The following is a 72,089-nucleotide window of genomic DNA, read 5'->3' on the forward strand; positions in this document are numbered from 1 at the left end:
GGATTAAGACTGTGAATCCCACGTGGGACAACCTGATCACCTTGTATCCCCCCCAGTGCTTAGAAAAATGCTTTGCACATAGCAAATGCTTAACAAATACCAGCATCATCATTATTATTATTATTACTCCCTCACTGCTTCCTTGACCCTTTGGGAACATCAGTGGGGTTGGGGCCGGGGAGCGGGGGTGGGAGCGGGAAACAAGAAAGTTTGAATAGCACTGGCAAACCACTATCACTGTCATTAATTTCTTCACTCAAATTCTTACTCCTGAAGCCTAAGAACTGTGGCTTGTCCATTGTTTTCAATGGGAAATGCTATCATCATCATCATCATCATCATCATCATCACATTATTACTTATTTCGTTGGTTCAGTGCTTACATTGTATCAAACACTGTACTAAGCTTTGGTCAAAGCTTTGAGGCTATTTCAAAGTACCAAGTACTACATTAACCAATTGGGAGAGTACAAAAAATGCAAGCCATATATGCCCTATCTGCAAGGAGCTTACAGTCCAATGAGAAAAACACAGTCTAAAATGATTTACTAACAGTGGGAGCAGGAAGAAGAATAAAAATATAACTGGGAGTAAATACGAATATGTCAGGATAAAAGCTGAATAGATCATTGAATATATGCATATATATACATGACCATCAAGCTAAGGATAAGAATAAAATGCATAAGTGCTAATTTCATAAATCAAGTAGATAGGTTTGGGGGACAGGAGGAGAGGCCCAACAGGAAATATTATTTGTCTGGACATTAGCTTGGAGAGTGTGGATGATATATTTTAGTCGGGGCTGGGTTATGCAGATTTTGTTAAAGAGTTCCAAAATAAGCATTTCCCAGATGCGAAATTTTAAAATCTCCCATTGTTTTCCTGAAGGAAATAGATTGGAACCATGAGTCAGATAAACTGAGTAAGTTTCTCTACTGTCCTTTCTGCCCCATGTCATGGCTGGTTCCAGGGTCTGTTGGACAAGCAGTGTTGCCTAATGGCAACTCAGAGTCAGGAGATCTGAGATCTAATCCTGGCTCTGCCACTTGTCAGCTATGTGACCTTGGAAAAACCCCTTCACTTCTCTGTGCTTCAGTTTCCTCATCTGGAAAATGGGAACAATATACATTTTCCTTCCCTGTTAGAATGAGGGCCCCATGTGGGACAGGAACTGTCTGATTTGATTCTATTTATCCCAGCCCTTGGCACATAGCAAGCACTTAAAAATGTGACTATTATTATTATTATTATCTGGGATAATTATCCCAAGGTCAGATGAAACAGCTACAATAGAAAAAGAACACTGTGACTAAGATTTGGTGGTTCAAATCCCCCTCCACCCCCTCCACTCCCTCTTTGTCTCTCTCAAGAGATCTTCTGTATTTGGGACTGGATCACAAAAAAACCCTGAGCAAACAGAAGGAAGAGCTGGCTAAATCAGGTCATCAGTAAATACCTGCATTTGGGAAATGTCAGTCAGTGCTTTTTGGCTGGGCCCATCTTTATGAGTGTTATCCTTACTTGACTTTTGACAGACACGATGTGAATGCAAAAAAAAACCTGTATTCCAAGATTAAAAGGTCAGAGTTGCCCAAGACCAACTGAAACGGTTGGGAGAGTATGGGAGAGCTTGGGATCTGAAAGGTGTTTTAATGGAATTCAGCTTCTTACTGAATCATCTGTGAAAATTGCAGCTTTTAGGTTTAAAACAAACACCATCACTGGGCATGGGGGTGCTGTCTTGTGTTGCGGAGGAGCTGGTGTTAGACGTCTAAGGAAACAGTATGGCTCAGTGGAAAGAACAGGGGCCTGAGTAATAAAGAACATATGTTCTAATCCCAGTCCTGCCACATACTTGCCATGTGACCTTAGGCAAGCCACTTAACTTCTTTGCGCTTTCGTTACCTCTTCCGTAAAATGAGAATTAAATCCTGCTCCCTCAAGTTTAGATTGTGAGTCTCATGTGGGACAGGGACTGGGCCCAACCTGACTGATTGTCTTGTATCTATCCCAGTGTTTAGTACAGTGTCTGACACATAATAAGAGTTTAACAAGTACCATAAAAAAGACAATAGCCAAAGCAATAAAAGCTGTACATCACTCTTAAAAATGGTTTTAGGCTCCTCACCCTTCCAGCAGGTTCACTCTGGTCCATTGATTGTAACCTTCCCGGTGTTCCCAAGTGCTTAATACAGTGCTTTGCACACAAGAAGTGATCAATAAATGAATGAATGAACGATGAAGTTCAATTTTCCAGCAGTGGGGAAGACATGCAGTATGTTGCTGCTGTGACTTTTGTTGCCTAACAGGGACAGGTGGGCCCTTCATCTTGGATGTGTCAAGTGGGAGTGGGCATTCATTCATTCATTCAATCGTATTTATTGAGCGCTGACTGTGTACTAAGCGCTTGGGAAGTACAACTTGGCAACATATTGAGACGGTCCCTACCCAGCAACAGGCTCACAGTCTAGAAGGGGGAGACAGGCAACAAAACAAAACATGTGGTCAGGTGTCAAGTCATCAGAATAAATAGAAGTAAAGCTAGATGCACATCATTGACAAAATAAATAGAATAGTAAATATGTGCAAGTAAAATAAATAGTAAAAATAAATAAATAAATAAAATAGTAAAAAATAAATAGTAAATAAAATAATAAGAAAAATAAATATGTACTAGTAAAATAAAAAGTAAAAAAATAAAGAGTAAAAAAAAATAAATAAGTAAAATAGGGCAAAGACATTGGTCAGACCCAGAACTCCTGCTTAGCCATGTGACTACAGCTGCATCTTCTCCAGCCACCTCTTAACCAAAGATATTATTCCATCACAATTTACCCATGCAATGATGCTGCCCAAATGATCAACTTGTGATTTTTAGATCCACACTAATGAGCCTATGCAGATCCTTTCAGGTTTTTCTTTTTCTTCATTGCGATCTGTAACCGTTGGGGCTTTGGGGATAATAATGTTAGCAAAGCATTTTAGCTTCTCATGACCCATGTCTTTAGGTAGTTTTGAGAGACCAGAGGCTAAAGCTGACTGATTTCAAATCCCACTCTTGAGTGAGTGACATTACCCTGAAGAGGGGAAGCCTGTCTTGAGGATGTATATTCACCACCTGTCTCCTCACAGCCAACCCGCATTGGATAGTATACTTTGATTCAATACTACCTACGGTGTTGGCTTTGAATTTGGCTGGCTTATGAGCAGCAGGGTGGATCTGGACACAGCTCTTTCCCTCCCATCATCTCTATAGTACACACAGGTCCCCAGTGCTAATTTTACATTTCCCTTTCTAGAATGCCAGAGACACTTTTAACTTGGGAAAATGGATGCAGAAGCAATGGAAGAGGTCAGGGAGAAGTGAATGGACGGACCTGGGCCATCTTCCAGTCAGCCCATGCCTTAAACCAGCCCCACTTGGAAGAACAAGAGCAATAACTGCAACAATGGCAACTTTCCCATCTGTAGAATTCCTGCTTATGCATGGTATTGGTTCTGCTTGCTCTTCCTCTCCCCTCCCCTGTTCCTCCACCTCTTGTAAAATGGGGCTCAGAAACCAAGTGCCACATAGAGAGTCATTCTGCCCCACGTGAGGGTAATCTTGCCCCTTTCCAAGGGAGCAGGAGGTCAATATTCAATATATTGTACTTTTAATGGTATTCATTCAGTGCTTACTACGTACCAGGCATTGTACTAAGCACTGGGGTAGATACAAGACAATCAGGTTGGACACAGTCCCTGTCCCACAAGGAACTCACAGTCTTAATCCCCATTTTATAGGTGAGATAACTGAGGCACAAAGAAGTGACATGTTCTAGGTCACCCAGCAGAAAAGTGGCAGAACTGGGATTAGAACCCTGGTTTTCTTATTCCCAGGCCCTTACACTTTCCAGTAGGTCATGCTACTTCTCTTTTTATGTCCTAGGCCTAGGTACTGGAGAAGGGAAGGGACGGGAAAGAGAAGAGATGGAACAGAAATGGTTTAGGTGACTTTCTAGATCGATCAATCTATCAATCAATTGATCGATGGTATTAACTGAGTGCTTACTCTATGCAGAGCACTGTCCTAAGTGCTTAAGAGAACAAAATACAACAGAGTTGACAGACATGAACCCTGCCTACAAAGAGATTACAGATCTATGTTAAGCTTGCCAGCTTCTGAGTGAATGTGATTAAAAAGGATTCTTTTCCTTTCCAGGCAGCTATCTAAGAAAAACAAAGAAATGCCTTTTTAAAAAATTTGAGACTTCAAAGTATGTGAGAGATTCAAGGTCATGTTTGACAGGAACTATAGCAAAAACAGACAGGATCGTTAACAGCTCAAGGGAAGGCAACATAGCTCTTCCTCTATGAGAATACATTAGCAGTTTAGGGTCCTGCTGACACCAGTGTCTGAGCCAGCCCAAGCGCTGATTGGAAGTGGCAGACTTAAATTATAACTCAGCAGGACTTGGTCCACTCGAAGGTGAGTTACTGGTTGCAGGATAAAGCAAAGTGTTTTAAGCATCAAAAAATTGGATCTTGGGGGGGGATCAGCAAGAGTTTCTTCAAAAATAAGCTTCAAAGTCTATTCTTCATTCTATTTATAAATTCACAAAAGGTACCTTTATCTCATGATAGATCTTCACTGCAGAAAAAGGAGATTGCTGGTGAGCTCTGGAAAAGGAAGAAACAAAAAAGAGAAGACAGAAAAAGTAATAAAAAATCCTGCACCGCACATCTTATTTTGCAACAGACTTTGCTGCCAAACATTATTGGTACACTTGTGTTGAATCTGACAGCGGGACTCCAATTTGAAGTAACTGTCCAATATTGCGAGTCATGTTTAAGGGACCATTTATCAGTTGAATAACTGATCATGGGAGAACATATTGTTGAACGAGGAGGAAGAAAATAATTTAGTCTTCCAGGCCGTAAGCTTATTGTGGGCAAGGAATATGTCTACCAACACTTTATGTTGTTATATTGTACTCTCCCAAGCACTTAATACAGTACTCTGTACACAGTAAGTGATCAATAAATATGATTGATTGATTGATTGAATATATGTATGAAATGACTAGAACTTGGAGTTTGGAGGGCTTGAATGGGAAATCAGTCTCATCTTTCTAATCCCAACTGGTTTAGAGCAGTAGGCAGGAAAAGAAGATCAAGACTGTTCATCTTTCTCCCTCAATAGCTGAAACAAAGATGATAATGGAAAATTTCCAGTAAAGATAGATAATAAATGTTTCATTGAGGTAGCTCTACAACAATGACAACATGAAGCCCAAATTATTTTGCTCTAACTTGTAATTCACCCTTGGATAATCATCATTCATGAACATTAACTCAGTTTTTAAGGTTTTTTTAAGGTTTTCAGAGAAAACCTAGGTGATAGTTTGTTTTTATCATCAAAACAAGCTCTCGGCAATTTAGCAGGATGAATTTGAGTGAAGTAGTACAGAGGGGTAGGAATAACTCTCAGTGCTCTCTGACCCACACCCACCAAATCCTAAAAAAAAAATGTAGCCCCTGGCTATATCTCCATCGAGGAGTGAGTCTATAGCAATAAATCTCCTCAGTGCAAAAAAGGGGAAGAAACTCCATTGCAGTAATGAGATTACTCTGAAAATAAAGCAGTGGATTGCTAAAATCTAATTTGTGAGTGATGAAGTGCATGTGATAGCCAAGTAATTATTTCTGTGCTGTCCCTGTCCTCGGGGAGGATGGATATTGGACATTGGACTATGTTAATGATGTCGCAGTCTGACATTTGACTGAACATGCCACATGTCTGGGCTGCACAGGCCGTTTGATGAAAATACAGAGCATCAGACCTGGCAACCATCCTGCTATCACTGCAGAAGCAACAGCAGGAGCGAACACTGTCTTCTTTTTCTCATGCCAGTATTTTGTTGCTTCTACAATAGTACTGAAAACAGAACAGGCCCTCCCTGAAATATGCTGGAAATTCGGTCTCATCTTGAAGCAGTTTCTCTATTTGGTAGTTCAGAGAGACAAAACATTAGCAGCGTGGCTCAGTGGAAAAAGCACGGGCTTTGGAGTCAGAGGTCATGTGTTCAAATCCCGGCTCCGCCGATTGTCAGCTGTGTGACTTTGGGCAAGTCACTTCACTTCTCTGTGCCTCAGTTACCTCATCTGGAAAATGGGGATTAAGACTGTGAGCCCCCCGTGGGACAACCTGATCACCTTGTAACCTCTCCAGCGCTTAGAACAGTGCTTTGCACATAGTAAGCGCTTAATAAATGCCATTATTATTATTATTATTATTATTATAACCCAGAATCTGAAAAGGTTAAATACCCTAGAATGTTTTCAGTGACATATTTCTTATGTTTTCTGGTAATGGAAAATTCTTTACTCATGAATTGAAATCTTACAGTTTGCAACGCATTGAATATATAGGTAATTCATTATAGGCCTGTTTTCTCCTACTTAGCCTGTGAGCCCTATATGGGACAGGGACTATCTGTCCAACTGATCATCTTGTATCTACCCTACAGCTTAGAACAACTAGGAATGTAGTAAGCACTTAAGAAATGTCATTATAATAATATAGGCATTCCTGTTTCCACTATGCCACATTGCTTCCCTTAGCATCCTTAGGTGTTTGACAATCAAGTCTTTAACTAAGGATCACTTAGGTTGGTAAGCCAGGTAAGCAGTAGACTCAGCGTGACACATAATGGGAGTGACAGTGTGAATCTTTGGGAATTTTCAAGATGAAGGCCAATCCAGAAGCCTCATCAAGATGGCTTTGCCATGCTTGTTCAGAGACTCTGCCACCAACAGCATCAAAAGCACCCTCAGTTATTGTGCATGTGTGGCAGCCAGCCAGTCTGTTTCCAGTTTTAGTGATTTTCCTTTCCACTTTAACCCTCCTACTGCTGCCAGGAACTAAAGTCTCTGCCACAAGGTTTCGTTCCATAAAATTTTTACTCAGGTTTCGCAAGATCTGAATAGGAAGTGGAGAGGTTAAATGGCAGTGGCCTGAAGAGGTGAGAAGATGCTCAGTGATGAGAATGGGTAGTGGGAGTGGAAAGGTAGGTGGGCAGGAAGCAGTGTGGCATAGCGGATTAGAGCACGAGCTTGGGAGTCCAAAGGACCTGGGTTCTAGTCCTGTCACCACCACTTGTCTGCTGTGTGACCTTGGGCAAGTCACTTCACTTCTTTATGCCTCACTTACCTCATCTTTAAAAAGGGGATTAAGACTGTGAGCCCCATGTGGGAAAGGGACCATGTCCAACCTGATTACCTTGTAACTACCCCAGAGCTTCTAACAGTGTCTGGCACATAGTAAGTGCTTATCAAATACCATAAAAAAAAAAAAAACAAGCAGAAGTCAGAAGGAAGCAGCAATGCCTAGTGAATAGAGAATGGGCCCGAGAATCAGAATCAATCAATCAATCAATTGTATTTATTGAGTGCTTACTGTGTGCAGAGCACTGTACTAAGCACTTGGGAAGTACAAGTTGGCAACATATAGAGACAGTCCCTACCCAACAGTGGGTTCACAGTCTAGAAGGGGGAGACAGAGAACAAAACCAAACATATTAACAAAATAAAATAAATAGAATAGATATGTACAAGTAAAATAAATAAATAAATAAATAAATAGAGTAATAAAAGAAGGACCTGGGTTCCAATCCCGAGTCCACCTCTTGTCTGCTGGGTGCCTCAGTTATGTCACTTGTAAAATGGGAATTAAGACTGTGTGTCCCATGTGGTACATGAACTGTGTCGAACCTGATTATCTTGTACCTACCCCAGCTTTAGTATAGTGCCTGGCACATAGTAAGCACTTAGCAATTACCATTGAAAAACAAAAGAGGCAACCAGGTGCTGGTGGTGCTGGCTGATAGAATCTGTGAACAATGCTGAAACAGAGTAGAGAAAATGCACACTATTCAACCATAATAATAATAAATGGCATTTGTTAAGCACTTACTATGTATCAGGCACTGTACCAAGCACTGGGGGTAAATACAAGATAATCAGGTTCGACACAGTCCCTATCCCACATGGACTCACCATTTTAATCCCCATTTTACAGACGGGGAACTGAGGCCAAGAAAAGTGAAGTGACTTACCCAAGGTCACAAAGCAGATAAGTGGCGGTATCAGGATTAGAACCCAGCTCCTTCTGACTCCCAGCTCCTTGCTCTTTCCTCTTGGCCATACTGCTTCTCAACAAACTGTCGTGGTTTTACCACCAAGCAAATGGCAGTCTATTCACAAATGGATTTCAGAAATTTGTATGTGACACCCTGCTTCTCTTTCTGATGGCGACCCTAACACAAACCAGCATGGGGCAGCTCAATGTGAACCTGGCATTTCTAGGCTGTGAGCCCATTGTTGGGTAGGGACCGTCTCTGTATGTTGCTGATTTGTACTTCCCAAGCACTTAGTACAGTGCTGTGCACACAGTAAGTGCTCAATAAACATGATTGAATGAAAGAATATCAAAGGTAGGCACCAATAATAACACTAGACAAACTCACAGAACCCAAAGTGTCCTTTATCATTTCTAAAAAACATTGTGTGTATTCAAAGACACCAGAGAAGGCTTCCACTTACAGAAGCTTCTGGAAAAAAAAGTGTGTTTTTTTTGAAAAAGGAAACGTACAGGAGATGACTAGCTGAAATTTGAAATGTGATTTATTCTGTGAGAATGGGACACAAAGAAGAATGATATTATTTTAAGGGGAGTCGAATAATTGTTTGATTTTCATTGTCATCAATCATCAGAGCACATAAACTTAAAGTTTTTAATTCAAGATTCTGATTCAATACCTCAGGGGACCCTCCTCCAGCCAGCGGTTCTAAGATTTCAAAGTGACAAGCAACTCCCAAGTACACCTGCGGAATGCAGTTCCTCAAGAAAAGTTTATAATTAAAGCACCTTTAAGAAATGGACTCCATTCTTTACTGGAATGGAGAAGGAGAGTTGGTGTAGTATTGCAAGGCTACTTGGCAGCCTACCTGCTCACTGCACTCTGCAACCAGTGAGAATATGACTGGCGAATGACACTCTTCGAGCCACTGGCACTGTAATCAATTCCTTCATATAGGTTCTCTGTCCTGAAGTTCAGAAGCCCTGGGAAACAACATGGCCCAGTTAAAAGAGCAGCCGTCTGGGAATCAGAGGACCAGGATTCTAATTCTGGCTCCGGAACGTGTCTTCTGTGTGACCTTGGGCCAATCACTTAATTTCTCTGTTTCTCATTACCTCATCTGTACAATATGAGGATTATAATGGAACAAGGACTGTGTCCAACTTGTTTAGTTTGTATCTACCCCAGAGCTTAGTAGCATGCCTGTCACGTAGTTAACACTTCACAGATACCATTATAAAAAAGTTCAGGACAAAGACTCGTCTTTGAAATAATAGTTACAATAATAGTATTTGTTAAGCACTTACTATATGCCAAGCACTGTTCTAAGTGCTGGGGGAGATAGAAGGTAATCAGTTTGTCCCATGTGGAGCTCACAACCTTAATCCCAATTTTACAGATGAGGTAACTGAGGCCCAGAGAAGTGAACTGACTTGCCCAAAGTCACCCAGCGGACAAGTGGCAGATCCAGGATTAGAACCCATGACCTCTGACTCCCAAGCCTGTGCTCTTTTCACTATGCCACGCTGCTTCTCTGTTGCTTGCTGATGCTGCTGAAACCATAATAGTTTATTGAATAACATGCATTTGCTCTTTTCTATTTCCACACTGCAACACTGATGCTCCTGGCCAAGCCCATCCAAGGAGGCTCCATCTACCCACCCCTTCCCAATCAATCAATCAGTCAATCATATTCATTGAGCATTTACTGTGTGCAAAGCATTGTACTAAGTGCTTAGGAGGCTTGTGTTCTTTCCACTGAGCCAGACTGCTCCTAAAACACCCCTGCCTCTGCCATACGTTACCTGATTAATTCCCCCTTTATTGTGGTGGAGGATTCACTCAAGTCAATCACCATACAGATGTCACTTTTGGTACTTATCGATCTTTATTTTTTATTTGCTTACGTGTGTTCATCTTCTTGTATGTTCATGTTCTTATAAAATTGCATATTACTCAATTAGGGTATTTGTCTTTCCCTCTTTCACTGATTCATTCAATTGTATATTTGGGTGTTTACTGTGTGCAAAGCAATGTACTAGGTGCTTGGGATAGAATAATATACAATAAACAGACACATTCCCTGCCCACAATGAGATCTTTCATTACAAACTCCTTTACAATAGAAACTACGTCTTATATTGCTATCCATTCCCCAAGCAGCTAGTGCTGTGCATACTGTACTCTGCAGTAGACCTCAATAAATATTGCTCTTGATGATGATAGATTGGTACAGTCTACCATGTGCCTTTAGCCTTCTCATTGATTTTCTGATTCTCTGTGCTTTAGGCTCAGAGCTGTGAATGAGGCTCTAATAAGTCACGTGAGCACTCAAAATTGACCAGAGCATTTCAAACTCCCTTTAATTGCAAAGCAAGCATACATGGAAGTGGGAAAGGAGCAGAGTTGTTTTGTTTTGAATTTAGGAACCGAAGAAGCAATGTATTTGGTGTCAGTATGTGGCAAATCAGATTTGTATCTATAACTACCCATGTATATTTAATGAGTAATCACTCCACCACTGCAACTTTACAGTTTGGTTAAACTGTCTGACTTTATTGCCTTTAAGTGAGAATCAATTATATCCTTATAAACAACATTCACAAGTGGGAGTTTGTTTTTAATATCCTTTTAAATCAGATGATTCTTTTATACATTAATAGGCAGGAATTCCAAAATCTATCTGAGCATATGCTCAGGTCTTCTGGGTTTTAAAATACAAATGTCTGGCAGGAACAGGATGAGTGTGGCCATAGGGAACATACTGACATGAAAAAGATCTCCTTATTTACCCCAGTGGTATGAGAGGGACATTAGATTTTATGCATCTTGGTTCCTACAAACAATGAAACGGGGAGATACCACAGTTAGAGAAGAAAAGAAAAACAAACACATCTGTGGACGCACTGGTGTGCGTACAGAATGAAACAAAAAAGCATGAAGATTTTTCATTTCTGATAATAATAAAAAAGAGAAAAAATCTGAAGTGAAGCTCCACACAGATTAAAACTAAAATAGCATCCCCAGAGGGTCTTGCTTCCCTTTTTTTCCCTCACACTAATGTTAACACATCAAGCATAATTAGTTGGGTTTAGGGTGCCTAAAATAAAACCGTTCATCACTGTAGCATTTATTAGTTGCTTGCCTTAACGTTTGTTTGGAAAGCCTTAGAAACAAATACCAAAATCAGTCATTTGTTATGTTTTTGCCGGCTTCCCACAGAAAGAGCAATAACTGCTGATGACGGGTCATAGTTTACGTTCTAATCTTTTTAGGTAGGAAAATAGTTTTGCTGTTGCATTAATTTGTTCTCAGAAAACATCATTATTTTACACAATACCTCATCCCTTGAGTTAATTTCTGCACTCATTCATTCAATCATATTTATTGAGCACTTACTGTGTGCAGAGCATTGTACTAAGCACTTGGAAAGTACAGTTCAGCAACAGAGACAATCCCTACCCAACAACGGGTATCTTTGCATGTGTGTGAGTGTGTGTGAGTGTATGTCTGTGTGTGTCTGAGAGTGTGTGTTTGTGTGTGTGTGTCTGTGTCGGTGTGTGTGTGTGTGTGTGTGTGTGTGTGTGTGTGTGCGTGTCTAAAGCTGGATGTATTCTAGAGAAGGGTAAAACATAACTTTTAAAGTCCAATCATCTGCGGAGGCAGTCTTCCATGAAAGAAGTGAATTGCAAAAAAAATGAATTTATCCCATCTAACTTTGCTGCCAAACCATTTCCCATGTTATGCCCTTAGCCTGGAACTCCTTTGCTCTTCATATCCGAGAGTCACCCTTCCCAATTTAAAAGCTTTATTAAAATCACATCTCTCTAAGAGCCTTTCCCCAACTAATCCCTCATTTCCTCTATTCCCTCTCCTTTTTACATCATTCTGCCACTTGTATTTGTACCCTTTATTTACCACCACCCCCCGCCTCAGTTCCACAGCACTTTTGTACAGATCTATAATTTGTGCCTCCAGATTGTGGGTTTCTTGTGGGCAGGGATTATATCTATCAACTCTGTTATATTATACTCTCCCAGGAGCTTAGTACAGTGTTCTGCACATAGTAAGTGCTCAATAAATGCCATTGATATTGAATAAATAAGATTTATCGATTGATTTTAATGAAATAGTGTAGAAAGCACTGAAAACATGACTCCCAATTATGTACCCATCTCATAATGCTGGTGACTGTTTACCATAAGACAATTGACATAATGAGCCCCTGTTACTTGTATACTCTTAACAATACTTAGCAAAGTATTGTTAAATAACCAGATGATTCTACAGGATGCTAACAATTCAACTATTTCAGTAAATTAGATTGCTGGTAGGATTGAATCAATGAGGGATTATAGGATTTAGGAAATGGAATAGTTATTTTCCTCCTTCTTAATCTTTGCCTGACTCCTTTGTTATTTTTATTTACGTTGGTACTTAAGCACGTTTTTTGTTGTTATTCAGACATTTACCTTCCTCAGTCAATTTTAGATGTCCTCATACTCTTTTCTCTTGAAGACAGAAAGCTAATATCACACTTATTTCATTTTATTTGGCCATAAACCAGGGGCAAATTGGTAGAATTCTGGTAAATGGTAGTTTGTGAAGAGAAGTGTTTGTTTGTTCAGTCATTATTTTCTAGGTGTTCCTGAAATTAATCAATTAAGACTTTCTTTCAAAATTATCCTTCAGTCCATCTACCAGGTCAACAGATGAGATTCACCTCAAATTTTAACCCTAAACATCCTGTATGTAGAATGACAAAGAAGACTGTAAAATATATATATTTAAAATCCTGCTAGCTACTTTTATAGTAAACGAAAATGTCTTTATAACTGGCTGTCCTTTAGGTTTAAAGATGGCACTTCTGACAGTGATAGTCTTTATCCCTGGGACCAGGTGTGGTTGAAAAGACCAACAACTGACAAAGCAACTCCTTTGTCACTCTGTGCCCATAAAAATTGTCTCTTGCTACACTGTTGTTTTTTTGATCACATTTATTAAGTGTTTACTAGTGCAAAGCACTGTTCTAAGAGCTGGGGAGGTTACAAGGCGATCAGGTTGCCCCATGGGGGGCTCTCAGTCTTAATCCCCATTTTACAGATGAGGTAACTGAGGCCCAGAGAAGTGAAGTGACTTGCCCAAAGTCACACAGCTGACAATTTGGCAGAGCTAGGATTTGAATCCGTGACCTCTGACTCCAAAGCCCGTGTTCTTTCCACTGAGCCACACTGCTTCACTGTTTCATCTGTTCCCTTTAGTGCCTGCTGCTGTTTTCACTTCTCCCTCTTTATGTCCCAGTCTTCATGAAGCCTCAGGGATAAGACATCCTCTCCCTGTTCCTCTCCAGGATGCATTGCAGGCTGACATGTCTTGTGCTGCTGTCTCTCAACTGACTATTCCTATGTCATTGCTCTTTATGATTCTGCTTTACTGAATTTTCATAAACAGCATTTGATACCAAACTACACCAAGGAGAAGGAAAATGAAGCTATTAAAAGTATTCTGTAAACCTGAAAATTATATAACTGGAGAATAAAATGACTATAAAAAGTTGTTTGAATGATCTGAATCCCCAAGAAGTTAAAATATACCTTTCAAGATAATTTCACAGAAGCATTATCAAGTATTACCAAGTGGAATGTTTTTGAGTTGAAGAAACTGGCCTACATAGACATCAACCCTTCCTCGGGGAAAGTAAATGAAATATTTAGTACTGTACTGCCAGCACGTTTCTAGAACATTGTGGTTTATGGATGGGTCTCATACACCTTCTCCGTAGGAGCCAATTTTGTACTTATCACTGCAGTAAGAATTACATTCCTGCACAATGAATAAACCTGCAAAGAGCTTCATGACAACATCACGACATTCCCATAGGAACCAGAGCCCCAGCTAATACCACCCAGGAGCCTGATTCTTCCATCCAGTACTCCTGAAGGCATGACCACACAACTCTAGGTGCTCTAGGTGGGAAAGCAAATACCCCCAAAATCCCTCCCCTATATTCTTCATTTGAAGCAATCATGCCATGACCTTGATTTGAGAGGAGAGTCATACTCTGATTGGCAGCCACTTGTCTAGCTATGGGCTTTAGGCTCACCAATCTAACACACCCTATGACGGGAATATTACAGGAGGAGCTGGTAGATAAAAATCATAGTAACAGATACCCCAGCTCCAATGCAGGGCAGCTCACAATCATACCTCCAATGGTGCCATATATCCCCAATATTTAGCAGCCAAGGAAGGTGCTTTTTACTTCCTAACTTTTGCTTGGAGTCTACAGTGTATTCTCTCTTCAATTAAAGTTGGAGCAAATATTTCTTCATTGAAAAAGGCACTCTGAGATTCTGCTGCCTAACAGGTAAGATGCTAGTGGCCGCTACTAACTCCACCCCCACCACCAATGTGGTAAAGGATCCCCAAGCAATTCTGCTGTCATTCTTAAAGAAACTGATTCTGGACCATAGTCAGACTCCCTCTACAGAAAATGTCTTCTAGATATAAAGAAGCACAACTCAAAAGTTGTGGGGTCTCTTGGGTGCCTGCTAGAGACAGACCCTCCAGGCAGGTGGCAATCAGGAAGGGAATGGCAATCCTGCTGCTAATACAAACCAGCCATGATGAGGTCCAGAGTACTAGGTCAAACTCTTGAGGAATAATATCGGTCTGTGTCCGGCCTCAATCAATCAATCAATCGATCGGCCAATCAATAGTACTTACTGAGGCCCTCTTGTCAGCAGTCAGGCAATCATATTTATTGAGCTCTGTGTACTAGGCATTGTACAAAACCCCAGGGAAAGAACACCATTATCAAGACACACAAGCCTTGTACACAAAGAATTTACAATTTAATGGAGGAAACAGACCAAAGTTATTTACAGAGAATGAAAGTTGGAAAAACAAGTATAAAGTTACAAATAAGCATATGAATAAAATATAAATTAAAAAAAACTCTGTATATTTTTATTAGTACTAAGGGTGGGAATAAAGTCGACCAGGGCTAGGGATGGTGATGAGTTGACAGGTCTAGGGTATTGTGCATTAATCTGGGAGGGCATCCCGTAGGAATTGATATTTTAGGGCAGCTTTAATATTGGGAGGCCTGTAATCGCAAAGGTTTGGTCCTTATGATTACCTTGCATTTAATGTAATGCTTAACACAGTCATTCGTTCAATCGTATTTATTGAGCGCTTACTGTGTGCAGAGCACTGTACTTTAACACAGTGCTTGGCAGATAGAAAGCACTTTAAAAACACCATAATTGTGTTAGAAATCAGGTAAAACTTGCAGGTAGTGAGCTCTAGGAGGGGATAGGAGGTCTGTAGGGCTTGCCTTGAGCAACAGGCCTTCCAGAGCAGAACTTGTTTTGTTGAGAGCTTGTTTTCCCTATTTTCGGGAAGCTGGGAAAGGTTAGGGAAGGGGACAAATTGAATAATCCCTGAAATCATCCTGGCCTTCAGAGACAGGCCATTCTGCTCCTGAAATCTAGGATGGATCCAGAAAGAACTCATAATCATAATAATTGTGATATTTGTTAAGCACTCACTATGTGCCAAGCACTGAACTAAGTGCTGGGGTAGATTCAAGATAATTGAGTTGAACACAGTCTCTTTCCCACATAGGGCTCCCAATCTCAATTCCCATTTTACAGATGAGGTAACAGAGGCACAGAGAAGTTAAGTAACTTACCCAAGGTCACACAGCAGACAAGTGGCAGAGCTGGCATTAGAACCTATGACCTCTTAACCCCCAGGCCCAGACTCTATCCATTAGGCCACACTGCTTCTCTAACTCATGTTTTCCTGAATTGGAAATGTGCCCATGGTGGGCTCGATTCTCCTGACAGCACCTCAGAGTTTTCTGAATCTCAGGACAAAAATTCTTCAAACCTCCCGAGTGCTTGAGAAATCCTGTTTAAATAGTTGGTTGTACTCAGTAGCAGATCTAGGGCTCCACTGCTACAAAGGGCAGTGGGTTTCCGTCCTGCCTGGAGGCTCAGTGATGGAGGCAGACTCAATACCTCTTATTCTTTGATTGCTCTGCTTCTTCCTTTGGCAGGAAAGAAGCAGGGCCTAGTGGCAAGAGCATGGGCTGGGAGTCAGAGGACATGGGTTCTAATCCCGGCTCTGCCACTTGTCTACCTTGTGACTTTGGACAAGCCACTTCACTTCTCTGTGCCTCAGTTACCTTATCTGTAAAACAGGGATTAAGACGGTGAGCCCTCGGTGGGACAACCTGATTACCTTGTATCTACCCCAGCGCTTAGGACAGTGTTTGTCACATAGAAAGTGCTTAACAAATATCATAATTATTATTATATTTCACCATACGATCCTGTATTCTTGGCTCCTTCCTTTTGAAGAAGATGCCTGAGCCTCAGTCTGGTCTTGAAGCAGAATTAGGCCTACGATCAAGCCTAGGTAAGATACTTTTAAGCACAGATGACTTTACAGCCAAAAGAGATGGAGAGGTTTAGTCCTTGCCCTTGAATTATGAATTCTTCCTTTGTTTCACTGTTCTAGTATTAAGAAGCACCGTGGCTCGGTAGAAGCAGCATGGCTCAGTGGAAAGAGCCCGGACTTTGGAGTCAGGGGTCATGGGTTCGAATTCCGGCTCTGCCAATTGTCAGCTGTGTGACCTTGAGCAAGTCACTTAACTTCTCTTCTCAGTTCCCTCATCTGTAAAATGGGGATTAAGACTGTGAGCCCCCCGTGGGACAACCTGATCTCCTTGTAACCTTCCCAGCGCTTAGAACAGTGTTTTGCACATAGTAAGTGCTTAATAAATGCCATCAGTATTAAGGTGCCCAAATCTAAACAATAAATCTCCTTTGCAGAAGCAGTTTTCTTAGACCTGGTGGGAGGAATCCCATGACATTTCAAGAGATGTTCACACCAAATGTTGCAGCTGACTGGTAACAGACAGCTCTGGATAATTAGATGCTCTATGGAAAATTCATTAGTCTAGACTGGCAGCTGGAATCCCTGAGAATATTTTACTTTGGCTTTCACACCTTTTGGAAAATTCAGCCTTTAGTAGCAAGTCAAAGTTGGAGATGAGTAAAGAAGACATTTCTGAATTTATTCACAAAAGTCAACTCTGCCTTCTAATGTATCTATATCACTGGGCTTCACACTCGGAATGGCTTACAATCCCTTGGGCTTGGAAGTGAGAATTTAACATGTTTTCTTTTTACTTACAGATATATTATCCAGTTGGACTTGACAGTTGTGTAGGAGGGTAAGCAAATTGGGGTGTGCCATGCCTTATTGAAATGTTCAGCAAATGAAAGAGAGTTCCTAATTTACTATTGGAAGACTCCCATGAGTCTGTCATAGCCCTGGGAAAAGAGGTAGCTATTTAGGGGAAAGTCAGAGAAGCTGTACTCGGGAATTGTCCAATCAAATAGTAGTTGTAGCAGTAGTGGTAGTAGTAACAGTAGCAATGGTATCATCTCTATTTGTCCATTATAGAGTACTTAATGGGGTGCAGTTATGAATGCTGTGAGTGTGATATCTTTCCAAGTGATGGGCTACAGTCAATGATTTCATGAAAATTATGGAATTTGTGACACAGGTAATAGGGTGACCCCAGAGGGTAGTGATAAGAGCAAAGAACTAATTCACAAAGTTGCTGAAGCTATTCTATTTCTGTCTTGCCTGGCTCTTGATGTCAGAACATTTCACTTCAGTTTTTGCCTTTTATTGAGTTATCAGCTTCAACTGTGGCATTACTCTTGGCTCGTCTCTCTCCTTCAACCCATATATTCAGTCGGCCACCAAATCCTACTGAATAGATCTTATCACCAAAATCACCCTTTCCCGTCCATCCAAACTACCCGTATGCAGGTCCAATCACTTAGCATATCCTGTCTTGACTACTGAACTAATCTCTTAGTAGATCGTTCTGCCTCCAGCTTCTCTCCTATCCCAGTCCATATTTCACTCTGCTGCATGGATCATTTTCCCAAGACATCATTCTGCACAAGTCTCCCTACAACAATGTTTCCCAAAACTGAACTTGATATCTTCTTTGTTGGTTTATTTTTTCCAGCTCTTTGGAACAATGAGTCAGCTTCTACCCTCATATGCTACTTCTTCTGCAGAACCTTTGGTACATTTCTCAAGGGACCTAATTACCAAATTTGATTTGTGTGGAAGTTAAACTCCTTAAGGCCACTTGGTAGAAAGGTCAATGAAAACGTGAAAATCTTCTTTGTTCAGTGATTCTTAATATTCTTAACTAATGTATGTGATGGTTCTCCAGGACTCCGAGTGATAAATTTAACCAAAGAATTCTTGATCTTTTGCTCCTTCTGCTAGGCTTCCAATGGGCAAGCAAGATTTGATCTCATTGATCTAGTCCAGTATTGCACTAAGGAAAGAATGTTAGAAAGGAGGCATAAGTTTTGTTCTCATTTCCACTACAAGCAACCCATGTATCCTTGGAAAAGATCTTTACTCTCTGCCCTGCTGTGCCCTTGTTAGTGCCATTAATTGGTGCCACGGAAATGAAGTGCTATATAAAAGAGTGCTAAGCAAAGTATAATTTCCCCATAGGAAATTACTGTGTTCCCGTACTCCAAAAAAAATCAACCAATGTGAATATATAATAAAAATTAAAAAAAAACAATAAATGTAGTTACATGATTAAATAGCACTGTAAATATGTACTAATAGTGAAAGGTTTTGGATTATATGTCTGATCATACATGCATAAATACAATAGTTCCTTTTGAAATTCTCTTTTTTTGCATCCTATTCTGCAAAATAAACCCTCCAAAAAGTGAAAACAAAAACACCTGGAGTGAAAGCTTAAAAATGCCATTATCTATGATAGATAGATCTGTCACTATATAATGTATAATTGAAATGGGCTTCAGTAATTCTATTACACTCAGTCAAAATACTTCAAATGGAGGGGAACTGAAATATTTAAGCCATGGTAAATTTGTTATGCTGAAATGAGAGAGCACTGTGAGTAATACTGACATTAAAATTCAACAATTCATCAGTAGTATTCATTAAATTCTTACTGTGTGTAGAGCACTGGACTAAGCCTTGGGGGAGTAGACTTGATCCTTGCCCACCAGCAGATTACAATCTAGGAGGGGATACAAAAACTAAAACAAATAACAGCTAGGGGGAAGAAATAGAAAAACATGCCCATGCCTACCCTATCCTAAGAAAATCCCTCCCAGGACCTCACAACTCCCTCCAGTTATCACCCCATCTCTCTCCTACCATTCTCCAAACTCCCTGAAAGACTTCTCTACACCTGATACGTACAATTCCTCTCCTCCTTTTCTCTCCTTGACACCCTCCAATCTGGCTTCTATCCCCTTCACTCCACGGAAATCATCCTCTCAAAGGTCACCAATCATCTTGCTAAATCCAGTGGCCTCTACTCCATCCTAATCCTCCTTGACCTCTTAGCTGACTTTAAAACTCCCAAACACCCCCTTCTCCTGAATGCATTATCCAACTTTGGCTTCACTGATATTGCCCTCTCCTCCTATCCTATCTATCTCTCCTATCTCTCTGGACACTCACCCTCAGTCTCTTTTGTAGGCTTCTCCTCTGCCTCCCGTACCCCACGAGAGGTTCAGTTCTGAATCCCCTTCAATTCTCCATCTGCACTCCTTCACTTGGAGAACTCATTCACTCCCATGGCTTCAATTACCTCCTCTCTGTGAATGATGCTCCAATCTACATCTTCAGCCCTGATCTCTCTCTTTCACCGCAATCCTGCATTTGCTCCTACCTTCAAGACATCTTTACCTGGATGTCCTGCTGACACCTCAAACTTAGCATGTCCAAAACAGAACTCCTTATCTTTCCACTCAAACCTTGTCTTCCCCTTCATTTTCATGTCACTGTAGACAGCACCACCATCCTCCCTTTTTAACAAGCATGTAAACTTGGCTTTATCCTTGGCTCATCTCTCTCATTCAATCCACATATTCATTCTGTCACCAAATCCTGTCAGTTCAACCTTCACAACGTCACTAAAATCTGCCCTTTCCTCTCCATCCGAATTGCTAATGTATTAATGCAAGCACTATCATATCTCTCCTTGCTGACTTCCTTGCCTACTGCCTCCACCCAGTTCAGTTTGTACTTCACTCTGCTGCCCAGATCATTTTTTTCACAAAAATGTTCAGTACATTTTTTCTCACTCCTCAAGAATCTCCAATCACATTTCATATGAAACAGAAACTCCTTTCCTTTGGTTTTAAAGCAGTCGATCACCTTGCCCTCTCCTACCTCATCTAGCTGCTCTTCTTTTAATACATGTCCCACACTTTGCTCCTCTAATTACAACCCACACACACTGTCCCTCTGTCTCATTTGTCTTGCCACAGACCTCTTGCCCACATCCTACCTCTATCCTGGAATGCCTTCTCTCTTCATATCCAACAGACAATTAGTTTTCCCACTTTTAAAGCCTTATTGAAGGTCTAACTTCTCCAAAAGGACTTCCATGAATAATCCCCCATTTCTTCTTCTCCCACTTCCTTCTGCATTGCCCTTCACTTGCATTTGCTCCCCTTTGACACCCCTCCCTGATCTCCACAACAATTTATGTATATATTAATAATTCATTTATTTATATTAATATCTGTTTTCTCCTCTAGACTCCTCTAGAACCCATTGTAGGAAGGAAACATGTCTACCAGCTCTGTTATATTGTACTCTCCCAAGTGCTTGCTACAATCCTATGCACACAGGAAGCACTAAATAAATGTTGTAATGGGGTCTCTATCGTGAAAGAGCACTAAATGAAGAACATTAAATAATAATGACAGTATTTATTAAGTGCTTACTATGTGCAATTGACGGATGGCTTCAGTCAGTCAATCTGTCCATGAATGTTAATTGAAGATGCAAAGGTTGTAGAGTACCGTGTGAGCCCGCTGTTAAGTAGGGACCGTCTCTATGTGTTGCCAACTTGTACTTCCCAAGCACTTAGTTCAGTGCTCTGCACACAGTAAGTGCTCAATAAATACAATTGATTGAATGAATGAGCACTCATCCACTGAAAAATATAAACTATCCTTGCCCTCCTTTACCCTGAACTATATCAATCAATTATATTTATTTAGCACTTACTCTAGTAAAGCACTGCACTAAGTACTTGGGAGAGTACAATATAATAAACAGAGTTGGTAGGCACTTTCCCTAGGTCCTGGAGATCAGAAGACACAGTGGCAGTGCTCTATGACTTTAGTTGCTCCTCCGAGTCCCCGGGGGGCGGGGGTGGTGGTGGTGATTTGTATAAGAGGGATTTGTTTGATTGGCTTACAAAGTTGTATGGAGGTTCAATCAATTCTACCAATCCTCACGTGAAGGGTTGACTTACCATCCAACATACCACCACCTCTCCCTACCAGTCCCCTGACATAATCTAAAGCTGGCCCGGGGCTGCTCTCAGAATGCGGCTCTGCTCACGGCATCATCACCTGCAGCCAGCCCTATGTTGCAGTGTGTCCCAGACTGGAGATCGCCCCTGCCATGGACTGCCACTGGTCCCGGGGGATTCATTTTTTTATATACTTTTAAATAAAAAGAAAACAAGCGCATAGCTTCTCACAGGTTCTTTCTGCTTTGGTTTGTGTTGTTTTCCTACTTTGAGAGAAGGAAAAAGGACCCCTTCACTGGATGTGTGCAAGTCTCTGTTCACTCATACAGCCTTGTGGCTTTGGTGGTGACATCAGCAGCTCTCTACAAATGCCAGCTCCCTCCCCTCCCATGGTGCTTTCCAGGCTCCCAGCTCACAAGTTAGGATGTGCACCTCAGGAAGCACGAACTCTCCTCAGGAGCTGGGAGAGCCCTGGCTGAGGCAGCCCAGACTGCAGCCCCCCATTTCATGTTTACCCACACAAGCTTCAGTTTCAGAGGAAACTGCTCATGCCCCCACCAGTCAGCCTGGGTCCCCAGCTTCATTAAAAGTCCTGCCTTCCTCTGAACTGAAAATGTCCCTGCTCTCTAGATTGGGAAACCTAGTAATTCAAACTCCAAGAAGATAAAACATTAGCCATTAAAGAATGTGCTATTCTCTTATCAGTTTGAAGGATTTTGCCTGAATATTGTTGCTTAGAGCAAAGTGCACCAAATCATCATGTCACTGTTTCTCATCCATCACGATGCTGAGGTGCAAAAAGGACTGTGGAAGAGACACAGTTGAGATACCACTTTCCCTGTCCCCCTCCTCCCTAGGAGCCCTATCAAGCAGAAGACACAGTCTTGTTGCGCCCACCAAACCTTTTAAAATGTTGGAAAGTTTGTGGCTGTTTTGGCTGTTGGATGCTGACCAACAGAAAAGCTGCTCCTTTAGTCATAATGTACCATTGCTCTTACTGTTTTGACGTTGTCTTTATCTTATCATGATGTTCTGTGGTTTTTATCCTTTAATTCTTTCCTTGTGTCCATTGCCAATCCTTCATTCCCTTTATCCTTGGATCGCGAAACTCTTCTGTGCTACAATTATCACCCCTGTGCTCTTCCTCATTAGTTAGAAGGTGCTCTGAGCACAGGAAGTGCTCAATAAATACTCTGGGATAAATGAATGTGCAATAAAGCTAACAAGCAATTAGACTACATTAATGTATGTAAGATACAACTCCAGCAATTCCAGGAATGAATTGAGAGTGGGGGATGGGTGAGTCATCGACTTGGATGGTAGGCTTATAAAATGAGTGGTGTTATTCTGGGAAAGCTTCCTGAAGCATATGGACCTCAGGCTATGGTTTCTGAAATGGCCTACAAATTGCAAGCATTGTTCCCATGCATAAAAGAGACTTGGAGCAAAAAGCTGGAAGTGAGAGAAGGAGGACTGAGTGGATGACATATTAAGAATGCAACTCTAACCTAAGTGGAGAATGTGAACTATCTTCCAGATTATAGTGGAAGATGAGAGCACTTAGGGTGGGGATATATGTTGGAAAATTTTGATATTTTTGCTGATAAAAATTGTGTTGACCTAAAGAACACTGGAATACTGTTAAGAGTGCTGGAAGCAGAAAGTATCATGATCAATGCAATAGTTCTGGAAGGCCATTTTTGGTGAATACAGAGCATTTCTGAGTGAGACTGCAATCTATTAGAACAGCAACACAGAATATAGTTTTTCAAGGCACAACATTGATGAGGGTGAATGGTGGGGAGAAGGAGATGGCTGTATTTTGATGATGCAGATTAAATGAAAAAGAGAGACTTCACTTGGCTATGTTGGTCACTTTTATATGTATAATTTTTCCAAGTTCTCAGCTGTCTGAATTAAAATAGTATATTCATTCATTCACTCATTCAATCATATTTATTTAGTGCTTACTGTGTGCAGAACACTGTACTAAGCACTTGGGAAGTACAAGTCGGCAACATATAGAGACGGTCCCTACCCAACAATGGGCTCACAGTCTAGAAGGGGGAGACTGTCTCTAAGGATGGGTATTCCCTGGCAAATTTAATCTTCAGCTTCAGTAATTCAGGCAAAAAAAACAAACCTTCTCTTGAGGAAAAAGTTACATAATGCTGATTCAATCAACCAATCAATCAATTGTATTTATTGAGTACTTACTGAGTACAGACTACTGTATTAAGTGCTTGATTATTCACCATGTTCAGTGAGATGGGCCAGAGATGAGCCCTATGCAAGTGAATCATATTTTTCACAAGTGACTATATTTAGAGTGAGATGCTCAAACTGTTGCCTGAGATGGACTTTATTCAAAAGATCTACCAGGTTATAATATCTGGCTAGAAGCCACAGGCACTCAGTTAATAAATACGTTACAATGCATGCTTGGTATCTTATTTTCAACTAATCATATTTCCAATCCATCCCGATTCACCTCTGTTTACATAGGGAAATTAAAAAATGGATTGGCTACTTCCTCCCCTGCATGTCTACACCTTGATTGGCCAGCTGCCGGTGGCTAGGCAACCACACTGAGAATCTTTGGAACAAGTAGCAGACTTCATCACAGCAGGGGCTGCAGTGCAAGAAGCTCTGGGATCAATTAAAATGCCAGGCTTTTCCAGGCTGGTTTCCAACGCATCTGTGCATGATTCCACATAAATTCAGGGAATTAAAGATCAGACAAAGGTAAACATTTCCGTGCTTTGGTTAGCATTGATTTAGAATGAGAGGATGAAATATGACAAGCCCATTCAGCCTGGAGTTAGGTTTACACCTTTGGTTTATTTTTTTACACTGGATTTCTTTATTATTTTAGGTATGTGGTAACCAGATGCTGTTTAAATAATCTGTGTTTTACTGAAAGGAAAAAAAAAGCAAGACAGAATCCCTTACCAAATGTTGAGTTAGAGCAAAATTCATTTTTAATTTTATCTTGACCTATTTTAGAAGAGGAAATTTTTGTTAATATTCAGAACGTGATTGTGATGAGAGGTGGTTTTTTGTCTAGACCAAGATATCAGATGCATTTTTGTCCCCTCAGAAAAATGAAGGACATTGAATTCCCACCTTCACTAGGGATTGGGGAGAAAATGTGACCTTTGGATTTCTTTTCATTTTGATTTTTTTATTATGGAGACTACAGCTACAGTTATTCCCTCAGTGCAGAAGCTAACAGGCTGCTTATAAAGAGGGAACACAGGTTTCAATTATCGGCCTGAATATAACTGGCTAGAGGGTAGTTGAGTCCAAAAGGCTAAATAAAGGATAATTAAGCCAGTACACTGAAATCGGAGAAGGCAGGAAAGGTTGGGAGAGAAAAGGGAGAAAAATGAAGTCAGTGCAGAGTGAAAGAATGAGTTATTCTCAATCTTTTGCTGCAAGAAGAATCTTCTAATATCCTGAGACATTCCTCCATTAGTAACAGCAGCAGCAACAACAGAAAGGAAAGCTACAATGAAGAATTCATGCAAAATGCCCACTTTCATCAGGACATTAATAGTTTAAGAAAGCCTCAGTTTACCCTTTCCCCTGGAAAGCAATTTTCCACAAGAATAGGATTTGGGAGAGAGTGAGGAGTGGGTTTTTACTGCAAGGTGGTCTCTACCGCTGGGCTCTGTCATAATGTCGACCCACTCTGCCAACTGACAAAGGGAATTGCTTTATTAAGAAAAGCAAGTTAAATGGGTGAATTAAACTCATGTAGCTTGAAAAAGAACATTTACAATTGGTATTCTTAGATTCATAGTTCCTTCATAATTAATTCCTCCATTCCTACTAATTAACAGGGCTTAAAGGCCAAAAAGCAAATGAACACAGTTGAATCCAAGTTAATAGAGTGTTGCTTAGCTCAAGCGTAAAAGAAAACAAGTAACATTACGTTAGCTTCACCCCTTTATGACTTGGTTGAGCTACCAATGGACTCTTCAGGTGAGTGGAGGACAGGGTCTCCCCTCCACTTTATGATTAGTTTTTCCAAAGTGTCTAAGTTACCTCTGGTGGCCTGAGTAAACTACTTCACCACCACAGCAGTTGAGGACCTGCTGACATTGGGATTGGAAAAAATTAACACTGCCATCTACGCAGATTTTCCGAGCACAGGCAATCCAACCCTGGGGGAACGAAAGGAACCAAGTACTATCAGAGATGAAGTTATAGATCACTTTCTGACTCTGCCCCAGCTGTAGCAGCATCAGGTACTATGGAATCTTGGAATTGTGAAGACTAAGAAACCCAGTGTAAGCTGAACCTTCCCTTCTCCCCCCCACCATTCCTCCCCACCATTCCTAGGGTCTCAAGTTCCTCCCCATGCTCCCGTGAGCCCCTCCCTATACCCCCAGACTAGTCATCCAGAGCTGGTTTATTTAGTTGACCCTCACACTCTACCATAGGGACTTCTGAACAAGCTATGTGTCCCTCAATGTCTGGAAGCAATCTTGACTCTAGGTCCAGTTTTTCGTAACGGTTGCAACTCATTATGGAAATGATTATCCTCTGAAGGGTAAATGATAGGTCTCTGAAAAACTTCAGGGGCAGAGATTTCTGAGCTATACACTAAAATTATTTTCCTGTAACAAACAAAAGGGGAAGGTATTATTAACCTCATTTTACAAGTGAAAAAACACATCAAACTAATTCTGATAATATTGCAACAATATCAACAACTCTTCCTCTACTCATCATCATCATCAATCGTATTTATTGAGCGCTTACTGTGTGCAAAGCACTGTACTAAGCGCTTGGGAAGTGCAAGTTGGCAACATAGAGACAGTCCCTACCCAACAGTGGGCTCACAGTATAAAAGGGGGAATCATCTTTTACTCTTTTACATCTTTTACATCATCTACTGTATGATTGCCTCAGTGTCCTCTGCTTATTACCTACTTATGGCTATTTCACTAATCTCTAATACTTTTTCATGGCATTATCCCTAGATTTTTCTTTTAGTTCCCCTGATACATGTTAGAAAAATGGTACCCAATTTCCAATACGGCTTTCTGGCTGTTTCCATGCTGGACCCATCTATGTATCATCTACATATAATACATATATGTTGGAAAGCAGCATGGCTTAGTGGATAGAGCATGGGTCTGGGGTCAGAAGGTCCTGGGTTCTAATCCTGGCTCCACCACTAGTCTGCTCTGTGACTTTGGGCAAATCACTTCACTCCTCTGGGCCTCAGTTACCTCATCTGTTAGCCCCATATGGGACAGGGACTGTGTTCAACTTGAATAGCTTGTTTCTACCCCAGGGCTTAGAACAGTGCTTGACACATAGTAAGTGCTTAAAAAATACCATCACTATATCAAATATACGTGGACACAGTTTAGTACCTTTTAGAAGGTGTTTATTTACAAAGTAAGGAATATTAATCATATTGAGCTGAAGTCTATGGGAGAGGCACTAATATGTCTCCTTACTCCATCTTCCCTTATTCTGCCCCAGGAGTGAATGCATATTTGGTGTATACACCTGCTTCCAAGGCAGACTTTCTGGGAGCACCAGTTCTGCAATCCTGCCAGGTCTCTTAAGAAGTCCAGTCACCTTGGGCCAGCCTTGAGATGGCTTCAGGGAAAAGAGGAGCTCAGGGGAATTTGAGCCATTCTTTGGTTTCATGGGGAAGCCACTGACTTGGTGTCCTGGTACTTGCTCAGCACCCTAGGAGCTATCCTGACCTTTCCCAATGCCCAGTTCCTTAATCGAATAGGTAACATTGGTAAGAACAAGTTCCCCAGGGCTAGTCCAAATCTGTGGCAGCCTTGGATTCATTCATTCAATTGCATTTACTGAGTGCTTACTGTGTGCAGAGCACTGTACTAAGTGCTTGGGAAGTACAAATCGGCAACATATAGAGACGGTCCCTACCCAACAACAGGCTCACAGTCTAGAAGGGGGAGACAGACAACAAAACAAAACAAGTAGGCAGTTGGATACCCTAAGGAGACTGTGAACCCGTTGTTGGATAGAGATTGTCTCTGTTGCTAAATTGTACTTTCCAAGTGCTTAGTACAGTACTTTTCATATAGTAAGAACTCAATAAATACAATTTAATGAATGAATGAAAACTCTGGTCCCTGCGCATCTCAATAGGATGCCCAATTTGACAAATAGCCGAAATGTATAAAGTTAATAAAGAAGGAGGGCAGACACCACAGCATCATTCTGTCCACTAGCCCCACTTTTCCTCATCTCCCAATCCCTTCTGCATCACCCTGACATGCTCCCTTTGCTCTTTCCCCCATCCCAGCCCCATAGCACATGTATGTATATATCTGTAATTTTATTTATTTGTATTGATGTCTGTCTCCCTGCCCCCCACCCCCAGCCCCTCCAGATTGTGAACTCACTGTGGGCAGGGATTGTCACTGTTTATTTTTGCATTTTACTTTCCCAAACGCCTAGTACAGTGCTCTGCACACAGTAAGGACTTAATAAATAGGATTTAATGAATGAATGAATGAGTCAATTATCCCCAGAAAACTGCCTGTCTTTAGCTTTTGATTTGCAACATCCAACCAATTGTTCACATCTTTCCCCTGCTTGGAAGACATTAACTCCACTATGTCTCTTTTCTCCTGTAAAACCCTCCAAAAAAGTCATTTCCTCCAAGAGACATTCCCTGATCAATCTTGCTACTTTTCTAGTCATATCATCTCAACAGTCACTTCGGCAATTCTATTTATTTATGGATGGATTCATTTGGATATGCTATTTATATCCATTCTTACTCTGAACTATTCTATAGTCATCAATCTTTTCCTTTTATCTACTTTGTTATATTTTTAGCTCTTCGAGGACAAGGTTCACAATCTTTTCCTATTTTTGTATAGTCTCAGGCAAACACTAGAGAATTGGGTGCTCAGTAAATACTGTCGATACATTGTCCTGATCCTGCTGGTCTCAGTTCTGTCTTCAAACAACGGTGCATGAAGTTGTAAGTACATGGAGGGACAACATGTGCAGGGACAGTATGTAACTTTCTCCACAGAGTTAAATGTGACAGGAAAATGGGAGCTGGGAGGAGGAGAGGAGCCTCTACCCTTTTTAAACCACTAAAATTTGGGGGTTGGCACCTCCAAAATTTAATCTTTCCTGTCCTTCCCCTGTACACAGGGTGAGGAGCAGAGCTCACAAATATTATGATGGTTATTTAACATTGTATAATTTGGAATGTACACCAGGGAGTCAGAAGGTCATGGGTTCTATTCCTGGCTCTGCCACTTGTCTGCTGTGTGACCTTGGACAAGTCACTTCACTTCTCTGTCCCTCAGTTACCTCATCTGTAAAATGGGGATTGAGACTGTGAGCTCCAGGTGGGACAAGGATTTTTTCCAACCTGATTTTCTAATATCCACCCCAGCACTTAATACAGTGTCTGGCACATAGTAAGCATTTAACAAATGCCATAATTACTCTTATTGTGTGTTGTGCACTTCTAGAGATCTCCTCTTTTCCAGCTTCCAAAATAAATGGAAAACACGCTATCTCTTTAATGTCACAGAGTTTATAATTAGACATGCCCAAAGGATTTTACTTAAACAAAATCTTTCCAAGATCACTTCCTCCAGACAGGAGTTTTACAGTGTATTTTCCTTCATTAATTTGAGTGATATTTCAATTAGACTGTTTTAAGAAATCACAGAAGTATTTATGTCGTTATGATTTTTGTCACCAATATGAAATCATTTCCGTCTCTTTGGAACAAAGCCCACTTTCCAGCCCAGCAATGATTTGCAGCTTCACTTTCCTTAAGGGATGCAATGATCTGCCTTTCATTATAATTTACAATCCATTCTGCAACTTTTTGGAGGAAGCAGCAAAGCCTAATAGATAGAACACAGGCCTGAGAGTCAGAAGCTTCTAATCCCAGCTCCACCACTTGTCCACTTTGGGGCCTTGGGCAAGTCACTTCAAGTCACTTCACTTCTCTGTGCCTCAGTTATCTCATCTGTAAAATGGATATTGAGACTGGGATTCCCACATGGGACAGGGACCATGACCAACCCAATTTGCTTGTATCCACCCCAGCACTTAGAATAGTGCCAGGTACATAGTAAGCACTTAACAAGTACCACAGTTATTATTATTATTTTAAAATGGCATGAAATGCGTATTATATCTTGAACCTGTCATGCATTACTTTTTTCAAAATATACTCATATTACCCATCTCATTTTGTCTCTCTACATTCCTATGAGGCAGGAAGAGGCTAGTATTAATAGTTAAATTTTACAGATGCAAAAACTCAGAGACAGAGAGGTTAAGTGTCTTGCCTAAGGTTACACAGCAGGCCAGTGGCAGAGACAGAACCAGAACCCAGCTCTTTTGACTTTCAGACTTGTACTCTTTCCACTAGATTGAACTGCCCTTGCCATGACAAGGAGTCTCAACAATTGATCTAATCTGATCCAGAAACAGAACAAAGGGGGACAAACATACTTAGAAGGACCCCAGTACCGATCCAAATGCTTTGAAAACCCAAGAGCAACTCTAGGAGAATAAAAGAGGTGGTATTTATTAAGCACTTGTGTGCCAAGCACTGCACTAATTTCTGGGGTAGGTACAAATTAATCAGGTTGGACACAGTCCCTGTCCTCCATGGTGCTCACATCTAAGTAGGAGGAAGAACAGATATTGAATCTTCATTTTACAGATGAGGAAGCTGAGGCACTGGAAATTTTAGTGATTCATCCAAGGTCATCCAACAGGCAAGTAGCAGAGCTAGAATTAGAACCTAAGTCCTCTGATTTCCAGGCCCATGCTCCCTTCACTAGACCATACCGTTCCTCATAATCCCTGGGCATAGAGGCCAGGAAGAGGGGTAGGGAAGGAGATGGACAATGGGAGATGTAAAATATCCTGTGTATCATTCCACCCAACTTTATTAAAAAGGGGGCTTTTAGTTGCTCTAGGGATCCTTTTAGAGAATTCAGAATCAATCAATCAGTTAATCAATTAATGGCATTCATCAAAAACTTATTGGGTGCAGAGCACTTTACTAAACCCTTGGGTGAGTCTGATACATTTAAATAGGTAGTTACAATCCCTGCCCAAAAATTCAGAATAAGGATATAATCAGTGATTATGCTGGTGTGATGATGATGATTTTCTAGTTGGCATGATTAGTTTAAAAGTCAAAATCTTCTTCCAGACAACTATTTTTAATTAGGCTCCACGTTTTTCTAAGAAATTCAATTGTCATAGCTAATAAGCTATATTTCTTTTTATCTCTAGGTAAAAATTTTTTAACATGCCAACTAATGAGGATAAGAAAATAAAATTTGCTCTTTCTCATATATTCCAGATTTATTTCACAAAAAATCCCTTATGCATATAAGATATGTAAATACATGCTATGGGGCCAAGAGTAGGGTACATACCAAGTCTCCAGAGGGTACAAATCTAAATAGGACACAGAAGGGTAAAGGAGTCTGGGAAAAGAGAACGTAACTGGGGAAGGCCTCTAGGAGATGTGACCTTAATAAGGCTTTGAAGGTGAGGAGATTGGTGTTCTGACAAATATGGAGGGGAAGGAAGTTCCAAAACAGAGGGGGTCAGTGCTGAGATGGATGATTAAGCTTGCACTAGAGGAGCCAAGTGTGAGGACTGGGCCACAGTAGGAGATCAGTGAGGTAAGATAGAAGGGGGTGAGTTGATTGAGTGCTTTAAAATTGATGACAAGGAGTTTCTATTATGGAAGTGAATGGACAAGAAAAAATATACATCAATTTCCTATTATAAGAACTCTTCACCTTCAAGAAGTTTAATAATTAAGTATGGTCTCTAGGTGAAGCTGTTGGATTTGGATGTATCTTCTGTGATATTTCCCAGTACCAAATAGCCATTTAAAATATTTCTGGGCACTTAAAAGATCTACAGTCTTAAAGAGCTTCTATTTGGTATGAAGTTTGACCCCACGTTGCATCACTCTGCAGCCTCGTAAAGGACATAGTAGCCTACTTTGTTTGATATTCTATTTCTTTGTCTATTCTCACTTCATTGGAGAATAGAATAGAATAATGTCACTTCATTGGACATTATTGTACCTCTTATGAAGAAGAATTTAGGGTTAATATTCATCTCATTGTCACTCATGCAACATTAGTTTTTATAATTTTCCAAACTCAGTTTGGCACACTGTCTCAATCTCTTCATATGTACCTTTTCCCTAGAATTTCAACTGCACAATTTACATGATCACAAATGGCAATCCAATGGTTAAATCCAGTGAGGTTCTTTGACCATTTATCCACAGGTAATTAGCTGAAGCAATTTTCAAAAGGACGACGGTGCTCTGATAGCTCCACTATATCTTTCTTGAGCCTGTGAATTCTTGTTAAAATAAAACGTCTCTAATGGCAGTCAGCTCATTATTCCACAAGATTACTACAACACATGTGCCTGAAAGTACAACACAGATATTCTCAACTTGGCTTATAGAGTGAACCACAATAATGCTCTCCAAGAAATGATTTAATTTAATTGCCTAGATATGTGTAGTCATATTCTTGGCAGGCAACCTAAATGTCAAAACGTTGTCGACAAACCAGTGTAGTGAATGTATAGCAAAGTATGCCTACATAAACAACCAAGACAATTTACCTTCTTCTGTTGTTTGTTGGCCCAGGGCAGTTGTTAGACAGATCAATCAATTAATTAATCAGTTGTATTTATTTAATGCTTACTATGTGTAGAACATTGTACTGAGCACTGGGAGCGTACAACAGAGTTGGTAGGCACGTTCATTCATTCATTCAATCGTATTTATTGAGCGCTTACTGTGTGCAGAGCACTGTACTAAGTGCTTGGGAAGTACAAGTTGGCAACATATAGAAATGGTCCCTACCCAACAAGGGGCTCACAGTCTAGAAGGTTCCCTACCCACAAGGAACTTATACTCTAGAGGGAGGATCTGACATTTTCACAATAAAAACAATCTTTGCCTTGTTAAATGATGGGGCCTCTGTGGTGTGAATAGACTTCCTCTTGTTGTTCTTTCTTGCATGATGCAAAGAAAGATCTTTCAGCAACTCGCATCAGTGGTACTGACCTTTCAATGAGGAGAATCATCCATTGATGATGGAAAATTTTATTCAAACTCAATGATTTCTTAAAAGAAAGCCTACAAACAGAGTGAATAGGTGGATTAAGGGAATAGAAGGTGGTAGTAGAGTAAAAAGGTGACCAAAAGCAAACATAGGTGGGTCCAGGTAATCTGTTCGGTTTCTACAAAGGCAGTAGCATAATCTCCTAAGAAAAATATGAGCTTTGATAAGATCCTGATGAATGTTAAGCAAATATATCCTTCCTGGCCTCATTCGCCAGTAGATTATCAGCTCCTTGAGGGCAGATATTGTATGTAATAATAATAATAATAATAATAATAATAATGGCATTTGTTAAGCACTTACTATGTGCCAGGCACTGTACTAAGCACTGGGTGGATATAAGCAAATTGGGTTGGACATAGTTGCTATTCTGCATAAGGCTCACAGTCTTGATCCCCATTTAATAGATGAGGTAACTGAGGCACAGAGAAGTGATTTGTCCAAAGCCCTACAGCAGACAAGTGGTGGAGCTGGAATTAGAACTTCTGGCTTCTGACTTCCAGGCTCCTGCTCTATCCACTAAACCATGATGCTTCCCATGAATTCTTTATTGAATTCTTTATTGAACTCTAGTGTCTACTTTATTAAACTCTCTCAGTGTCCTGCAAGTAAAGTTCAGTAAATACCGTCAAAGGAAAGGGGGGATGAGGTGTCATCTAATCTATATTCTTGCATCTCCAGAATATCTTCCCTGGCTGTTTTTCTGGCAACTCGACCTCAAAATATCCCTACTAGACCTATTTGTCTTGCTCTCCTTTCCTCAAAAATATTGTTAGGAAACATGTGATTACCTGGAGGACAGATTCCCCACCTCTCCCAAGCACCCTGAGAAGCAGGGTGAACTATTTAGTTATTTTCTCACTGAAACTGAGTCACTGACCCCTGAGACACTTGTCCAGAAGCTCAGTGGCCCCATCCAATTCTGGATATTGGAATCTTAATATATTCAAGAAAGGCTTTGCAACCCCTGGAGGGAAGTCTTCTCAGTTGTGTTTTCCCAATGCTGTTTCTCACCTTCCAGGACATGAACTGTGCAAAATCTGTGTGTAATTTTAAGTGATTCTTTAAGTGTTTTTAAAACTATCTAAAAGTACATTAAGGAAATTTAAACAAAGACACCCTTTTGATTTTGGTGCTAAACTGAAAAAAAAGCTATCATTATCTGGTTCTAATTCTGTTGCCCCTTTTTGAAAACTTAGGTGTCTCACAAATGATAAAATGTTAGTATTGTATTTATTAAGCATTTGCTATATTGCAAGCACTGTGTTAAGCACTGGGATAGATAGAAGATAATCATGTCAAACACAGTCCTTGTCCCATTTGGGCTTCACAATCTAAAAGGTAAGGAGAGGAGGTATTTTGTTCTCATTTTACATCTGAGACAACTGAGGTACAGAGAACTTTAGTGACTTGCTCAAGGTCACACAACAGGTACATGACAGAGCTGAGATTAGAACCCAAGACTCCTGATTCCTAGTCTTGCACCCCTTCCACTTGACCATGCTGCCAGGCTCAGGGACCAGATCAGTATCATTATTTTCTCATTCTTTTAATTCCCTATGAACTCAGTTTGATGAACTGTTTTACCACAGACTCAAAAGTCAATATATTTTCTCTAATACTACTCTTCTTACTATTGAATAAACAACAGTTTCCCTGACAGTTTTGTATTTTGGATACACAATATAATAGATATAAAGTCATCTGATAGTTTGTGGTTTGCCCACAGAGCAAAATGAAATGAAAACTAATGTTAATATGTGCTAATAATTTCTAATCAGCTAGACGCGGCGGATCATGAACAAACCTTGATTTGCCCTGAACATCTAAATTTCCCAAAGAAATGCCAATACCATTATTAATTCAGACTAGGAAAAACTGTCTGTGTGCTATAGCAACAAGGATGGAAGAATTCTATTTAGTCCAAATTGTGGATATTTTTCATAATTTAAAAATGATAACTTTGAAAGTTACCATGCAACATTAATTTTTATCAGAATTTCTTTAAAAAATATTTCTAAATGATGATTTTAAGCTAGAACAATGAAAACTGTCATTGAAGCAAAGTACATTATGAAATATGTTCACACCAAAGATATTTTTAATGTAATAGGCAAATGTTTCTTTTAGCACACTTCATTCCAAATCAGGAACTTTCTGGATGAAGATGATGTGGCAGATTGATAATGCAGTTTTAAAAATAGCCTTTGAACAGGATTAGTTTATTCTTAGTGTCATTGTTATTCAACATTTCCTTAAATTATGGAAGAGTGAAATGTGGATACAATAAATTTTATGTCATATAATACTAGTCTACTGTGAGAGTGTTCTATATTTTTTCTAAGAAATATGCAAATTTTTGAAAAACTAATTTTGACATTAATTTAGTTAATTCTGTGTTTTATCGTGCTTGTTAAGTCCAGTATAACGTTCTGTGTTTTTACAGCAGAAACATACCATGGCAAACAAATATGCCTCTACATATAGATAATGCAAAGAATCAAGAAATCAGAATTCCCCACTTCTGAAAATGCAAAGTTAAATGTTCTTTTAGTCCGTCTTTGTCCATGTATATTTATTTCATCATTAACTACATTAGATGCACTCACCATTGAGAATCAGCATGCCTAGAGGAAAGAGTATGGGCCTGAGAGTCAGAAGGGCCTGGGTTCTAATTCTGCCACCTCCTGTTTGCTGTGTGACGTTGGGCAAATCACTTAACTTCTCACTGCCTCAGTTATCTCATCTGGAAAATGGGGATTAAATACCTGTTAAGCCTCCTACTTAGACCATGCACTCGATGCAGTGGGAACTGTGTCCAACCTGAATCTTGCACCTACTCTGGCACTTAGTATAGTGCCTTGCCAATAGAAAGTGCTTAGCAAGTACCATTAAAAAAAAGTTACACTCCCTATGAAATTGTCTGATGCAAATTATAGTTTTAATTGTGATTTTCTTCCGGCAGACATGACATACAGCACCAGTCTTGTGTTAACAAGTCTTTGAGCAGTTAAACTGTATCTCCGTTGATCAGCTATCAGCTTCTGAAGGTTTTTCCAGAGGAGATTAAAATGAAACTGTATAACTTCAAACTAGGACCAAAATCAAAATCAACCAAACTCAGCAGTATTTAGGGCTATCCAAGGAAGATATGAGATTAAAAGCTCCAGCCGGAACCCAGTTGAGAAAAATCCCCAGAGACCATGGCCTAAACAAGTTGCAAATTGATATAATAATAATAATAATAATGACATTTGGTAAGCACCTACTATGTGCCAAGCACTGCTCTAAGCGCTGGGGTAGATACAAGGTAATCAGGTTGTCCCATGTGGGGCTCACAGTCTTCATCCCCATTTTACAGATGAGGTAACTGAGGCACAGAGAAGTTAAGTGACTTGCCCAAAGTCACACAGTTGACGAGTGGTGGAGTCAGGATTAGAACCCATGACCTCTAACTTCCAAACCCGTGCTCTTTCCACTAAGCCACGCTACTTCTAGGGGGTGGTGGATATGGTATTTGTTAAGCACTTACTATTGGCAAGGCACTATACTAAGTGCTGGAGTAGATACAAGATAATCAGGTTGGACCAGTACCCTGAATTGGAAAATATCACAACAAAAATACAAAAATTGAGGTTTTCCAGGTAATCGATCGGTCTATCCATGGCATTTATTGACTACTTACTGTGTGTAAAGCACTGTACTAAGTGCTCAGGAGAGTAGGATATAACAGAGCTGGCAGACTCATTCACTGCTCAGAATGAGTTTATAGTCTTGAGGGGAAGACAGACATTAATATAAATTAAATAAATTACAGGTATGCTGTGGGGTTGAGAGCGGTGTAAATACCAAATACACAAAAGGTACAGTTCCAAGTGCATAGATGATGCAGAAGGGATAGGGAGTCAGGGAAAAGACTTAATAGGAGTCTCTTGATGGAGATGTGACCTTAATAAGATTTGAAGGTGATGAGAGTGGTGGTCTGGGGTATATGGAGAGGGAGGGAGTTACGAGATAGAGAGAGAATGTGAAAAAGGGGTCAGCAGTGAAATAGATGAGACCAGGGTACAGTGAGCAGGCTGGCGCTGGAGTAGCAAAGTGTGCAGGCTGGGCAGTGAAGTAAGGTAAGAGGGGGCCACCTGACTGAGTGCGTAAAGCTGATGGTAAGGAGTTTCACACAGCTGACAATTGGTGGAGCCGGGATTTGAACCCATGACTTCTGATTCCAAAACCCGTGCTCTTTCCACTGAGCCATGCTGCTTCTCTGTGGACTGAACTTTAGAAAAATAATCCGGGCAGCAGAATGAAGTGTGGATTGGAGTGGGGAGAGGCAGAAGGAAGACAAGTCATCAAGGAGGCAGAGACAATAGTCAAGGCAGGATAATAAGGGTAATAGTTAAAGCAACTGATGTTCGTGGATGCCTGGGCCAAGCAGATGATCTCCTGAATGGAGGTCTGAAACCATGTGTTTCTGTCTGATTGTTTGGAGAAGTAACCGGAGATTGGGTTGGATGGAGGAGCAGTGTGGCTCAATGAAAAGAGCACAGGCTTGGGAGTCAGAGGGCATGGATTCAAATCCAGGCTCCGCCAATTGTCAGTTTTGTGACTTTGGACAAGTCACTTAACGTCTTGGTGCCTCAGTTACCTTATCTGTAAAATGGGGATTAAGACTGTGAGCCCCACATAGGACAACCTGATCACCTTGTATCCTCCACAGCGCTTAGAATAGTGCTTTGCAAATAGTAAGTGCTTAACAAATACCATTATTATTATTATGGAAAATAACTCTCTCTTCAACACACTCTGTATTTCCGCTAATCCCTGGAATAGCCTAAAACAAGGATAATTTAGATTTGGTAGATCTTCTTGTCTGGATCCCATGGGCAAGGACAAAACACCACAGTAAAGCAAAAGCTGACAGCCTTCTTCTGGCTTCTCCCTCAGGAAACTTTTTCCATACCCCCAAATTTAGGTGGGGCTTTCCAATTATTGGCGAAGGAGCCAGGCTTCCCCATAGACTGCCCTGATATCTTGAGGGAAGTGTAGGTGAAATTAGCCCCTTTGAACCATGGAATTTGTAGCCCATATTACCTTTTGCAGGGCTCCAGGAATTTCTCCTTTGGATATTTTATAGGACCCTACTCTGGCTGTGGCACTGTTTTCTAATCAATTAGTCAATCAATCAATGGCATTTATTGAGTGCTTACTATGTGCAGAGCCCTGTGCAAAGCACTTTGGAGAGTACAATACAACAGAGTTGGCGGACATATTCCCTGCTCACAATAGAGGCACTTTCCATTGTACTGACTGAACTGACCTCAGAAATTTTCATATTAACAGGTGACCTTGACTGGCAGATAGCATTTCAGCATTTCCACCCCCATTTTAAAAATTGTATTTGTTAAGCCCTTACTATGTGCAAGGCACTGTACTAAACACTGGGGTAGATATAAGCTAATCAGGTTAGACACAGTCCCTGTCCCACATGGGGTTCACAGTCTTAATCCCTATTTTACAGATGAGATAAACTGAGGTATGGAGAAGGTAAGTGACTTGCCCTTGATCACACAGCTGGAATTAGAACCCGGTTCCTTCTGTTTCCCAGCCTTTGCTCTTTCCACTAGGTCACACTGCTTCTCCAATCCTTCATTGCCACAACACCATTGCTATTATGGGCATCTCAGGGAAGTAGTCTTCAGAGGGCAGGCAAACCATTAGTGAAAGAATGGAGGATGCAAAAAGAGAAGCACTCCCAGACGTAAGGTTTCATTAACACAGAATCCTACATCGAATCAGAGGGCTACATAAGGAAGCTCTCTGTCTGGTCCCTTGTTGCACAAAAGCTTACCTTTGGGGATGCTATTCCCTTAGAGCCCTGTGGTAAGGAGTATTAAAAGGATATCCTGAGACCCTAACTTGAAAATGGCCTATTCTTGTCAGGCTTATTTTTCTCATGACAATATTTAAAGTAGCTTTAGAAGGAAGATTCAAGAAGAGAGAATCAGGAGGAGGAGGAGAAAAAGAGGAGGCAATAAAGGAAGAAGGAAAGATAGAGAGGAAGAACCAAAGGAAGGAAAATATTAAAGAGAAAGTGAGGAAGTAAAAGAGAAAATGTAGGAGGAAGAGGAGAAAGCAAGATGAGAAAGAATAGGGAGAAGAAAAAGAAAAAGAAGCTCCAAGAGAAGGGAGGATTGTTTATGAAATGATTGCAAAGAACTTTTTCCATGTTCTTATAATTTCTGTTCATTAGTTGCTACTCTTAACTGTTTAAGGGAATGAAAGCGAACATCATGTCTTACAACAAAGCCAATTTTGTATGGCATCAGTCAACAGTGTAGGAATTGATTAATCAATCAATGGTATTTACTGTGTGCAAAGCACTCAGACAGGGCCTTGGAATAAATAGCTTGTAGCAGATAAATCCAACAGTAGGCTTTTTTAAATTATTTTTGCTTCCTACCTAGCTCTCTTTTTCATAGTCACGTTTACACATGATTAATATTTTCCAACCTTGTCGATAAAACCATGCCATCTGTTCAGGTCAGAAAATCCAGTGATCAATAATCTTCACAGTTTGACGCCCTTAACTCAAGCCATAAATGTGATTAAAGTATTCGCAATGTGAAAAATTAAGGGATCTACGAGTTCCATAAAGGCTGCTAGTCTGGAGTGGTTTAGGCAGAATTCTATCCATAAGCAGAGGGATTGGCTACATGTTCTTTCAAGCCTCTGCTTTTAGTACTCCTTAACACAGTACAACACAACTGTCGTGTTACCTATGTCTGATTTTTCCCACAGGGAATTTGAACAAACCTACTGCACTGTTAAACAAGAAAATTCTTATTACTGATCGTGGGAATGGATAAAGATTTAAGTCCACTAAAAAGTAAATTGTTCAGGGAGACAATAGGAACCAATGGCTCTTTCTGATGATGTAAGACTAAGGTATTTTTGTAAGTGAAGATGAAAATAATGTTTGAGTGACCCATTTGATTAAATTTGCAAATGTGCATCCTCGGGTGAAGTTGTTATTAAATAAATCTCATTCATCATGTTCCAAATATTTCATATTAAATTATTGAAATTTAAACTTTGATTCATTATAGATGCAAATTAAAATTTGATTTTTTTTATATTCACTTTAGGAAGGACAAAGCTTCCAGCTAGTTCATAGTCAAAGAATTTCATTTTGGAACACACCACTAGTTACTTTGTTCCCAATTCTGTGGCATTGTTTGTAAATATATGATTTACAGTGAAGAGGATGATGATATTTATTATTTACTATGTGCCGAGCACTTTGCTAGCCACTGGGTTAGATACGAGGTCATCAGATTCCAGCCCCATCTACATTCACAGTATAAGAGGATAGGGAACAGGTATTTTCTCCATTTTACAGATGAGGAAACTGAGGCACCGAGAGTTAAATGACTTGCCTAAGATCTCACACAGCAGACAAGTGAGAAAGCAGGGACTGGAATCCATATCTCTTGACTCCTAGTTTTCTGCCCTTTCCAGTAGACCACATTACCATTAGATTCCTTCTTTCTCATTGAGTTAGTTAATAATAATAATAATAATGATGGCATTTATTAAGCGCTTACTATGTGCAAAGCACTGTTCTAAGATCTGGAGAGGTTACAAGGTGATCAGGTTGTCCCACGGGGGGCTCACAGTCTTTAATCCCCACTTTACAGATGAGGTAACTGAGGCCCAGAGAAGTGAAGTGACTTGCCCAAAGTCACACAGCTGACAACTGGCGGAGCTGGGATTTGAACCCATGACCTCTGACTCCAAAGCCCATGCTCTTTCCACTGAGCCATGCTGCTTCTCAACAGAGAACAGAGATTTCAGGATTGTTTTACCCAGCTCGATTTTTCTGCACAGATTTTTAAAGTTGGGCACTTAAGTTTGTGATTCCCATTGCAATTACACTTTATTTCATCCAAGATGTCTACTTATATCTTTTTGATTCCAGCTTCATTGAGCACTTTGGAAATAGCCTTGAATTCTACTGAAGGCTTTCAAGGCTTTCTTGTAGTTGATGAGTGCAATGCCAACTGGGATTTGGTATTCTTGGCATTGTTTTCAGGGGACTGACATGGTTAATAGTTGAGTATTCTCATAAAAATCTGCTTTGTTCTCTGTTGATGTGCTGTTCAAGGTCTTTTTTGATGAGGTTTAGTAAAATTCTGGAACGGAAAATACTAGGATTGCAGATGCAGTCACACGAAGTTAGGAGGCAGATTAATCTTTGAAGATCAAATGGATGCCCAACTAGTATTGTTCAGAAGGTTCCAGTTATAAAAATGCTGAAGAAATCAAAGTGAAAGCTGCCTCTTCTTCTTCCAGGAAATAAATAAGGCCAACAAATTCAACAGGGATTGCAGATGGAGAGAGAAAGAAGCAGGGATAAATTTCAGTAAAATCAGAAGTACAATGTTAACAATTATAATCATAGTAATTCCGGTTTTTGTTGGGTGCTTACTATGTCCAGGGCACCGGACTAAGTTCTGGGATGGATATAAGCAAAAATGGTTGGACATAGTCCCTGTCCCACATGGGGCTTACGGTCTTACTTAACCCCCATTTTACAGATGTGGTAACTGAGGCACAGGGAAGTGAAGTGACTTATCCAAGGTCACACAGCAGATAAGTGGCAGAGACAGGATTAGAACCGAGGTCCTCTAACTACCAGGTCCATACTCTGTTACTGTGCCATGTTACTGTCTGGTATGCACGTGCTGAAGATAAACTGCCGATGAAGACTAAAACAGAACATTTTGAATATCCTCCTTTGGCAACAGTGAGATATTCAGAATGACTGCTGATAGCATTCACCAAGGAAGAGACAATGACCAAAACCCAAAGAGCCGTGAAGACCTACCCAAAGTGCTAGAATTTCTCTCCAAACTCCTTGAATGAGTTGTTTATTGCTGCCTTCACTTCCTCTCCTCTAATTCTCCCTTTGGTTCCTTCCAATCTGGCCTCTGCCTCCTTCACTCCGCAGAAACTACCTTGTCGAAGGTCACTAATGACCTCCTTCTTGCCAAGCCAACTGCCTCTACTCCAACCTAGGCCTCCTCAGCCTCTCAACTACCTTCCACACTGTGGACCAATCAATTGATCAATCACATTTATTAAGAGCTTGGTGTGTATAGAGCACTGTACTAAGCACTTGGGTGAGTACAGTACGACAGAGTTGGTCATTATCTACCCACCCTACTTCTCCTGGAAATATTATTTAACCTTGACTTCACTGACACTGTCCTCTCCTGATTCTCCTATATCTTGGGCTGCTCATTCTCTGTCTCTTTTGTGGGATCCTTCTCTGTTTCCCACCTTTTAATTGTGGGAGTCCCTCAAGGCTCAGTTCTGGGTTCCCTTCAATTTTCCATCTATGCCCACTCCTCTCTTAGAGAACTTATTTACTCTCATGCCTTCAACTATCCTCTCAACTCAGATGAAGATGATGATGATAATAATAATAATAATACTTCTTAAGCACTTACTTTATGCCAAGCACTGTTCCAAGTGCTGGGCTAGGTACAAATTGATCACATTGGACATAGTCCCTGTGACCTATGGGGCTCACACTCTTAATCCTCATTTTAAAGATGAGGTAACTGAGGCACAAAGAAGTTAAGTGACTCACTCAAAGTCATACAGCAGACATGTTGGTAGAGTAAGGATTAGAACCCGGGTCCTTCTGGCTCCCAGGTCCCTGCTCTAACCACTATACTATGCTGCTTCTCATGATTCCCAAAGCTACATATCCAGCCCTGGCCTCTCTCTTTTCCTGTAGTTTCACATTTCCTCCTACCTGGATGTCCTGATGGTACCTCAAACTTCACATATCCAAAATAGAGCTCTTTATCTTCCCACCCAAAAACTCTGCCACCCCACATGATTTTCCCATCATTGTAGACAGTACCACTATCCTCCCTGTTTCACAAGTCCATAACTTTGGCTTTATCCTTAACTCATATCTTTCATTCAACCCACATATTCAATCTCACGGAATCCTGTAGGCTCTTCCTTCACAACACTACTAAAATCTTTTCCTCTCCATTCAAATAGCTACTCTGCTGAACCAAGCACTTATCATATCCCACTGTTACTACATCATCCTCCTTGTTGATGTCCCTGCCTTCTATATCTCCCTTATCCAGTCCTTATTTCATTCTGATGTCCAGATCATCTTTCTATAAAGTCCACATTTTCCTACTCCTCAAGGACCTCCCCAGTGGTTGCCCATTCACCTCCATATCAAACAGAAACCTCTTACCATAAGTTTTAAAGCACTCAAAAAGCTCACCTCCTATTATCTTTCTTAACTGATTTTCAACTATACCTCGACTCACTCCCTTCACTTCTCTAATGCCTACCTACTCACTGTAGTTCAGTCTCATCTATCTCCCCCCTGACCCCACATCTTTTCTCTGGCATGGAACACCCTCCTACTTCATATCAGACAGAACACCACTTACAGCCCACCACTTTCCCCACCTCCAATCCTTATTAAAATCCCATCTTCTCCAATTAAGTCTTCATTTTCCCTACTCCCTCTTCCTTCTGTATCACCTATGCATTTGGATCTGTATCCTTTGAGTACTTGATATTCATCCCACCCTCAGCCCTGCAGTATTTATGTAAATGCCTGTGATTTCTTTTAATATCTGTCTCCCTCTAGACTAAGCTTCTTGTTTGCAGGGAACATGTCTACCAACTCAGTTGTACTGTAGTCCCCCAAGTACTTAAGGCAGTGCTCTGCATGAAGTAAATGCTCAATAAATACCATTGATATAATAAAATAGATCTGAAGAGATGGTATATAAAAATGTGATATTTATTTCAGTCAATCAACTGTATTTATTAAATGCTTACTGTGTGAGGAGTACTTTACTAGGGACTTGGAAGAATTCAATAGAGAAAGTAGACATTATCCCTTTGCTTAAGGAGATCAAACAGAAATGGGAAGCAATGGAATAATAATAATAATAATAATAGTAATGATGGCATTTATTAAGTGCTTACTATGTGCAAAGCACTGTTCTAAGTGCTGGGGAGGTTACAAGGTGATCAGGTTATCCCACAGGAGACTCACAGTCCTAATCCCCATTTTACAGATGAGGGAACTGAGGCCCAGAGAAGTTAAGTGACTTGCCCAAAGTCACACAGCTGACAAGTAGCAGAGCCAGGATTTGAACCCATGACCTCTGACTCCAAAGCCCGGGCTCTTTCCACTGAGCCAAGCTGCTTCTCAATAGAAGAGTATGTACACAAGTGCTGAGACTGAGGAGATCTGTACCTAAGTGCTTTGGTGATATGGACTCAAGGGCATGGGTGTTGCAGTAGGGAGGGAATATATGATGAGGAAATGAAAGCATATTCAAGGAAAGCTTCCTGGAGGAGGCATAATTTAAGTAAGCTTTGAAAATGGGGCAAATAGTCATCTTTCAGATGTAACTGGGGATATTCAATCATTTACTGAGCTATTCATTCTGATGAATTTGTATTGCTCCTTGTTAAATTTTCTTTCTTCCTTGTGTTCCCCCATTTGCAAATAGTTTTTGTATGTATATATTATATTTTTGATTAATTGAGCATAATATACCTACCTCTCATTTTTTAAAATGGTATTTGTTCAGTGCTTACTACGTGCCCAGCACTATAGTAAAAACTTGGTTAGATACAAGACAACAAGCTTGGACATAGTCTATGTCCCACATGGGGCTTGCAGTCTTAATCTCCATTTTACAGATGAGGTAACTGAAGACAAGAGAAGTGAAGTGATTTGCCCAAGGTCACACAGCAGACAACTGGTGGAATGGGATTAGAACTCAGGTCCTTCTGACTTCCAGTCCCATGTTTTACCCACTAGACCACTTTGCTTCTCTCCTGTCCCTGAACCATCCTGTACCGCTGTTACAAAAAATAAGAACTAATCACAACTCTAGTAGTTTATAATAAATAAGGACTAAAATCAAACGTTTTTACCTTTGCATAAATTATACCATTCAAAACTCATCAATGTAAAGTCTCTGTTATTCAAGAGAATGGAATACCAGAGTATTGGTTACAATATGCTTGACATTTCCTCTTGATTTCTCCTATTTGTCATTTCAATTCTCATTAACACCTGAGAAGTCGTGTTGCCTAATGGAAAGAGTAAAAGCTTAAATAAAGAGACCCAGGTTCTAAGCCCAGCTCTGACATTTGTCTGCTGTGCGACCTTGGGCAAGTCATTTAACAGCATGGCCTAGTAGATAGAGTATGCGTCTTGGAGTCAGCAGGACCTGGGTTCTGATCCAGCATAGCCACTTGTCTGTTGTGTGACCTTGGATAGTTCACTTCACTTCTCTGTGCCTCAGTTACCTCATCTGTAAAATGGGGATTTGTTGATCTATATGTGGGGCAGGGGCTATGTCCAACCCAATTATCTTGTATCTACCCCAGTATTTAGTAAAATGCCTGGCATATAAGTAAGCACTTAACAAATACCATAATTATTTTCATTATTCTCTTTGTCTCGGTTTACTCATCTGTAAAATGGGGATTAAATACCTGTTCTCTTTACCCCTTAGACTTTGAGCCCAATATAGGACAGGATGTCCCAACTGCATATATTGTATCTGTACCAGAGCGTGGCACATAGGAAGCACTTAACAGTACCACAATCATCAGTATTATCATCTGAGGGTAGACAGCATAAATAAGAAGGAGATGAAGCACAAACTCTTCCAGAGTACTGTTTAGCAGCACAGATAAAAAGGCTTTTTTGGATATAAACATTTAAACTCCAGATAAAATAAGAAAAAAATGATGATTTGGTATTATCTGTAGATCTCCATACCCATGCCCAAAGGTGCCTCCCTGCTACTATTGAAAATGGAAAGTAACCTGTTCCTTATGAAGAGTTATTTCATACTCAGGCTAATAATGAGATTATATTACCTACATTTTTATAATAGTATAAAAGTGCAGGAAACATGGCTTCTCTAGCCTGAGAATTACTTCCCTGGCACCTAGTGGACTGTGTCTATAGAAGTTGAAAGGGCATTGTTGGATGAGGAAAATTGCAAACAATAGCTTTAAAAGCAGAAAGACCTGGTCTGAAGTACAGGATGTACCTTAAGTTATTATCTACAAATAAACCTTTGTAATGAGGTTTGGGATCTATTGGTCAAATGTTGATAGTAAATTATCAGTGGAACTGCCTTCAGCCCATTAAGCAAGCCTGCTCCTGCCATTGTCGTTGTTAATTTGACAGGACTGTGTCACATTAAGTAGAACAAACATGTTTTCACCCACTCGGCCATCCAGAACGGACATGGCTGTTACTCCAACAACTGGATATTGATTGGAATCATTCACCCTTTCTGACCTGCCACTGGTATGTGAAAGCCCAGATCCGGCTGATTAAGGAATTGCATGAGTTAGGCACACATGTGTATAGTGTAATCGTAAATTTCAAATCTTTGAAATCCCCGTCATGTTAATACTTAAATCATTATTCTGCCACTCATTTTTATTCAAGGGGATTGGGGCTTCTGAATAAATCATTATGGAAGTTATTGTTTTAACGTATGCATGTACCCATCTGGTTGGATTCTGCTTTTAGGGTTCACTGATTCATAAATGGTGAAAGGCTTTCTGTTCTCAGATCAAACAAAAGAAATCTAGGAGAGTTTTAGGAACGCATGCATCAAAATCAAGGTACTGTTTGCGCTTCCAGTCAGCAGCCTGTGCCAGCTATTCTTTTCTGAATGGAAAATTGGCAATCACCGATCGTTTTCAAGAGGCAAATGTTTTGTCAAAACAACACTCTGAATATTTTCTTGTTAATTACAAAACCTCCAGTATGGTGAAATTGTTTCAATCTGTGGTTTATTTGATCACAGACATTTACTGGAAACAGAATACAGCATGGATTTCTGGTTAAAATGTTTGAGAAACATCTCTTTTACTACTTGTTTCTCTATTATCCAGGTACTAGAGCCTGTCTATGAGTTTTTTGGTTTTTCACATATTTAGATATTTGACATATGCTAAATGAAATCCACTTATTTTAACTTGGGTTCTGGTGGAAAGCCACCACATTTTGGATGGCTTCTACCTCAAACCATCATTTCTTCCCAGAATAGATTTTCTACCAACTCAGTTTCATCTGAAATGCCTTCTTAGGTTACATCTATATAGTCTCACTTTACCAGATCATTTGGACCAGGAAAAAATTCCTTCTGTGGCTGGGTAAAGACAAAATTGGTAGAAATCAGGAGCTGGGGATACAGGACTAAATTAAAAGAAAAGGTTAGTTACCTGGATAATTTGCACAATATAGATTATTCAAGAATGAAACAAAGTCTTCTTTGCTTTGAATGCTAGTTTACCAGTTTTGAATTCACAATTTAAATTGCTTAATCTACTTTGCTCTGATTGGTAGCCTCATCTGAATACTTTCCCTGTGATTCTTCCCTTAATGGGTTGGGTTTTAATCTGTTATTTTGACTTTCTTGAAACTTTCAAAAGAGCTGCAAGGTTGGGAAGCATCAGGCAGATTAATTCATATTTTAATCAATATGCATCATCAAAGATGAGTCAGTTTTGGAGGTTCAATAGATAGATGATTTTTAGTTAAATCCTCAGAGATTTAGTCACATGTAGATGTCAGAAGGTGGTGAGGATTCCAATTCCTGGATTCTATTCAAGGAGATTGATCTATGAATTGTCAGCTGCAGTTTGCATAATCAATCCAAGAAACATATTTTGATGCATTGCCCTGTGGAAGCTGAATTCAGCTGAATGAAGGAACTGACACAAAGTGACTTTGGCATCAATGAGCTAAAATAGAATTATGGATTCATGAGAACTCTGCAGAGGAAGGCAGGCATAGAAACCTGACTGAATACAAAATTAGTCACAAGGGAGAAAAGCAAGCTGCAGTGAATCCCAAATAAGCAAGGGATTGCTTTTTGATGTCTCTGAGCTATAAATATCTTCACCTCAAAAAACAGGGTCCATTTTCTACAACAGAAGTTACAAGGCAACAGGATAGTAATAGAGGTGATGTGTGTTTTTAATCACACATAAGATACACATAAAGTCAGCACATTGAATTCAGAGCACCAAGAGTCACTATTTTAATTGCATGTATTTCATGATGTATCAGCAAATTGTCTAAGATGGTGAATTTTAAATTAATTTCTGCAATTCATGCCACTGCATTTTTCTATCCTACAATCTTTATTCTGTCTATTTGAATCCAAATTTCTAAATTTAATTTTATCAATATTGGCAAGTAATTAGGAACAGCAATGTGTTAGCAATTCGTTCAATGTGATGCATGTCAAAACAGCAGTATTGCTGTCATCTGTGTTTGCTGGGCATCTGTTATGTCCAGAGGACTGTATTAGGCACTTAGAGCATGTGTGTGTGTTTGTGTGCATATATGCTCTATTGTCCTTTTTAAGTCATTTGAAGATGCTTTAGGTGTATGTGAGAAGTATTTTTTGTTGCGGAAACTGCTTTTGAGCTTCATTTTGCATTTAAGTTAATTACTGCTCTGATGCAGTGCAATTTGCATTATCTGTCACTATTTTCAATATGCTTTCATTTCCCAATATTCCTAAAGTCTCTTCTTGGGGAGAGAGGCCTCCCTTCTGATTGCCTAATTCCAGGTCTGTCTGCTGCAGTCAATTCCCAAGAGTCTATTGTTGTATCACGTTGTTTAAGATTGTGCTTGTTTGTTCTGCCCTTCCTGCTTGTTTGCATCAGTAGTAGGAGTAAGATTAGAAATAAAGGTATTTATTGAGCATTTACTGAATGTGATGCACTTGCTAAGCACTTGGGATGTACAAAAGAAGCACAGAATATATTTGCTGCCCACAAGCTTACATTCTAATGAGGAAGGTGGACATAGACTATTAACAAGCAATAGAATCAGAATAAATAAAATTAAGAGCACTTGGGAGGTACAACAGAAACACAGAATGTATTTTCTGCCCACAAGCTTACATGCTAATGAGGAGGGTGGACACAGACTATTAACAAGCAATGGAATCAGAATAAATAAAATTAACTGCTCAATCAATTAATTAAGGGTATTTACTAAACTCTTATTGTACTCTAAGTATGTGTAGACACATTTCTTGCCCTTGAGGAGCCTACAGTCTTGTGTTCAATTGAACGTGTGTGGTATCTGTTAAGTGCCTACTATGTGCCAAGCACTGTACTAAGCTCTAATGTAGATACGAGATAACCAAGTCCCAAATAGGGCTCACAGTCTAAGTAGGAGAGAGGACAGGCATTGAATCCCCATTTTTGCAGATGAGGAAACTGAGGCACAGAGAAGTGAACTGACTTGCCTAAGGTCACCCAGCAGACAAGTGGCAGATTACAACCCAGGTCTTCTGATACTCAGGCCCGTGCCCTTTCCACTATTCAATGCTGATTCTCTACTATAGAAATGAATATGTATGTGCTAAGGATGGGCATATATAAATATGCATATGTGGATGCAATCAATCAATCAAAGGTATTTATTAAGTGCTTAATCATCAGAATTGGTAGACTCATTCCCTGCCCACCAGGAGCTGTCAGTCTAGAGGGGGAGACAGATATTAAAATAAAAGTTTGTAAGTACATAAATGCTGTGGGGCTGAGGACGGGATGAATATCAAGTGATTAAAAGGTACAGATCCTATTGAATAAGTAATGCAAAAGAGAGAGGGAATAGAGGAAATTGGAGCTTTCTAGAGAACGATAAGATTTTAATAAGACTTTGAAGGTGGGAAGAATGGCAGTTGGTCATATATTCATTTATTCAATCATATTTATTGAGCACTTACTGTGCGCAGAGCACTGTACTAAACACTTGGGAAGTACAAGTTGGCAACTTATAGAGACAATCCCTACCCAACAACGGGCATATATGAAAGAGGAGGGAATTCCAGGTCAGAGGGAGAACATAGATAAGGTGTAAACGGTAAGAGAAGCAGCATGGCTCAGTGGAAAGAGCCCAGGCTTTGGAGTCAGAGGTCATGGGTTTGAATCCTGACTCCGCCACATGTCAGCTGTGTGACCTTGGGCAAGCCACTTAAATTCTCTGTGCCTCAGTTACCTCATTTGTAAAATGGGGATGAAGACTGTGAGCCCCAAGTGGGACAACCTGATCACCTTGTAGCCCCCCCAGCGCTTAGAACAGGGCTTTACACATAGTAAGCATTTAACAAATACCACCATTATTATTATTAGATAGACAAGATCGAGCTACATTGTGTAGGTTGGCATTTGGAGGAGCAAAGCACGTGGGCTAGGTTATAGTGGGGGATCATCAAATTAAGGTAGGAGGGCGTGAACTGATTGAGTGCATTAAAGCCTATGGTAAGGAATGGTAAGGAATTTCTGTTTGATGTGAGTGGAGGTGGATGAGTAACCACTGGAGGTTCTGGAGGAGTGGGGAGATGTGGACTGAACTTTTTTAGAAAAATGATCTGCATAGCTCAGTGAAATAAGGACTGGATTGGGGAAAGAGAGGAGACAAAGAGGTCAGTAAGGAAGCTGATGCACTAGTCAAGGCGGAATATGGTGTGTTTAGATGAGCAGAGTAGCTTTTTGGATGGAGAGTAAAGGGCAGAGTTTATCGGTGTTGTGAAGGTACAAACTACTTGATTTGGCAGCATTGACTATGTGGGTTGATTGAGATGAATGAGTCTAAGATTATGCCAAGGTTACAGGCTTGTGAGGCAGGTAATGGTGTCTTCTACAGAAATGGGAGTGATGGGGGAGGATAGGGATCATGTGGGAAGATGAGAAGCTTAAAAGATTCAGGTTACTAATCAATAAATCATATTTATTGAGCATCATGATTTATTGAGCATCATAATTCTCTGGACACCTGCTCTCCATCCCACTTGGACTGTGAGCCGCATGTGGGACAGGGACTGCACCCAGCCTCATTATTGTCTATCTACCCCACTGCTTAATACAGTGCTTGGCACATAGTAAGTAAGTACCATCGTGATCATGGAAGATCACACACACACACACACACACACACAGGAATGAATACTTGCACTAGCAAAGAGTGCCCTAGCAATGATGTTTATTGAGTACCCACTAGATTCAGGACATTCTAATAAGTGCTTGAACTTATTACAGAAGCCTGGAAAAGCATCAGATTATTGCCTGAGTAGTGTATGTTCTAGAAACATATTCCCACCTAAGGGAAATACCCCAACATATGATTGGTGTGTCATCTTGGCCGTGTCACTTAACTACTTTGTGTCTCAATTTCTTCATCTATGAAGTGGGGACACAATATCTGTTCTCCCGCTTACTTAGATTGTGAGCCCTGTGTGGGACAGGTGGTTGGTTCCAATCTGCATATATTGTATCTACCCGGTGCTTAGTCCAGTGTTTTGCACATAGTAAGCTCCTAGGTTTCTTGTAGGCAGGGAACATGCCTACCAACTTTGTTACCAAGTGTTAGGACAGTGCTTAGCTCACAATAAGTGCTCAGTAAATATAATTGAAAATACAATTGCTTATTAAATACCACTATTATTATTATTATTATTACTGGACAGGGAAGATATGTTCTGAACAATGGTTCAGGAAGGTGATTTAAGCAGCAACACCGAGTATGCACTGAAGATGCTGGAGGCAGGGCGGCCAACAAAGAGGCCAAAAAATGGTGCTATCAGATTATTATTAGTGCTTAAATCGAGGTAGTGGCTGCATGGTTGAAGAGGAAAGAAGGGGCTAATCCACAAGATTCTTTTGAGGAAACTCGACAGGTTTAATCATAAATTGGATGTAAAAATAGAGCAACGTTCAGGAATTGAGGCTGACACCCAAGGATGTGGGCTTGAGACACAGGAGGATGGTGTATTTGTCGACAGAGATGGGGAAGTTGGGAGAATGAGAGCATTTAGGAGGAGAAGGAATAAGTTCAGTTTTGGACATGCTGAATTTAAGGTGTTGGTGGGCCTACCAATAGAGGTATCCTGAGGTGATGAATATGGTTATCCTGGAGATGCCTGGTGGGATTGGATAGCTGGAGAGGGGTAATCAATCAATCATCATATTTATTGAGCACTTACTGTGTGCAGAACACTATACTAAGTAGTTGGGAGAGTACAGTATAACAGAGTTGGTAGACACATTACCTGGCCACAATGAGTTTATAGTCTAGAAGGGGAGATAGACTTTAATATAAATAAATAAATTATGGCAATGAACATACATGCTGTGGGGCTGAGGTGGGGGTGAATTATTGGAGCATATCGGGGTAATGAGGGAAGGAGTGGGAGAAGAGGAAATGAGGGTGCAGTCAGGGAAGGAGGACTTGTGCCTTCAATAAGGCTTTGAAGGTGGGGAAAGAAAATGTTTGTCAAATATGAAGAGTACCACATGCCAGTTTACTGCTACCACCTTTTCTCTTCAGATTTCTTGTCTAGTGAAGCTATACTGTTTGTCTGCATCACCTTAATGCTGGCTGACTGCATTCTAGAAGAAAGAATGTCTTAGTCCCTGTTTCTTTATATCTGCTTTTTGGGCCCTTCAAGTTTTCCACAAATGTCATCAATGTCACAGTGAATAATGGAAATTAGTAAGAGCAGCAGACATCATGTCACCTGAGAGGGAATGAATGCGGACATACCTGTGATGCATCAATTTTTGCAACGGATGATCAGCAGCATCTTCAGAACATGGTGTGTTTTCAGCAGTGAGTAGGGCTGACTAGCAGCTTACATTTCAGTGATGGACATCACTTAACACATCCTCATTGTGAGTGGCACTCCTCATAATTGAACCAGGTGTATGAGTGTATTTGTAAATAATCCTGTTATAATCCTATTTCAGCTACCACAGCTTTTAATACCATAAGTGTCAAACTGTGGGAAATGACCATGGCCTGATTTAGGGGAAATAAATTATGGATGGAGGGGCCTGATCAGCTTTCTACTAATGTTCCACAAGCTGATTAAATCATAGAAGAGTTGGGTTACTTTGAACGTGACTAGCATCTGATTAAGAGATGCTACTGAAATCCATACATCTTTATTCTATGCCATCTGACTGTTTTGTTCTTTTTTCCCTTTAAGTATTTGCCAACCAGTATATAGTGCATCTGGTTAAATCTTCTTTCCACTGAAAACTGTTTTTCATAACTCTAAATAATATTTAAGAAAAATAAAACAGTGCTAGGCAAATTCTTATTGGACATTTTTCTGTTTGATCATTTTAATATCCCACAAGATTTTTAAAAGTAAAGATGAAGTTTCTGAATTCTTTTTTTATTCAGATATGTATGCAAAAGAATGCTTAACAGCTTAATTCTTCCATTCTCTCCATGTACAATTTTCTTACAAACCACTTCACTGTCTTAATACATTAAAATCGCATTCACAGTTCATTTTCCTAGTGCTCTTTATTATTGAAAAAGAATGTAATATTTATATGCTTTCATATTATTTTTGCCACATCATCTTTTTGATATTAGAGATAAAATATCTTTCATTAATATTTTAATATTTTATAACATCATGTCAAGATTTCATTTCAATGGATTTCTCATGTCAACTTATTTTAAAATAGGGTGGGGGAGGAGAGGGCCATATATTTCTCTCTTTTTTTTCCAGAATGAATATACCTTTGAAAAATTGCTTGGAATTTGCCAACAGTCATATTTGCAAAGTACTTATGGATTGCTATATTGCTCCAGACAAAAGGTGGAATCAATCTGGTGTTTCCTCCATTCCCTTAATATTTACAAAACATATATGGCAACAAACATTTTCTGTTTTCTTGTCTCACAGATATTCTTCTTGAATATTTTCCTTTTCCAAACCAAACCCCACTTCCCAATCTTCCTGAGTGTGTGCCTGGGGCTTTTCTAAATGACCTTGCCGGGAAAGAGGCAGAGCCTAATCAATATTAGTAATATTTTTCTACTTTCCTCCTTGATCCCCTTCTTCACTGCATATTTTCTTGTTGGTCCAGGTTGAATTGTATAAGGTTGTTTGTCCAGGTTGAATCTATGCACTCCACTGCACTGATCAGTTCACCTCAGTAAACTGTATCACCTCTAACTTGTCTCCTCTGTGGCTGTAAGAATGCAGTTTTCAACAGTTTCTTATTGAAGGATGTCTTTTTCCTCACCATTTAAGCTTTGAATTTTTAACAGTCTTTACAATAGGTTAGTATACTATCAGAAATCCTAGTATTTGCAGCATCAAACTGATACACAGCACACAACAACCTGCAGAATTGTTTATTATTTCATTCCATAATACCTCGACCCTAGCAGCAGAATGATTTATGAAGTACTAAAAGTCCGTAGGGATTTTGTCCTTGTTACTTCACTCATTCAACCTCAGAATTTTAAAATGTTCAGTGGAATCCAGAATGCCTAGAGTGTTTAATCATGCTGGCACCACCTTAACCTTTCCTTCCTGTTCTTTCAGCTTCATCCTGTATTTCCAATGCCCCATGAATGATGGGTTAATTCCGAATTACCAGGAGAGATTTCAATTTGCTTAGTTAGTCATAACATAAGGAGAGAGGGGTACAAGGTTAGGGACAGGTGAGGAGACTCTATTAGAAGGCCCAGGACACAGAATCATTTTTAAAGTGATCTTGTTTAGGAGGTATGTGGCTGGGGGATTTGGAGGCTAGATTAGGCCCAGAACAACACCTTATGGGTGAGAAAAGAGCCTACTTGGCCTATTGGGAAATGTGGTTTCAAACCCTTTTTCTCTGCCATTCTTTTGCTCATCTCCAACTGGAAATCTGTTGGTTGTCTTGAAATTGTACATCTACCACCGAAGATAGATTGGCTGTAGTGAAATATGGTATGGTATAACCTCCAAACCCACCACCCCGCCTCACCTCACTGTTATTTTTTATTTTTTTTAATGGCATTTATTAAATGCTTACTATGTGTAACACACTGTTCTAAGCACTGGGGAGGTTACAGGGTGTTCAGGTTGTCCCACTGGGGGGCTCACACTCTTAATCCCCATTTTACAGATGAGGTAACTGCGGCACAGAGAAGTTAAGTGACTTGCCCAAAGTCACACAGCTGACAATTGGCGGAGCCGGAATTTGAACCCAAGACCTCTGACTCCCTAGCCGGGGCTCTTTCCACTGAGCTTCGCTGCTTTGACAGTAGCTGCTGAACCACATCATTTGAACCTGGGATTCATTGTCTTTGTAGCATGTTTTTGCCCTCCCTGTACTTCGTCTAGCCATACACCAACTCCTGGGATCTTTCTGCTTCTATTTTCTCACTTGCCCCATCCCAGCTGTGATGTGTTATGAAAGACAACCTCAATAACTGAACTTTAACTGCACTTTTAAATCTCATTGCTCATTATCTATTTTAGTCATTTGGTATTGCCTGTGAAACAAAAGTTGATGTTGATGAAATTGCAATAAGATGGCTGTGACATTAAGGGAGGTCGAGATCTCACTGACAAATAGAAGGATGGAGTTTCTAACTCCATATTTTCCTTTAATAGTCTTAGATACAAGATGGATGATTTTGAGCTTCACTTGTAGGTACACAGCCAAGCAGCCCTACTCTGACTGTGAGACCTGTGAAGAACTGTGTCCAACATGATTAATTTGTATCTACCCCAGCACTAAGAACAGTGCTTGATATAAACACTTAACAAATGTAATAATGATAATTATAATCATTTTGATCCCTATAGTAAAAAATCTCATTGGATTTTAATAAAATGTGCAAAAGTATTATGAATGGGTGTGAGTGCATCAGCTGATAGTTGTTGGAATAGGATGTCTGAGGTAGTCTTGTCTTGCCTTATGCTATCAAGTCGTTTCTGACCTAAAGCAACTCTATGGACACATCTCTCCCAGAATGGTCCATCTGAGGTAGTAGTTAGGGGAATATGATTTGGAGAGAAGAAAATTTAATTAAAGAAAAATACCTGTGGGAGATTTTATTTTAGGACTTTGAATGACATAAGATCTGTGGCCTGGCGAATGTGAAGGAAGAGTGGGTTCAACAGGAAGAAGGCCTTCATCAAGCTGTCTGAGGTTGGAGAGATGAGAATGAAGCGCACTGAGCAGAGTAACTTGGGAGGAATGCAGCCTGTGAGCTGTGGTGAAGTGTGATAAGAATGTGTATAAGTAAGAGGAAAAGAGTTTATGGAAGTTTTGAAGCCAATGGTTACTTAATGCAGAGATGAACAGGTTACCACTGGAGGTTTTAAGTGGGAAGATGTGTACGGAACAGTGTTATAGGGAAATGATCCAAGTCATAGTCAAATGTAGACCAGAGAGGGGAGAGATTGGAAGCTGAGAGAGAGATGAGTAAGGAATCTACTCAGGATATGAAAAGTGCCTGAACCAGGAGAATAGCCATTTGGATAGAGTGAAAGTGGCAGATATGGGATATGTTGTGGAAGAAAGACATTTAGGATTTAACAACAACAAGAGAGTAGGGATCAAGAGTTATAGACTTCGGAAACTGGAAGCTTGGTTTTGACTTACTGTTTGAATGTTGCCATGATAAAAAGATTTATGGATGCAAACTTTACAATGTAATAATGACCTGCGAGATTGAAATTCATTCATACATTTTTGTCAGTTTCTTTTAATGTATGCTTTATCCAATTCTACAATTTTTGAAATGCATTTTGCTTTTCACAGACTGCTTAACTGAAGGCATATAGCCAACTTTTTTTTTTGAAGTTGGTGTAACTGATGAAGAGCCCTTTCTGTGTATGCAGTTGTTCCTACCTCCCGCATCATCTGCACAAAAAGATAGATCCTTTTTCCTAGTACACTGTTCTGCATCCAATAGGCACTTAATAAAATCTACTGACCGATCAATGGGATTGTCCCATGCAGAGTCCATCTTTATTTTTGATTACACATGCTAATATCCTGAACTTTGCAAAAGTTTTATCCTAGAACAATTCCTCTTCCAGTTGCTGCCAAGCAGACTGGGCTGTCCATTGCAGTGACTTTGCAGTGGTTCACAATAGATATGTTACATTAAAGACATAGCTATGGGTTTAAATCATTTATTTTGCCCTACTGACTTCCAGATCCCCTCTCAGTCTGTCATACAGCTGTAACTTGGGTACCATCCTATCATCCATTCTTTTCACATAACCCTCCCTGTGCAGAAAGAGCAAATGAACAAATAAGGAACTATAAAAATTCACCTCACACTCAAGATCAAACTATTAAAGTTTATCAAATCAACCTGAAGTGTCAACCATGGCCCAACCATCAATTGTTAACGCAAGCAGAAGGACCAAGATCAGAACCTCTACCACAGTGGAAGACTGTGAGCCCATTGTTGGGTAGGGAGACCGTCTCTAAATCTTGCCGACTTGTACTTCCCAAGCGCTTAGTACAGTGCTCTTCACACAGTAAGCTCTCAGTAAATACAATTGAATGAATGAATGGAAGAGAATGTATATTCATTTGGGATTGGTAGGATGCAGTTTACCAAGAGACTTCATTTTAACGTATCTCCCACCTGGATATTGGGGGCAGCTATTGATCACAAATATTGGGCCACAGACATCAGGACAATCCTGGCTTCCACCATTCCAGCAGAATGGGTTCCAATAGGAACAGCCTCCTCTATTCAAGTGGAAGAGACACCTCAATCAGGATGTGCGTGTGTATTACTTTTTGTTTCTATGGGTGTCTTTGTATGTGTGTGTATGCATGTAGCCTAGTCAATCAGTCAATCAATCAATGATATTTATTGCGCATTCACTCTGTGCAGAGCACTGCACTAAGCACTTGGGAAATACAATACAATACAGTCTTGCAGGAGAAGAGCATGGACCTGTGAATTGGTGGATCTGGGTTCCTAATCCCAGCTCTGCCACTTGCCACCAAAGGAGCCTTGGGCAAATCATTTCACTTCTCTGTGCCTCAGTTTTCTCATCTGTAAAATGAGAACTTAATTCTGCTCCCTCTTATTTAGACTGTGAATCAATCAATCGATCATATTTATTGGGACAGGGACTGTGTCCCATCTGATTGCCTTGTAATTATGCCAGTTCTTACTACATCTTTTGGCACATAGTAAGCACTTTAAAAATATTATTATTGTTATTATTATTATCATTATTATAAGCTTGATTTTCTCATTACTTCATTCATCCATTCAATCGTATTTATTGAGCGCTTACTGTGTGCAGAGCACTGTACTAAGCACTTAAGGTATTTGTTAAGTGCTTACTATGTGCTGGGCACTGCACTAAGCACTGGGGTGGATTGGGTAAATTGGGTTGGACACAGTCCCTGCCCCATATAGGGCCCACAGTCTCAATCCCCATTTTCCGGATAAGGTAACTGAGGCACAGAGAAGTGAAGTGACTTGCCCAAGGTGACAAAGCAGACAAGTGGCTGAGCTGGGATTAGAACCCAGGACCTCCTGACTCCCAGGCTATTTATTAGCACTCCATAGCACTTTCCTGACTCTAAAGAGTGATTCAAAATCTACAGGATGTCTTTCTGCGTATGTGCATCATGAAAACATTATTCAGCCTACAGCAGTTCCTAGATGACTGGCTCCTGGCTTTTGATTCTTGTAGTCTGTTGGCCTAGAAGAGTTTACTCATTACTTGGGTGTGAATTCAGATTTCACCTCCTATATTTCTTATCACATCCACAAACATGATGGCACAGAATAGGTTGAATGGGACTAAACATAGTGTACAGTCCCGTTTCACTGTGATGATGAAGGGAAAAGGATGAGTCAGAACATCTTCAACACTGACATTTACTCCAACTCTAATCAGTACAACTGCATCAGCTCTCTGGGATCCACACCCCCTCAGAAGGAGAAAGTTGGATCAATCAGAGCTCCCTTTCGTCTAAGTAAGAGTCTCTGTCCAGCTCTAGCCAATCTAGTGATCTGTTAACCTATTCTGACTTGGATTTTTGATGTCTGAAATTGATGGGGGTTTTTTGAAATGCAGACAATTGGCATTTGTTGATGATTCATATCACATATTTAATTTTAGACAATCCGCCTTGTCCCCCTACACTCATAATGCTAACAAGGACAATCCACTTATTTCCAAGAACCTTATATGTATTTTCCAATTTCCTGCCCTATACTACAAAATATGGCCACATTTAACTTCTACCTCTGAAACACGGGCAGTGCAGCAAAACCTGTCAGCTTTTTAACAGACATACGACAACAATGCCTGAAAGGCTTATAAAGAAAGGAAAGGCTACCTTATACATTTTTCATGATGGAATAAGGATTGAAATGCTTTTATCATAAGGGAGTTTAGCACTGTGTCATAAAATCCCACCCATACAAGTGAATAATCTTTTTTATTATTAATCAGTCTGACACCAAGCTTAGGGCCCTGATTTTTTTTGTTGGTTTTTTTTTTCTTCACTTACTAGGTGAGATTTATGCAATGTTCTCTAATTAGAAATGTACAGAAAAGATGATGCACATCTGCTAGCACATAGAGATTCCACTAAGCCATTATGTACAGTAATAGATATTGCAGATCCTTGCAAAACCTGTCCTGTCTCCATTATCAGTTTGGTCTGCGTTAGGATATCAGCTTTAGGAACTGATTCTTTTCTATGGAAGAGGAGCTCAGTTACATAATGCTTTTGGTCAATTAGTAATTCACAGTCCATGACTATACATAGTGCTTTCTAGTTTGCACCCCATTTTGAATGGCAAAATGTCAATAAATCTGCCCCCTGCCCTAGACTACTACATAAGCACTAATCAACATGGGGTAGCAAGGTTTATGATTTTATCATGCCTGGAGCTACTCAGAAACACTATAAACAGAGCAGTCCCTGAGTTTCTTTGAAAAAAACTAATTTATACCAGCAATGACCTCATGAAAATACTCTGCTGGGACGTTCGGGCTTGGCAAACCCTCCTGCTTAACATTTTCTGGACCGGGCTTGCAGATGTATTAAACCTCTTGGCAGGCTTGAAAAAACTAGGAGTTTGAAAAAACCGAAATTCTGTAAATGGCATCTTGAAGCAAGAAGAAAAAAAATCATATTTTATGAAAAACTGATCAGATACATTCACTTTCTTAATAATGTCATTTTAAAGTGTAGTCTAGTGAATACAGCACAGGCCTGGGAGTCTAAAGAATCTAGGTTCTAATCTTGGCTCTGCCACTTGTCTGCTGTGTGACCTTGGACAAGTCACTTAACTTCTCTGTGCCTCAGTTGCCTCACCTGTAAAATGGGGATTAAGACTGTGAGCACCATATCGTACATGGACTGCATCCAACCTGATTACCTTGTATCCACCCCAGCACTTAGAACAGTTTGGAAGTACTTAACAAATGCCATAAAAAAAAGCCCTGGAAGTCAGAAGGACTTGGGTTCTAATCTCAGTTTGCCACCTATCTGATGTGTGACCTTCGGCAAGTCACTTCACTCCTTTGTGCCTCAGTTACCTTACCTGCAAAATGGGTTTTCAATCATCATCATCATCATCATCAATCGTATTTGTTGAGCACTTACTATGTGCAGAGCACTGTACTAAGCGCTTGGGAAGTACAAATTGGCAACATATAGAGACAGTCCCTACCCAACAGTGGGCTCACAGTCTAAATGTGGGAGAGAGTATCCACCCCTGCACTTAACACAGTGCCAGGCACACAGCACACACTTAACAAATAGTTAAGTTAGTATAGTTAATAGAGAAGCAGCGTGGCTCAGTGGAAAGAGCCCGGGCTTTGGAGTCAGAGGTGGTGGGTTCGAATCCTGTCTCCACATGTCTGCTGTGTGACCTTGGGCAAGTCACTTAACTTCTCTGAGCCTCAGTTACCTCATCTGTAAAATGGGGATGAAGACTGTGAGCCCCACGTGGGACAATTTGATCACCTTGTATCCCCCCAGCGCTTAGAACAGTGCTTTGTATGTAGTAAGCGCTTAATAAATGCCATTATAAAAAAAACATAAAAAATAAAATTTAGATTAGATTAAAAATAAAGGAAGACTCTACCTGTAGGCTGTGATAAATCTATGCATAGAGGAAAAATGAGAGTGCGCCAAGTAGGGTATCATAGGGTAAAATGGGCTGAGAGGATGCAGAGGAGCGGAAAGAAAGACCAAATGTCACAAGTGCCTTTGGGGCTTTCAACAGGATTTTGTAAGTTGCATACTGAACCTGCTCCTCAATCCTTGTTGAGAGACCTCCATTTTAGTCTCTAAGACACCATTTCCTTGGGTCCATTTTTCACTTTCAGTCCAGTTTGAATTGCTCCTCTGCAAAAGTTTTTTCCCCCAAGCTCCAAAGCAAACTATACATTATTCTTCTAGTCTGTTCTGGCTCTTTAATTTAGGTGATCTGACCTGAGGGAATGGTTTTGTAGACAACAGGGAACACGGGCTACTCTAGCCGCATCTGAGGCTGATAAAATCAGATTGGCCACCTTACAAAATTTAAACACTACTCAGATCCAGTAAAAACTATGGCATTTACATCATGTTTTAAATTTAAAACAAAATGTGATGATGCAAAATGTGAAAGAAAAACAATGAGAAATAACCAAAATTACATGTTTTGTTTTGTTGTCTATCTCCCCCTTCTAGACTATAAGCCCGTTGTTGGGTAGGGACCGTCTCTATATGTTGCTGACTTGTACTTCCCAAGCTCCTAGTACAGTGCTCTGCACACAGTAAGCACTCAATAAATATGATTTAATGAATGAATGAATGGATGGATGAATAGGTATCATGCCAAAAAGAAGTTTTGGAATTTAAAAACAAAAATATTTTCTCTCTCCCTCATTTAGGCAAAAGCATGAATGAACAGATGGATCTTATGTAAAAGTAATTTAATGTGAGTGATAACACTGTTCTTGTGGTCTGATAAGAAATAGCTCAGCAGGATTCTTTACATGGAAGATCTACAGTCTGAGTATTATTTGACCTCATCTTGATTTTCCAGACAAAACATCCACTCCTTTGCTCTACGTGACCGTCAGAAACTTAGCTTGTATCCACCCCAGGGCTTAGAACAGTGCCTGACACATAGTAAGTGCTTAACAAATGCCACTATTATTATTATTAGCAATGAAAATAATAATAAAGCAGTAGTAAACCTATTTCCTATTTGGCAAATAGACATTTCCATAAATGAGATTTCAACCCTGGATAAGGAGAAAGACATATTCATTCATTCATTCAATTCATTCAATCGTATTTATTCAGCACTTATGGTGTGCAGAGCAATGAACTAAGCACTTGGAAAGTACAATATAGCAATAGAGACAATCCCTGCCCACAATGGGCTTACAGTCTAGAGATATGCTATCAAAAGCACATTTCTCCTTAAAAGCACATTTTTATTTTGAATGATAATCTACCAGAAGGAGTGGTAGATAGCTGATCCACTCCTCTCCTCCCCCCATCACCTTACTGCTGAATTAGAGGTGATAAATTCGATGGCCTGAGGTGTTCAGTTGTGATTGATTGAAACATCAGTTGGATTTAATCACAGTGTTCTAGATGAAGAACTCTACACTGTAAACAGAAGGATACACAGCATGGATATTACCTCAAGATGATCAATAAAGAAGTGTTCCAAGAAATATAAAAAAAATTACAATTCACTGGAACTGCAGACTCAGTCAGGATTCATTAAAGTACACATCATCAAATCAAACATGACACTTTCTTCCATGAAGTTGAGGACACAGAAATAAGGTTATCCTTTGCTGTTTGTATGAAATTCATACCATCTTTGTGTAGTTTTTTGAAAGTGCTTCAGTTGCCTGGATTTTCATTAGGGCACAAAGTGGGACTCTTGGTTAAAAAGTAATGAACAGTAATTAGTGTATGAATAATTTAGAAACCATTTAGTTGGCCTAGGCAAAAAAATTGGCCTGCAACTGAATATCAAAGTCAGACTCTAGAGATCTGTTGGTAGAAACAGGTGGATGTAAATTTTTCATGAAACTCAAGAACAGGCCAGAGGGCTCTAGAGGGATTGGTGAGGGGAATGCAAACCTGTGCTTTTCCATCTAATATCGGCTTAAGAATCACGACAGGAAAAATCACTCCAACTGATATGTGGGTCCCTATGGAGAATTCGGAACTACAGGCTCATATTTAGAAGGCAGATGGTGAACAGTTAGCTTGCTTTATGACAAAGCACTCCGACTCTTCAAATATAAATAACAACAGCAGGAAAATCAAGGTCCTCCCTTCCTCAGTGAGGATAGCATCAAATCTGAACAAACCACATTTTTAAAAACAGAATGTTTTCCAGGGCTTATTTTCAGGTCTTGAAAACACTTGCTGGAGGCCAGTCCTGGGTGCATTGGAAGCCATGTTACCTGTGCCTCTCACCTCCTTGCTTATGAACTCCCTGTTGCCCCCTCCTTCCTCTCCCCCTCCCCATCCCCCCTGCCCTACCTCCTTCCCCTCCCCACAGCACCTGTATATATGTTTGTACAGATTTATTACTCTATTTATTTTACTTGTACATATTTACTATTCTATTTATTTTATTTTGTTAATGATGTGCATCTAGCTTTACTTCTATTTGTTCTGATGACTTGACACCTGTTCACCTGTTTTGTTTTGTTGTCTGTCTCCCCCTTCTAGACTGTGAGCCCAGTGTTGGGTAGGGACCATCTGTATATGATGCCAACTTGTACTTCCCAAGCGCTTAGTACAGTGCTCTGCACACAGTAAGTGCTTAATAAATACGATTGAATGAATGAAGTTCCCTCCCTCTTCACATCTAGCAGACCACTACTCTACTCAACTTCAAAGTCCTCCTAAAATCATATCTCCTTCAAGAACCTCCCCTAGCTAATCTCTCATCCCCTCATCCTATTTTCCCTCCCTACTTCAATCAATCAATCAATCAATCATATTTATTGAGCGCTTACTGTGTGCAGAGCACTGTACTAAGCGCTTGGGAAGTACAAGTTGGCAACATATAGAGACGGTCCCTACCCAACAGTGGGCTCACAGTCTAGAATGGGGAGACAGAGAACAAAACCGAACATATTAACAAAATAAAATAGATAGAATAAATATGTACAAGTAAAATAAATAGAGTAATAAATACATGCAAACATATATACGTATATACTTGAGTCCATATGCTCTAAACACTTACCTCAGCTTCTCAGCCTCACAGCACTTATATACATATCCTCATATATAGTTCCTCTCATTCCTGTAAATTACTTTAATATCTGTCTTCCTGCTAGATTGCAAATGGATCATATTTATGAATTATTCTATACTCTCCCAGGTGCTGAGTAAGTACCCGGCACACAGTGAGCACTCAATAAATACCACTGATCAAGTGATTGATTGATTGCCTTGGGAGTTGAAGGATCATGCCTAGTTTGTATAATTATTTGACTAGCCCTGCAATGAAATGCCTGGAAACACAGCTGCTTAGGTTACTGATCATCCCCACCTGTTACTATCTATCTACCTGGTCATTCTTTCCCTATGCCCACCACTCATTATGAATATTCTCTCTCCTTCATCCTTATTGTCCTGGGCATCACTGTGAGCAGTGATTGTATCTGTCATATTGTTATTTTGCACTCTTCCAAGTGCTTAGTACAGTGCTCTGCCCACAGTAAGCCCTCAATAAATATGACTAACTGATTCCAATTATCAATTCTCCTACTCTTAAAGCCTACCAGGTGTTTCTAAAAGTCTCTTGCCTAAATCCTGGAAAGCAACCTACAGCATCTGTGGGATACTGTAATTCTGTTTATTCTTCTTATTTGTTTATTCATTTTATACTCATTTTTGTTGTAAGCAATTATTTCTATCTACTTTCTTGTCTAGACTGAAAGTTCTTTAATGGAGATACGTCTTCTAGCTTGAGAAACAGCATGGTTCGATGGATAAAGCATAGAACTGGGAGTCAGAAGGACCTGGGTTCTAATCCTGGCTCCACCACATCTGCTATGTGACCTTGAGTAAGTCACTTAACTTCTCTGGGCCTCAGTTACCTCATCTGTAAAATGGGTGTCAAGAGTGGGAGCCTCATGTGGGACAGGGATTTTGTCCAAGCTGATTAAATTGTATCTCTCCTAGTGCCGGGCACAGAGTGAGCTCTTAACAAGTACCATACTTATCATTATTATTATTACTTTTATTGTACTTTTATCCTCCTTCAGGCTTAATTCTGTGGTCTGTACCCAGTAAATGTTCAATAAATGCTGCTGATAATAGTGCAAGGATCAAGCAAACATAAAGACCTGGGTAATGAATTGCTCTAGTTGGCTGGAGAAAGAGTGGGGTTAATGGAGAAAAGCTTCATAAAGAAGTTAGGCCTTGAGTTGTGATTTAAAAGAGAAGGACGCACAGTAAGAGGGAAAACTGTGTCACGAATAAGAGACAGCTTAGGTGTTGGCTTGGAGGAAAAAGGGAGGACTGAAAGTAATGGATTAAATTTTGAAAGCTCATTTTTTCCCCAAATCACAAACCAGACTAACTGTCAGGGAAGATGAGCTAGGTTTTCTTGAATCTATCTACTAATCTGCTCTACTTCGGGCCATTTCCTGCTTCTTCTAGAGCCGAGTTAATGTTGTCAACTGCTCTAATGAATGGTGATAAAATCAACTGTAATATTCTTAATTACTCTGCTTCCTTCTTTGTTGCTAATTCAAAGTCAGTCTCATAATTGGAGAATCGATTTAAGGGCTAATTCCTGGGCATTTTGCCCTCTTTCACTTTTTGGATCAGATGAAGGTTTATTTATCAACTTTTCCCATTTTTCTTTCAAAGGCTGCCAGAACACTTGATGCTTTGGCAATTTTGTAACATGTTTCATGTTCTGACTGACTTGATTTTATTATTAAGTTATATGATGGGGTAGGGAATTCTCAAGCAATTGCATAGATCTGGATGATTTAAGGAATTCTGATAGGATCCAGAAACTATACATTATCATTTCAAAGCAACTGAGTTTAAGGAAGACTAGAAAGGTTTGCAATCCTCTTTTTCCCCCCTCGATTTGATTGGTTCCTAATTCTCTAAACCAGGTTTCAGAAGTCTGGACTTCCTCTACCGGTTTCCCTCTCCATGTGCCTCCAGCCAGTAGGGGTGATTCATTTCCTGATTATGAAAAAAAGATGAAATATCAGGATTCTTCTATTGGTGCACCCAAGCCAATGCACCAAACACATCATAAAGTAGACAGTTCACTGTGTGAAATGGATAGTCAGTCATCCAATAGTTCTTCTACTGACAGTCACATACGTGGAGAGGATGCCTTTTCTAATACCATTTTTTTTAAAATGGAAGGGCAGCTACACACCCACACACACACTGTTGAATTTTTAATTTCATGGAAGGGAGCAACATTATAAACTGAGATTTCATGTGTTTCATTGGTGTTAGCTTATAACTCAGGAAAGGAAAATAAACTGCTCAGGAGGGAAGATAGAATAAAGATATCCTAGTAAAGGTGAGAGGGTGGGAGTCTCTGTGGCCTTCATAAATTGTACAAGGCAGCTCTTACAATTCACTATAATCTTTGCTGTACTCATTAAGTTCACAGCATTTAAAGAAGTCTTGATGATTGAAATTTGATGTTTTCAACAAACAGAACCCATATTAATTCTCTAGGGAAGACAGGAAGAGAGTACACAATATTTATAAAATTGATTATGAAGATAAATGAAAGGCTCTCTTTCCACTGCATCCTGTAAAAATACAGAAACTGATGGAGGCTATTGAAATAGATACCCTTACCACTGAAACAAACTAACAAATTAGGTGAATAAGAGAGTCTGCATCTACTAGTCTGGGTGACAGCCCCCTAATAGATTCTCTTATATAGGGCAAATATCTGTCTTAAATGGGTTGCAACTTATGTGTACATATCACAGGAACACTTGACTACTATAGTAACATATTATAACCACAATAAATAAGTTTCATCTAATGTAGGTAAATTCAAATGATAAAAATGAAAATGAAAGACAATAAAATCCATAAAAGCCAAAATCTCCAGTGGCTACCAATCAACTTAAGCATCAGGCAAAAACTCCTCACCCTGGGCTTCAAGGCTGTCCATCACCTTGTCCCCTCCTACCTCACCTCCCTTCTCTCCTTCTACAGCCCAGCCTGCACCCTCCTCTCCTCTGCCACTAATCTCCTCCCTGTGCCTCGTTCTCGCCTTTCCCGCCGTCGACCCCCGGCCCACGTCATCCCCCTGGCCTGGAATGCCCTCCCTCCGCACATCCACCAAGCTAGCTCTCTTCCTCCCTTCAAAGCCCTACTGAGAGCTCACCTCCTCCAGGAGGCCTTCCCAGACTGAGCCCCCTCCTTCCTCTCCCCTTCTTCCCCCTCCCCATCCCCCAGGCCTTATCTCCTTCTCCTCCCCGCAGCACCTGTATATATGTATATATGTTGGTACATATTTATTACTCTATTTTATTTGTACATATTTATTCTATTAATTTTATTTTGTTAATATGCTTTGTTTTGTTGTCTGTCTCCCCCTTCTAGACTGTGAGCTCGCTGTTGGGAAGGGACCGTCTCTACATGTTGCCAACTTGTACTTACCAAGTGCTTAGTACCAGTGCTCTGCACACAATAAGTGCTCCATAAATATGATTGAATGAGTGAATGAATGAATATTCAAAAATTAACCAACTGCAACAAAATAATAATACATTTTACAGAGGAAAGTTCAGTTAAATTACATTGGAAAAGTTGTTGTTAATAATTATTAATGGTACTTGTTGAGTGCTTACTGTGTGTCAGACACCTTATCAAGCACTGGGTTAGTTAAAGGATAATCAATTTCATTTAAACGCATCCCTCTCCACCCTTGAAGACCTATGTTTCTGGCCAACAACCAATTCGACTGAAAATTCCTTGTGTGAAAGGACTGTGTCTTCTACTTCTATTGTATGCTACTGAACCTGTACTTCAACTACTCTGACTATCTAGGTGTTTAATAAATAATGATAATAATAATGGTGATTATGATGATCATGGTAATGATGTTAGTAATGCTGGTGGTGTGTTACAGTTTAAGATGCTTCAACATAAAGGTAAAGGACTTCATCGTTTATATCAAATACTTATTTACATGAATACATTTACTTTACAAGCCAACATTCATCTGAATATTAAAAGTGATGATTTGATAGCATTGGAAGCCCTTATATAAACTCCCAAAAAACAAATGCCTGAAAGATCAACTGCCAACAATTACCCTGGGCAAACAGTTATCCAGGTAGATGTCTTTCCAATGCTGAATTATTCTCCCAAGACAAAGTAATGCTTTTACATGCTAAAGTACCATCAAAAGTCATAGTAAAATCCAATCCCAATTAAATGCCCAGAATCTATGAATGTCATAGATTAGGGTTACAGATTTAGTCTGCAAATAGAATTTTCTTGGGAAAATTATTTTTACAAAGTAAGCTCTCCCCTTGTGGTGTCATGGTGTCCCAAGTTCATGCTGTCCCAAGGGAGCACTAGGCTCAGCGACAGCAAAGCCACACTGAGCAAAATATAAATCTTGCCAACCTTTCTGGTTAGAGTGGCTCCACAGAATTAGCAAATGACGTGCACAGTGGTTGCAGTGTCTATAAAACTGGACTGCTGAACTGCTACGTCTTGGAGGTCAGTGCCTAGGAAAGATAATTGACACCTTTAGGCAGACCTTTTTCAACACCCCAGTGTCTACACTAGCCTGTGGCAGTCAATAACACTGGAATGGGACAAGAAAGAACAGTGTTGTCAAAGTATCTCTTGGCTTTCCCAAAGTCCATATGGCGAGGAATGGAGGTAAAGAGGATTAGCTGACTGCGTTCAGGGCATTAGCTATTTTAAAGTGGCATAGCTATTTTTCTTCAGGTTGTCAACCCAATCTTGACATTCTGCACTTCTTTAGGAGGTGTTCCTTTGACAGATGACACCCTTGTGACATGACCCAGACATGCAGAGCTGAGGCAGGAGCAGCTGGGGTGGTAGCATGTTTCTCTAACTCGCATTTAGCAGATGAAACAGAAGAACTTACAGGACCTGTGAGAATGTAGCCCAGAGGAAAAGCTGTTGCCAGTTTCCTCTCTCTTTTATAACTTTCTCTCCTTCCTTTTCCATTATGGTTAATGCTGGTTCTTAAAATGGAGTTTTGTTACCTAATCACTTTGGATACTGGCTCTGAAAATGGGAAATGAGACTTATAATGGGGTATGGATTATGTTCACACTTGAGCTAAGCAGAGGACATTGTACAGATGACATGGCTAGGTTAGTGGCATGGGCTGGGGAGAAGGGAATTCTGTATTCTCTGTGCCTAAGAAATTTCTAAAGAATGTTATTCTGGGCCAAGAGGCCAAGCTTTTGAAAGGCCTACCTCAGCCACAAAACCTTGCAAGTCTACTTCTCCACTTCCAAGATGGCCCTCCAATTCTGTTTTAAATGGGAATTAATTGATCCAGATTGCAAGAACCAGACATTCAATGAATTATCAGAGGACTAAAAATTAGTTTAAATCTTGGCTACATGGTACAATATGGGCATTGCATATCCCTTAGAACTTTCAATTTAGGCAATCAATGGTAATTATTGAGGTTTACTGGGTGCAGAGCACTGTACTATCCATTTGGGAAAGAACAACACAACAGTGGTAGGTAAGATCCCAGCCCACAAAGAGCTTACAATCTATAGGGGAAGACCCACTTTTAAATAGAGTAGTGATAGGGTAAATAGAGTAACTTTGGGTCAAGATTTTTTTTCTGGAGTCTGGCATTAATTTTCTTCCTGAAGGGTGCCGTTTTTCGTTGGCTCATTTCTGGCCCCTTGGTATGGTCACCCTTCTCCTCTGTGGATCCTCAGCTGCCTTCTGCCAGGGATTTTTATTGTACTTTCTTCATAGTATAAACATTTAACAGCTCACTTCTGAGCAATGGGCCTATGGCAAAACAGAACTGCATTCTGGAAAGGTCAGCAACATCCATCAATCCCCAAAGCAAGGTTTACTTGGATTCAGTATGGACAGTCATTCACACTGCAAGCCTATCTCCAACACCCTCAAGTACAACTCGTGAACACCATAAGAGGCTTCCTCTTCAAATTCAAAGAATGTATGTTTCTATGAGTGTATGCACATACATGAATAAAGTTAAGCCATACCATGGAGTACAGAATTGTTTCTCTTCAAATGGTAATCTTTTTCTGTTCATTCCCTGTTTTGCTCTCAGTTTGTAGGGTTTTAGAAATGACTTTGTTTCACATTAAACTTAGTTTTACAGGGCTAATTTGCATCTCTCATTAGCTTTTGACTCAAAGGATTTTACAATCCACTAGATCACTTTAATCACAAAATTCATGACTTTTAGTCTCCAAACATTAATCTAGTGCAATAACACACAGACGTACACACACGCACACACTCACACACACTAACACACACATATGCAAATGTAACAGACCACCAAGATACTAATTAGCTATCACAATATCTATTAGAATGAGAACAAACAGAAATGGAAGTCTTCAAGTAATCACTTTTACCCAATTTAATAATTCAAATGATTACCAAGTGTACTACTTTGTCTTTATTCACATCAGCAAAGTTTAATGGGAATACAGTTAGTACAAAGGCATTGCTTGTTTTTTCTGAAATGTATGGCAAGTGAAATGTGGGTGTGTTGGCATTTATGGGTCTTTTGGTCACTCTGCAGTGACTCCATGGATAGACTGCAATGAAATGTAAATGATGCCTGAAATAAAAATCTCTGCCAAAGAAGCAAGGAATGCAGCCTCCAGTGCTTAACCATTACTGTGTCCCTCCTATATGTGCTGGGATTTCAGCGAGGCACAATATTGTACTCTAAGCTGCTGGAAATTCAGTTATAAAAGCTAGAACAAGCTCAGTTGTGATATAAACCTATTTTATTATTAGTATTTTCACTGTAGAATTTTTGTACCTCTCCCAAATTTTAATCCCTGTTTTCTTTATTCCCATAAAGGCAGAGAGAGAAGAGAGTGAGCAGAAAAACCACGACACGTTAAAATGGCTGCCAGCAATACCAGCATTCCACAGAGTGAAAGGTTTCTGACAAAAGAGAAGCTTTTCCCAGAATTAAAACTTCGGAGGCCACATAACGTGGTACTATGAGTTCTACATGATCATAAGCAAGAGAAACTACCTGTCTCACCTAAACAGAGAGAAAGGAAGCAACCATTGCCGAGTTAGCGGGCTTAATTCTCCCATGAGAATATGCAGGGATAGGCTTCAGGTATAAAATATGAGAGGTTTTCTGCAGTTCTCCAACAGATTCCCCGCATCTCAGCATTCTCCTATGTGGCATGGGATGGAGACATTGCCATGGCAACAGTGTGTGTGTGTGTGTGTGTGTGTGTGTGTGTGTGTGTGTGTGTGTGTGTTTAAGCTGCAGATTGATAGCTATGTAAGGTCCCTGAACACATTAGTCTACTCATTAACAACTCATGGGTTGGGCTTAGCTTCTTTCCTGCTTTTCTTAACGAAACTGAATATTTCCTGAATTGTGTGTTTCCCTGTCAAAGCCTAATAGACTATGTTTCAGATCTTGAGAAAATTGAGAAGCTTTATTCACAGGAAAAATGAGTTTTAGGGAATCAATTCAGCCTTTCACGTAAGGCCAGGGTCAGCACTAGCCACCTGGCAGCTCAATGTGCAGATTACTTGGTGTGGTGGCTATTTGTCCAGTATCAGCTTGTCTCTCCCCTTCTGTGTTACAGTCGTGGTTCTGGGCACCTTCAGGTCAGGCATTTTCAGGTTTACCCCCTAGCCTCCCTCCATCGCTCCTCCAGCCCCAAGGTCCATAGCTTAGACACGGCATGCAAGTTCACATGACTTTGGAGCAAGTTGGCAGGTCACGGGTCACCCTGGAGAAACAATGTAGGATCAGACAGAATCATCATTCTTCCCCCAAATGCCATGTATGAGTTCATCACATTAAGCTGCATGGGCAGTGTAACATGTGTGACATCATGTTCATTGCTTTGACTGGTATTCATGCAGTCCCTTGCCAGCATTCTTATCTCTTGGGCTTGCAGCAGCTAAAGAAAGGAGAAGTAGGGTTCGAAGGAGTCAGCTCCTGGTCGTTACAATAGTTCTCATCATCATCAATTGTATTTATTGAGCGCTTACTGGGTGCAGAGCACTGTACTAAGCACTTGGGAAGTACAAGTAGTTCTCTTTACGCTGCTCCATCTGGCCAAGCTTGGGTCCTCTTAGGTCTGAAGGTTTCTCAATCAGAGGCTTCCCTGCCTCTGGCCTGGAACACCCTACTTCTTCAAATTTGATAGATGACCACTCTCCCTACCTTCAAAGTCTTTTGAAAAGCACATTTCTAAGCAGCTTTTGCAGACTAAGCCCTCATTTCCTCTTCACCTACTCCCTTCTGTGTTATCCTTACACTTGGAT

The sequence above is a fragment of the Tachyglossus aculeatus genome, chromosome 22 (genome assembly GCF_015852505.1).
Source record: "Tachyglossus aculeatus isolate mTacAcu1 chromosome 22, mTacAcu1.pri, whole genome shotgun sequence".
Lineage (NCBI taxonomy): Eukaryota > Metazoa > Chordata > Mammalia > Monotremata > Tachyglossidae > Tachyglossus > Tachyglossus aculeatus.